The sequence below is a fragment of the Motacilla alba genome, chromosome 8, assembly GCF_015832195.1.
Source record: "Motacilla alba alba isolate MOTALB_02 chromosome 8, Motacilla_alba_V1.0_pri, whole genome shotgun sequence".
Classification (NCBI taxonomy): domain Eukaryota; kingdom Metazoa; phylum Chordata; class Aves; order Passeriformes; family Motacillidae; genus Motacilla; species Motacilla alba.
This window is the reverse complement of record NC_052023.1, coordinates 25,453,932-25,526,020: the sequence shown is the minus strand read 5'-3', so window position 1 is coordinate 25,526,020 and position 72,089 is coordinate 25,453,932.

The window sequence follows — 72,089 nt, the reverse complement described above, 5'->3', positions numbered from 1 at the left end:
ATTTTTGTCATCAAACGTGGCCAAAACATTTATTGCCAATTTGGTTATTGATATTTTTCCTAGAAGATGTAATTAATTGCAATTGATTGATGCATTACAAATCAATGCATAGGGAGATATCGTTAAACAAAGAAAAAATAGTGATGATCTAAAGACTGTTAATTAATTGGGAAAAAAAAGGCATAAGTCCTTGAAGCCATAACTATATTTGTTTATAATATCTATTATCTCTTCAGTGTGTTTCTTATTCAACAAGAGAAAATTAATTTGCCAGTCCTTGACCTGATTTTGTTCCCTGTCCATTCCCGTACCTGTGTGTGTAAATAGAATTAACAGGGTCTTGGTCTGAAGTCTGCATGGCTGCAAGGTTAGGGCTACAGACCAAAATTAAATTTGGATTTCTAATTTCTGGACCAGTCTTGATCCAGCAATCAGGCAGCAATGCTTTGTCTATTAAAGAATCAAAACCAAAAGAGAATTCTTTCATAAAAATCTGGTCTAGCTATGCAAGAAATTAAAAATTCATTATGAACAGAGCTGACAACTGAAATTCTTTCTTCTGGGTGTTAATTTCCAGTGGAATATACAAGAAACCATAAAGAAACAAATATATATATATATAAAATATATAAATATATAAATTAATGTATTATTTAGCAGTGCAGACATCACATTTTGAAAGAGAAGCTTCCAGAGTATGTAGTCATTTTATTATTTGATTATCCAGTAAATGGCCATGACATGCTGCTTCTTCTGCACTGGAATGAAGAGGGTGAAAGAAAATTCTGCTTATTTTCCTCATCATTAAAATGCAAAAGGTTTTTTTTTTTCTTCTAGTGAGGCAGTTTGTGTTGCTGCCAATTATAATTAACATTTAATTAACTTTATAAGTGACATTTTGGTATGTTTGCCCGGTATTAAGGACTTACATGGTACAGAACTTCTGTAACAGCCTTTTCATCACACTTCAAAAAAAAAAAAGTAATTTAGAGTCAGAAAATGCTGCACTTAAAAATGACATTGGCAAAAGGGGAAAACAATCCTGGAGAGAAATGAAAGAATTTGGTATATGTTTAAAAAAGCTCTCAGCAGCCTGAGATATCTCCTGTGTGGACATGGTTGGGTTCCTGTCCTTTTCAGTCTTCTATTTATTTATTTATTTGTTCATTTATTTAAATAGGCCTAAGTTTATTTAATGCAAGTTTTTATCCCAGTACCCCAGTCCTCCCCCAGTCTCCCTGTTTTCATGTCAACCCCTGACCTTTTCCATCTTATTTTCTACCCTGTCCCGTTGAGGAAGAGGGAGTGCAAAGATTTGTCAAAAAAAAAAAAAGTTATTAGAGATGACAATGTAAATGTGTTATTTGCAGCACAAAAAGGCTCTCTAAAGAAATATGTAAGAATATAACAAATAATATGAGTTTTTATTGTGTTTGGAGAACTCTTCATTAAAAAAAAAAAAAGTACTTAAGAGTGTCCTGCACAGGAGCTTAAAGGACTGTCTGAGACTGTCTGATCACAAAGGTTGGTTTATTTATTGCAGATCTATACATTTATAGAGAAAACTGACACCAGAATACTGGAATATAGTGGGCAGAGCAACATTCCAAACTAAGTTAATAATAAAAATAAAAATAAAAAAAAAAAATAATAATAATAATAAGTAGTAGTAGTAGTAATAGTAGTATTTATTAGTATTTCACTATAACACAATAACATAATAATTAATCAATATTATAATTAATAATAGAATTAATATCAATAATAATTATATTATTATTATATTATTATTAATTATACTAGATCATTTACATATTATAATATAATTATAATTCTATTAATATAATATAAACTCTATAATATTATAATATAAAACAACAATAATAATCTATATTTTATTATTATATTATTATATAAAATGTAATAACATAATAATTAATCAATATTATCATAAATAATATAAATAATAATATTATAATAATTATTATGATATTTAATTAGTATTTTTCAATCATATATTATAATAGAATTATAATTCTATGAATATAATAAATAGAATTAACATAAGATTATCAAAATAATAATAATAAAAATAATAATAATAATAATAATAATAATAGCTAAGTAAGTAGCCATTGTGTTAAATAATCTTCAGTGAATCCTCCTTCTAGAAGTTCCTCTAATTGCCATATTTCCCTCAGTACACTGTTGCTATCCAAAGCATCTATGACAAGGAAATCCAAAATATATTCACAGGTTATTTCCTTTTAATGGGTTCCAGAACTCGTATGCTGTGGTTTCACTGCCAGATTTCTATTTATTCTGTTCTAAGAAACAGTGAGGAATAGATCCCTGTTCACTTTCTGTTGCAGATTTTGCTGATGTCTTCTCCATAGTTTCCTTTATAGCTTTCCCAAGCAGAAGAATCTCAGTTTATTTAATGTATGCATTTACAGAATGAAATAGATTAAATTTTATTCTTGAAGCCATATTTGTTCCCGTTCTACATTCATTATTTTTACCTCTTTTATTCCCCTGTGGTTTTACACAGTGGTACATTGATAACTTCTCTCTTGTTCTCTTATTATTTTCCTAATTTTTCTCATAACACCTGCCTGCTGAACTCCCTCTAAAGCTGATATTTCCATATAATTATTCATTATATGATTTCAAGAGCACTTTCAAGAGCACTAATACTGGTTTAGAGCCTACCTCATGTGCTGGCAGAGCTGTTTTTCTGCAGCTGAACCCCTCTTGACACATTTTTGTCCACACAGCCCTGTGGAAGCTCTCTGAAAGAGTTCACTGATGGATTCACTCTCTGCATTAGGAAAATTTGGATCACCCAGCCTTTGCCACCTCTGTGGTAGCTTTTATTTTGCATGGAGACTAATTAGAAAACAGATTTAGATGGGTGAATTCCTATTTCAGACCTTCTAGGACCCTCTTTGGACACTCCAGTGTTGGAGATTTCCTCAGAGACATTTCAGCAGAAACCAAAAGTTCAGTTTTAACCAAATCTTCTGTCCAGTGCCCTACTAAGAGGGTCCAGTGTAAGACACAAAACTTGCACAATATGAATCCTGTTCATACTCCCAATACACTGTTATTTCAAGTTTATTCACATGTATCCATTTGTACTTTACATTTTATATTTTATATATTTACAATTTTATGCTTTATTGCTGTTAAATGAAGCATCACTGCATATTTCTTTATCATCACAAGTACTGAAAGGAAATTTACCCTGAAGTCTGAAGGTAGATTTGGGGGTTTTGGACTAAATTATGCTCCCACTCCTTTCCTTCTGCAGAAAAAAAAAATCTGATACAGGAGGCCACGTAATGGTGCATGAGACAACAGCAGGATCAGCATAGGTATCCCTTGAAATTAAATAAAAAAGTTTTTTCCTTCCCTGTAATCTTTAATAAATCATCAGAGCAGCAGGAACTATGAGAACCATTCCAGGCAACTCTATCTTGCTGCATGTTTTCAAAACAAAACCAGAGCTGCACTTAGAAATAGCATTTTTTGAATGGGAGATCAATTATTTTTCATTTATTTCACAGAATTATCAAATCCCAGAATGGTTTAGGTCAGAAGAGACCTTAAAGCCCATCCTGTTCCACCCCCTGCCATGGGCAGGGACACCTCCCACTAGACCAAGTTGCTCCAAGCCTGTTCCAGCCTCATTGTAATTATTTAAAACCAAACTAATTACTAATGAGATTTTCCTCTTTTCTTCTCTCCCTGTCTTCATCTTGCATGATTTCACTTCTCACACCTGCTGTTTATTCTGCATTTATGTTTCTTGTTTTCACCTTACACCGATCATAGCAGCATGGATTTTTTTTTCTTCCCTTAGTGGCAGAGTTCACTGGTCTGGGATTTGAAGAACGTGATTGAATTCTCTTTCCAGAAACACCATGAGCTGTCACCTGTGTTATGTTTTCCCTTGGGTTTACCTTGATATTCCTCAGTAATTTCTCAGGTATTTCAGATTTCCATTGCTGGCAGCTTTCACACTGTTGCTTGCCACTCACTGAGGCGAAAGTCATTAATAATGATGATAACGATTTGATGCTGTATTTGCTGTGAGCATGGCTGGGGTGTGTGCCAGTGACAAAGGATGTGCTTTTCCCCATGAAGGCAGCATCCCAGTGGAAAGGGCTGCCCAGAGACGTGGCACCACCTCCATCCTCACAGGTTTCTCAGCCCTGAGCAGCCTGGGGTGACCCCAGTGCTGTGAGCACGAGGTTGGACAGGACCTCCCGAGGCCCTTTCCAGCCTGAATTATCCATGAGCCCATGACATCTTCCTGTTACAGCACGCTGCAGACAAATATTAGACCACAGGGAAGAGAAAGAAAGAGGGAATTCAGAAAGCATTAACTTGATGATGGGTTTCAGTTTTGAGCAGAGATCCTCTTTCCCAGCTGCTAAGAGATGAGGAAGGATCAGGATATGCAGAAAAAAATTATTCTTTCTGAATAGAAACAAGAAATTACAGATGTGCAAAATCAATCACCACAAAGCCTGAAACACCAAGTTTTGCTGTTGTAAAACAAATTTGTAAATTCAGTCATCAAATTAAACTCCATGCCTAGCTTGATGTTTTGTCTTTGATGAATTTGGAATGTGATATTGAATACTGTTTTTTATTTTCTTAAGATTTCTGTCCCTGTTATAAATGGAAACAATGCAGGAAAAGGACTCCAGGACATGAAAGATTAATCCTACCTCACCTACTCTGACCAGGAGCATTTTTTGATAAATTAATTTCCTTGAGCTGTTAAAGCCTTGCCCCTTCCCATAAATTGTATTGGAACTTATCTCTAATTATGGGTTATGTGTCCAGCCAGCTCTGATCTTCTTTCAAATACCAAATCCTTCAATAAAATTTGTCCACATCAAACTTCTAATGTTTAATGATGACAGCAATGATGAAATCATTCATCAGAATCACTTTTCAAATTGTGATAAAATCAGTATTAAAGCACTGGTGACCTGTACTTTAACAGCTTCCAGGTGGAAGAAAGAAGGATTTTGAAAGTCATACTGAATATGTGCATACAAAATAATACAGAATACTTATTAAATTCCTCCAAACTCTTGCTGTATTGATTAGCAGTCAAACTGCCAGGGATCTGACCTATTTGCTCTTCCACACAGCACCCTTCTGACATTTACTGCAAGGAGGAGAAATGTGTCTCCTCTTCCAGTAGGATCTGGTAGCAAATGAGGAAAGTCAGAGCAGGAACAAAGAAAGCAAAAACTGGGAGTGGTGACAGACATATCCTGGTTTGCTCTTGGCTCATTTAAAAAAAATATTAGTTAATTATTATTAAATTATCAAACATACACACAAACTAATTTTTATGTATTCTTTGGATCATGGAAATGAGAGATGAGATAGTTGCACATGCAACTTTTTCTGGGTGGTTAGACAGCAGGAAATGCTTCAGAAATGCATTCTGAGCCTTCTCCTCAGAGAAGATTGTGGTGATTTCTCCTCAGAAATCACACCACCTGTGGATCTCCACGGGCGAGGCATCATCACTGCCAGCTGGTTGTATGTGGAACAGGAAGGGGCTGGCCCCATTCCTGGTTTTCCTGAAGAAGAGGGTGTGACAGGACCCACATCCATTGTGCATGACAGCTTAGGAGCCGTGAAACCATCCAAAGCAGCTGCTCAGATCAAGCATTTCCCCTCCCAGCCTGTGCCAGCGTGGGGACCAGGGCACAACCTCTGTGGCCACCCTGAACACTTGAACTGCACATTTCCTCCTCTGTCAGGTCAGGCACTTTTGCCCTGACAAGGACAAGGCATTAAAGGAAGAGCAGTGGGATTCCAGTTAACAGAGCACCCTCTCAACTGCACTGCTCACATTAAACAAGCACGGGGATGGATGCAAAGGAGCTGCTCAGACCAATGAGTCAGGCACTCCTGGTAAGGCATGAAATTGTTCTATCTATCACAGGCTGGAGTGCTCTCTCGGCACTGCACATGTGAAAGTACATTAAATTGGGACTATTGTACTGTGACATTTCTATTCTAGACAATTGCCAGTTAAATCAATGCACATTTTATCATGTCTTTGAATGTCTAGAAATAGTTTCGTCCACAGTGCCTTGTCAAGCGCTTTGGCATGAACATTTTCTCAGGAGGGCTCTGTAATTCTGCACAGCTCACCCACACTGTGGCAACAAATTCCTGACCCTTGGGGGTCAGAAACATTGTTATGCACACACTGCTGCTGCTCCGGTGTGGGAGGAGTTCAGGAGCCCACTGAATTCCTCCCAGCAAGAATAAAAGTGGATTAAAGCTCTTCCCAGTCCTTTACCAGCACTGGACTACACATGGCCTGGCAAGTAGGCTGCAGGATTCAATATTGACTTCTGACAGCAGAACTGGAGTGAAATCTGATTGGCATGAACCAGCAAATTTGGGATTTCACCATTCCTTCATCTGGGTAAAAATGCAGAAGAAGGGCAGACATGAATTCCTGATCCTCATCTCTATTTAGGCCTGAATCAGAACGAAAAATAGAACAAAGACTATTAAATCACATTTCTCAAGTAAACCCAAAACATTGAAATTATACACAAGATATCTGCAAAATGTGCAATTCTGGTGGGTCTTACCCTGATGTACTTTCTGTCATTTAATTTCAGAATTTAAAACCACAGCGCAAGCACAGATCTAAAGCCCAAGCTGTAGGAGCTGAAGGACACTGACAGGGGTGGAAGCAGGCTGTTAAAATGAGAAATTGCCATCTAACAGTAATCATGGGAGCAACCCAGGATTAAATAGAACTGGCTCTTGTTCCCTAGTTTGACACTTCTCTGCCTGTTTGATATCCTAGGAGTAAATACAGCCTTTAAAAATCAAACAGAACTAATTTATTAATGTATTTTTAGCACTTTAAGAATGATTAATGGCAATTTTCTAGTTTTACACTGCCAATGTTTAGCAGAAAGCTATTAGAAAATCAGTTCATAATGACGCTGCTGAGGTATTTACTGTTCTAACAGCAACACTGGAGAGAAAGATTCTGGACTTAGAATTTATACACATGTGGCAATTAGCTGTGAACGTTGGGAGAGAAATAGCTGGGGTTTCTTCCTTTTGAAGAAATGTTTTTGAAGAAATGGAAACAATATTTCCTGGGAGGAATGCAGCTACTTTTTGAAGCTACAGAAATTCTCACATAATCCAGGAGTGGAGGGAAATTCATATAAATTTGAATATAACATTTACTATTAGAGATCACAACAAGGCATCCAAAGTTCTTAGACGTTTTCTTCAATATCAACAGCTTTTAATAAGCTTGGACTTGGCAATCTTGGAGGTTTTTTCCAGCTTTAATGATTCTGTGGTTCTGTGGGAATGAAAGGACAGCAGATCTCAGTGCCAGGCACTCATGTTGCCCACCAACCAATTAGGTGGATAAAAACTGAGACATTTCCTCTCTTCTGCACAGTCTAACAGTCCCCAAATGCTTTTTTGGAAGATTAAAGTAACCAACTGCCTTGAAGGTGTTTCTTGGCCTTGGCACAATATTAAGAGTATCACAAAATCACCCCAACACAGTTGGATTCCAAGTATTCCTGCTCATCCCCTTTGCAAAAGAAAAAACAACCCAGGAGCCAGTGGTGGAGCATGAGCACATCCAAGTGACACCAGGCAGTGAAAAAAGACAACAAATATGAGGAAATAATCCTTGATTTGTTTTAAAGATACTTAAAAAATTGACATCATGAGTGCAGAACGGGAGCAGCTGACTGAAGCCAGTTTTTAAGGAAGAGATCTTTGGGTCATGGGAGTATTTATATGACTCCATTACAATGTGCCCTTGCTCAAAAAATTGGATAAAAGTAAAAATTAGGACATGGAACAGATTTATACAGGTTTCCTTGGACATCTTTTCCTTATTTGTTCTTGATGGCTCTGTGGGCTCATTGTCAGTCCAAGCTGAAATGAATCATTCCCAATCCAAACAGGAGACAATAGTGTCATGGTCATGGAAAGGCAGACACACAAACACCATACTGGAAATATAAAGATGAATTCTGAGTGCCCATGATGCAGCCCTTCTCTACTCAGCAGCACAAATCCACAGCTGAATGACTGTGGAAAATCTGGAGACAAGAAAGCCAAGGACAACAATAATGGTCACAGGTCTGGAAGCCACAACTCAAAAGAAATGACTGCAGAAAATGTGAAATTTAGGGAGTGGCTGAAATGATTTTTAAGACTCCTCAGCTACATTTGCTGGAGGAAGAAGAATTCATTTTTCTACACGCACATAACCAGAACAAAAGGAAATCTGGAATGAGAAAGGTACAAAAGAGGCATTAAGAAAAACAAACAAAAAGAGGTCCACAGTTCTTTATCAGAGAGGGTCACTAGCAAGGAATAAGTTACCTGGTGATTGTGGACTCTATTTTCCCTGGTCTGATGAATTACACTTGCTTAGACTTGAGCATTCTACATGTAGTGAAAAATTATTTAGGCCAACTGGACAGAAATCAATTTTGTGATTTCATAAGCACAAATTCTTTGTTCATCTTTAACCAGGAATGGAAAGAATCTGCGGGGAACAGAAAGAAACTGCAAAAATCAGGGAGCAAAGAGGAGAGAGGGAGTGAAACTCCTCCTCTGATCAATATCTTAAGATTTGGGATATATATTAGGGATTCTTAAGAGAACAGGACACCTTTCTGTTGTGTCCTTCTGCAGTGCCCAGCACAATGCATTCCTAATTGAAGGAAACAGTCACTAAATAAATGCAAACCTGAGTGTAAATAACTCATGTGGTCCTGCTGGAAGTGTTCATTCCACAGGCTGAGAAATGGCAGGATGAAGAATGTATTTTGTAATTTCCTTTTGGCCAAAAGGATGAAATTTGCTTTAATGCTTTTTTCCCCCTTTGCTGAATGACAGAGAAATCCTGGTAATAAGCTGTCAAAGTATTTCAAGTCTCATTTAGCACTTGTCTACTGCAAGTAGGGACTTTATGTATTGTCACAAAAGAGTGACAGTTCTGGACACTGGATTTCCTAAATCAAGAATGAAATTACAAGATTACTTCAGTTGGAATGGAGTTTTATACCCTTTACTTTTGAATAATGGCAGTAACTTTGAATTGTGAACATTAGGATGGCAATATTCAGGTTTCTTTACCTTTGCTTTCTATCCATATATATAGACAAAATCTAGCTCTTCACTCCACTATTCAAGCATTCCAACAATTTTTCTTCAGAGGAACAAACCCATCATTTGCACTGAAGCAATTATTGTAATTCAATGGAGAGTAGCAATAGCTGGGAAAAAAAAATACTGTCTGTTAGCATCCACATCTCCTATCCTTGTAAAACTTGAAAAAAACTCAGGGAAGTTGCCAGAAATCTTTCCTTAGACCTCGAAGGCATATGAACAAAATATATATAATAATTGCCCGGCAGAACTAGGAATGTAGGCACATTTATAACTTGCAGCAGCAGAACAGAATACCTAATAAAAACCTGTTCTGAAAGACATTTTTAATGAAGCTGATCCTCAGCACTGGAAGCTGGTCTCCAGTAATAATTAAGAAAAAATTTGCCTTAGAAGGAGGAACTTGCAGTGTTACAACAAAAGAACATTATATAATCTTTCTCTCACTCTGTGTTCAAAAAAAAACCAAAACAATGAGTTTCACATAATTTTTTATAGATTTTCTGTTCTTTGTGCAAAATATGTGTCACTTTGTAAATGACAATGACAGTCTGAAAGTTTCTTTTTCTGCTGCACATGATCTTTCTAATTTGTGATCCACAGTTCAGGCACCTGTGATTTTACATTCTTCCCAGCTCAAATCCAACTGAAACACTTGTACATTTTTTTGGCCGTAAATGTTGATGGCAGCTTTTTTTTGCAAGGACGGAAAATTCTGAGATGCACTTTTATAATCCCTACACACAGAAAAAGTTGCAGAAAACCAACCAGTAAGTATGGAACAACAATTCAGTGAGGCTGGAGCTGGATTATCTTTAAGGTCCCTTCCAAGCCAAAGCATTCGGTGATTCTGTGAAATGGTTCATGGATAAAACACTCCTGCTTTCTTCCACATCCTTCTTAGCCTGGTACAACATTCCTGCCTCTCTGGAAACCTTCACTGAACTCACTGGGTGTTGGATGCCTTCAGACTGGTGGGATGAGCCTTCATTGCACTTTTTGTTTCAAAGTATTCCTAATATTTTAATTTCCTTCGACCAGATTCTCACAGAGCCTTCCTCCATTGTCTGAAATGTTAATTTTATTAATAAATGTTGGATGATGCACACATGCAGTGCATGATATAAGTAGAAGATTGGTGATTGTTCAAAATAATTTCAAGACATGGTGGTTGAAAATAAATAGATTCACTCTCATTCTAATTGATGTAATCCATTACCAGGGTGCAACTTCTATCCATGACTGCTTCTAATTAGCAGTCTGCCTAATTAAAAGTGCACTGATAACTTCTCCCTGCGATCTCCCTTGCAGGAGCTCAAGTCCATCCATGCTGAGTGACACAAATGAAACGTAGACAGTGGGAATGGAACATTTCAAATCTTTAGAAGACAATTTGTGCTGGGGGAAATAATGGTGGGTGGATTTTCCACTCTGTCTGGAAGGAAAGAAAAACAGAACGTAAAGACTCTTATTCCTCTGGCTACCAGGCTGTCAGAGAATGATTAAGGCTGAAAACAGATCACTGAGTCCAAATTAATGCAACACTGAACCAAGAAAGGTCTGAAGGCTTGAGGTTAAAATCAGCCTCCTTAAATGAACAGAGTGTTGTTGAATTACTAAGGTTGTACTGCAAGCAGAGCCAAACCCACACTGACTCACACAGGCCTTCAAATACACCAGGACTTGCTGCATTATGAAGACATCCTGCCTTTAATCCAAGATAAACCCACACAGGACCCTCCAAACGCGGGGGTTCTGGGATGAAGGATCTCACTGCACTTCTGTCATTTTGAGTTTGACTCCTCTTCTCTTGTATTCCCTCGTAGCTCCAAGGAATTCTCAAGGTATTCTCTCGTATTCCTTCCCATTGATGGTACCCTGCTGAGCCCTCTGAGCCTTTCCAAAGTGCTGATCAGGGGCCACCTAAATGGCTGGAACAGGGAACAGAGACAGGAAATTCCATCAATCTTAATTTAAGCATGGGTTTGTCATTTGTTCATTCTGAACGTTAATAAGGTCAGCACACACAAAGTGAGCACAGCCCTGACCTGTGTCCCTCTGTGGATCCAGGAGGCTGGGAAGCCCAGAAATGCTCTGAACTGAATTTGATACCGGAGACACACAGGTTTTCCTCCAGGGCTTTGCACAAGCATTCCCACAGTGACTGCTAAAATAATTTCATTATTTTATTTCGATCCATTAGCTAGGGCAAGCATTTAGCATCCCTGAAAGTCAGCAGAAATTAATCACAGCTCAGGTGAAAATAATGAATTATCTCTGCTTTTCTGAAAGGACCAAGCACCAAACTGTCTCCAGGGGTCTCCTGAGCTCCCCACAGACAAAGTCCCAACCAGGTGACCCTCAACAATTTTATGAACAGTGAGGGCACCAGAACAAAATCATCTAGACTTGGTTCAACACTTGGATAAGACTGAATCTAAAAATCCCTTGGAGAGCTTATAAACATCTGGACACTCATACTCCCTATTTTACTTTTTTTTATAATTAATCATGATTAATGAATAAGCAAGAAAAGTGTCTGGATTTTGCACCTGAATAACATCAGTAGCAAATATTCAACTCATAAAGTTTCTTGCTTTCTTCTACTTTCAGTCGTATTCTATCAGAGCCTTATTCACTTTAGTTGAAAAAGCTTTAAATGCAAGTTCAGAGAGTACTTTTGAGCCTATAGATTAATAAATGCATTTTCAGGTTTTCAAACGCAGCAATGGTGTGATAGCACCTTTGAAAAGGTATGGGGATATTGCACATTTATTGTAAATAAATTAAGTAACTTTAAAGTGCTATATCAGAGTATATTGCTTAAATGTCATCAAGTGTTTTTACGGGCACTTATCCAAATTAAAGCAAATCTTCAATGATTTTGTGATATTTAGAAATTTATTCAGACTCAATTTACAGTTTTTTTTTTCTAAATAAAAACTTCACAGTAATCCACTCTTTACAGCAGTCTCACACACTCACACACAGAAAATCCAATCAAAGACTTGCCAGTACTGATATGCTGTAAGAAAACTGCTGTTATTGAAGGCAAAACAGGAATTGGGAAGCAAGCTTGGTCTAAAAAGAACTAAAACCAAAAGGGTTTCTAAAGAGGACTTGAAAATCTGGGTGGGTTTTTCTTTCTTAAAAAAAAACCCCAAACAACAAATAAACAAATATTTTCCATAGGGGAAATGGATTTCACACGGAGTGATTTTAAGTTTACTGCTTTATTTTTCTTATTCACCATCTGAAGACTTAAAAATAAAACAAAAAACTCTGGGTTTAGGCACATTTTTCCTTGTTTGATCGTATCAGAAATTCATGCCCTGGGATAGAAATTACTCCATATTGCAGGGAATATGGAAGTGTGAAGAATAAACAAATAAAAATAGGGAAGGAGGAAGGAAGTGTCGGATGGAAGTGTCGGAAGGAAGGAAGGAAAAGGAAGGAAGGAAGGAAGGAAGGAAGGAAGGAAGGAAGGAAGGAAGGAAGGAAGGAAGGAAGGAAGGAAGGAAGGAAGGAAGGAAGGAAGGAAGGAAGGAAGGAGGGAAGGAAGGAGGGAAGGAAGGAAGGAAGGATAAAATCAGGCAGTGGTACCATGTACAAACAATTATTATTAATCAATAGCAAATAGCACCAATTTGGTCCCCGAACTTCATGACTCCCAATTTGCTCTAGATTAATTCAAAGCCTGCTAATTCAAGAGAAATGTAGCCAGAGCAAAGAAAGATAACGAAGTCTCAGTGTGCACTTTGAGTCCATCTGGCTTCTAATCCAGGCTACTAAAGGAATGGTCTGAACCACATCTCTGCCAGCAGGAAGGAGCCTGTAAAACAGGGAAAAGCACAAACAGCATTTCCTCAGCACCTGCACTGGGCTTTTCTTCCTGGTGCTCTGCTCTGTCCCTCTTCCCTCCCATTCCCAAACCATTCCAGACTCCCCTGGGAACACCATTTCAGCAGGATGCTGCCTTTAGTACTTTTTCTGACCTTTTAGTGAGGTTTCTGGTGCTGTTTGATCTGGGATGGACAAAAATTGTCACCAGACTGAACTCAGGGCTCGAGAAAGTGGTTTCCTGAGCTCTTATTTTTTCTGCAGTGAGACATCAAAAGCAGGGAGCTCTAATAAAAATTGATTTTTATTTTTAAAAGGCTTAAGGTTTTGCAACCCATAAATGTTATGAATGCCCTCTGTGCATGTTTATATTTTTCCTTTGTATGAAACGTGTGTTTTATTAAATATAATTATTGTTTGTTTGATTGATTGATGGATTAATGAAAAGCAAAGCTGTATCACAGCAGAATTTAATACCTAGGGGACTTTTCCTACTAAATCTGCATTTATTTCTACTGCCTTCAGAACTTTGAAAAGTGCTCTGTTGAATGCTCAGCTATCATCTCCCACAGAATGAGAAATGTACAATAATGGTTTTAAGGCTCAGAGCTATTGTCAATATTGAATATTATGGTGTTAAAGCAAATTAAATTCAAAATGACAATTTTTTTCCATCCCCAAAAGGGCAAAACCAGAGCTAAGTTTTAAACAAAAACATAAGGGCCATGAAATGTGATTGAGTTAGCTCAATTAAATACTGGTCATCATTCATTTTATCAGAATGCTGTAATAACTGAGATAGGGAAACATTAGTATAGCAGTCACTCTTTTGTATTGACCTAAGGTGATTCCAGAGCATGTGTGATTCTCTGATAAACTTCAGCTAATATCAAGCAAAATTTCAAAGTACATTATAGTAATGATGTGACAATACACTGAATTGTTTGCAAAAAATACTGTTACCTGTGTTTCCTCCATAATCTGTATTAGTAAGATGCTGAAATATGACTCTTAAACACAAAATTGGCATAGCTGCTTCTACTGATACTGCCAATTCATTCCACTTGTTCTGACTTTTGATATAATTCTGTTGTTCTGTGTTTCTGGCATGTTTCCATCTGCCCAGGGATAAACTCTCTCCTTGACTTGTGTGGGATTTACTTAAGAGAATAGAATTTCACTGGAATTGTATGATCAATTATTGGTAAAACACCATCCTTGAGAATTTAAATGGACTGCAGTAATAGAGAAAGTTTCTGAGGTCAACATGCAGGAAAAAATCCAATAAAATCGGATTTTTTCTTCTCTGCTGTGAAAATTTACTTTAAGGTCTTGTTACAATTTAGACCTCTTTGGCAACATTGGTATAACAGCAGCTTTTTCGCTCACTTCAGACTTCAAAAAGGAAAGTAAATACTATGAAAAATGGCATTACCAATCTGGATATAAAAGAGGAATGCACAAGTGCAGTCTCCAGCATAAAATTCAAGAAGGCATCAGCACGCTGGTGTGTCCTGCTCAGACTCCTCAGGGAGTCCCAGACCTATTGCAGACTCTTGTGTAGCTGAAAGAAATTAAATAATAAATAATTTTGTTATGTCACAAGGAATAAAACCCAAGTGAGTCTGGATCTCGCAAGACTTTCTTCACAATCTTCTAATCTGATAATTGTGGACTCATGTCTCATCTCTGATTTCTTTCATGAAACTCGTACTGTCTTGTTATGTCTTTAATCTCTAAGCTGCAGTATTCCTGTCTCTTAAGCTTAAATTTAATCCTTGACTTGAATTTAAGTCCTAGTTCAGTGAACCTCAAGTTCTGGTTACATAATTTGCCAGACCATTAAAGTTATTTAAAACGTGTTAAAAGGAAATGGTGACAATGAACTTAAATAAATGTGTTTAAAAGTATCTGAGTATTTATTTCAAAAAGGACTCATGGAGGTACAAATGCCTGCCTTGAACATGGTGCTTGTAACACAGGGCTAAACTAACAGCATCAGCCTTTCCTTCTTGGCAGGATATTTAATGTTTCTGTAATCAAATATCTTAGACATGTGCAGTAAAAATAATTGGGGCTTCCTAAAGATAAAGGAAAAGACTCTTTTATTCCCAGAATCACAGAATATTCTGAGTTGGAAGGGACTAGTTAGAATCAAATCCAGCTCTCCAGTGAATGGCTCACATGTGGATCAAACTCCCAACCTGCCCTGACCCATGGTTATTGTTGCAGTAACTCACAGATTCATCCAGAGGCTAAAATACACTTCCTGAATTCTGTTCCAGTCCTTGTCAGCCAGAAATAAAAGAGCACTAAATGCACCTTAAGCAGCACTGCAGTTTGCATGGGCAGATATTGGCATAGCTCCAGTCACTTGCTGCAGGTATTTGTAATAAAGATGGATTATCAGCTCCTCGTATTCCTTATGTCTTCCAGGGCACAGCTAATCCAAACAGATGCATCTGGACATTGCAATGAATTAAGCAGTAGTCTTTATTGCAAAGCCCTTAAATTAGATCCTGTAGAACAGGCCATTGAAAAAAATAAAAACATAGTCAAAAAAGAGATTGAAACTATCTGATACAGACACTGGAGACACTGGAATTAAGATATTAATTTACCCAAGAAAATAATTAGATCTGGTCTAAACCCACTGCTGTTTGTGAGTCAGCTGAAATTTTATGTGTTCTTACTTTAATTCACCTTTATTATAATAACTAAACTATTTTAAAAGGGGAAAACTCAGTCATCATATGTTTAAAAGTGGTAGAGTTTTTGGGTTTTTTTTTTTAAATTCTGGATGAAATCTTTGAATCAACAACTGTTTGATATAGGCTATGAGTCCCCTAGGGAGTCCCTTAACCCCCTGACCACGATTTTGCCTCAGCTGGGAGTTTTATTCATGTCCTTTCATGTTCAAGGGCCAAAGCCCTTAACTTCAACTTTTGACACTTAATATTTGCTCCGCTGTCATGCAACAGCTCATCTGCTTGGTTCCATGATTGTTCTGGTTGCCTGCATTTTTATTTTAATTTTTTTTTTTAGTGTTTTGCAGCAGCTTTCTAGTTTTTATGCCACATTTCGTTCTCTGAGGGTGATGGTGAGTGCTGGGATGGTGTCTCCTGCCATCCAAATGAAATGTGATATGAAAAGGAAGATTCTACATTTTCCATATCCTTTATCTCCTAATAAAGGACCAAAGGGCAATGTGACCCAAAGTCAATATGAAATCTAAAAGATAATACAAATCTCCCCAAATATATGTACCAGAGCCCTGCCTCCCACCTTGCTATAATTATACTGCACACACATGGTTGTGATCTATCAAAAACTTCCCTTTAAGGGGTGCTATTGCTTCCTAAATAAATAGAACTTAGATAAATAAATAAAAGCCCCATGGTTTGTATGCATTCCTTGAATGGCCTTCACCCATTTCATGGATATTTGCACTAGAGAAAGAAAAAAGCATCATACAAGCTCAATAATAGAGGCATAAAATTCAGAAATTACTAAATTCCTTTTTTTTTTCTTTTATATCTTAGATTAGATCTTATATCTGAATACTTAGAGTGTGATTCCATTTTAGCAAAAAACAGTATAGAGCTGGATGAAATTAGAGAAAGTGCTGCCTCTCAAAACAGTGGGTATTTCTGTGAAGGTTTTTTTGGTTGAGTTGGCAATTTCAGATAACAGTCTTGGTAATGAAAATGTTGAAATAACTTTAACAGCCCAAATGGCACCACTGCAATAAACTGCAGCATAAAAATTCAAACTCTGTTAGAGCATATAAGCTTGGCTTAAATAGAGCAAAGCCTTACTTAAGTATCATCTTTTTTTATTTGTTTGGATTCAGCATATTTTGCAAACAGAAATGTGAGCTAATATAAACAGAAGTAATGATTGTTGGGAGCCGAGTCCTTCCCTTTCTTTACATTAAAAACAGGCTGTGAAATGGAGCATTGCCTCAAAAACACCTCCAAGCAATAGAGGAATAATACAGCCACCCATAAAGCAACACATTATCAGAATCAGCTCCTTGAATGGCTTCATTTTCTTCTTCCCAAAGTCTCCCCCATAATGAGATCTAACAGAGTCAATTCATCCACCAAGAACCAAAATATTGGTTATCTGCTTTAACTTTTTTTAGGTACTTTTGCCTGCTTTATTTTCTTAAAGTAAAATAGGAAAAAAAAAAAAAAAACCTCAAGCAAGCAAGCAAACAAACAAACAAAAAAACCCACTCCAAAAACTAACAACTACAAACAGACATAAAGAATTTCTTTTTCTCAAAGGCACAGCTCTGCTTTACATCCTGGCTGTGACCAACAAAGCCATCAGCTCAGGAAAATGGTCTCATTCAGATGGCAAAGGGCACTTCAGGGACTTCTGCATCCAAGATGAGTCTGTAATAACAGAGTTCCTAAAACATTTCAGCTGGCGAGTCCTTACTCTGAGCCACGATATTTTAGACTCATCTGCATCATAATCCAGCTTTCCTCCTGGTTTGTGTTGTGATACTTCATATTGTCAGAAAACCTTTCTGGTAATCAAAAAATGATTCTTCAGTAAATCCTACGCACTGTGACGTGGTGAGACAGAAATCAGTCCCCATTAGCATATGACACTGCCTGTGCTGGAGTTCATACAAACCTCACATCAGAGGTTTAATATCATGTCTGTTAATTACAAAGAGACAGAGACACAGAGAGAGAGGGACAAAGCAAGAGACGGGGAGAAAACGAGAGAGGAAAAAGCTGCCAGTGGATTTTTATGTCAGATAAAGAGGAGCCATTTGTGGTATAACATCACAAAAATCTGGAACCACACGGGGCTTGTGAAACAGGAAAGGGAGGCTGAAGGACCATTTTTAAGCTTTCTGCTGTTTTCCCTGATGTGATGAAATTGCTGGGGTGTGTGTATGCACTGCAATGTCCTGTTTGAGCTTAACCAATGTTCCTGCACCTCACTGGCAATATTTCCCTTTCCTTTTCAGTCCCTGAATGCAGCTCAGGCTCTGTCCAACACAGAAGTGCTGACCAACCTTCCAGAACATTGTGTACAGCCACACACTTCACCAGTGCAGCACTGAATGTTGGGCTTGATGGTCATGGAGGTCTTTTCCAACCCCAGTAATTCTACAATTCTGTGTATTCAATTTCAATTCTGTGTCTTCAATTTCTGTGATTCCATGACACATCCATCTTGTCAACCATTCCTGAGGGTTTACTGAAGAGGGGACACAGCTCTAAATGTTGCTCTTCTTTAGGGATAAATTCATCCAGCAGCCAAATTATTCATGGAACTGAAAAATAACAGCTCTACTGACAGATCTTTAAGTATCTGTGCCCAGAGAAGCTGTGGCTGCCCCTGGATCCCTGGAAGTGTCCAAAGCCAGGTTGGATGGGGCTTGGAGCCACCTGGGCTAGTGGAAGGTGTCCCTTCCCATGGCAGGCGCTGGAATGAAGATGGTCCTTCAAATCTCTTCCAACCCAAACCATTCTGAGTTTTTGATTCCATGCAGAAAGAGAGAAAAGCATAAAAGGAGACGAGAACAGCTCTTACTGTTGGATGGAAACAAGAATAGCTGACATGTGCATGCAGATCTCTGCGTGGAGAATGCTCCTGCCTTCTCAAGGACTCTGAAGGTAAAGCTGAGGGACAGGAAAACTGAGGGATGAGGAACTCACACAGAGGATAAAGGAGCAGTGAATAATAGCAACATGGAAAAAAAACCCTTTTAACGGAAAAAGCAGGAAACCTAAAGTTTCTGAGTAGTTTTAAGGGTACTTTAGGCTATGAGAAAATGTGTTCTGTCCTGCTTTTTATTCTGTCTTTGATAAAACAATAGATTACTCCCCTCAGGCATACATTTCCCCCCACTATATCCTGATAGCCATTAGCAGGTCATGTATCTTTTTTGACTGTCAGCATTCTGGAAGAAACATTTGTGAAGGCTTTGCAGGCATTAATGTAATAGCAGAATATATCTGCACAGAGCCTGGTAAACACACAAAAGAAGTTTCTTTCCAATGCAAACCAAGAAGCAGAATTTAAAGCAAAAATATCTAGGATTTCCAATCTCTTTATATCTACAGTCTGAAGCTGTAGATATAAAGGCTGAGAAAATGCAGCACGGAATCCCAAATGGTTTGGGTTGGGAGGGACCTTAAAACCCACACAGAGCCACCCAGAGTGACACCTTCCACTAGCCCAGGTTGCTCCAAGTCTCTCCAAAACAAGGACTAAACTGCCAGAACAGCTCCTTCAACCACTGTGTGAAAGGCAGGAAATGGCAGGTTATTTATTTGCTTCCATTCCCATCATTAATAGTAAGCTGGGAATTCCTGTGTTTGACTATGATCACATTCAGTTGGAATCTTTGCAGCTGAGATATAGGATTGAATATCTGCTCATAGTTCAGTCAAGCTTTGCTTTATGCACCTCATTTTTTTTTTCTTTTCCAGGGTCATAATGAAAAAATCAGAATAACGTGAACTAGTTATGTGCAGGGGGAAAAAGGAATAATGGTATTAACTAAATCAAAACATTAGATTTATGCAAGTACAGGGACTTCTAACTTTTCATTGTTTATTCATTGTAAGAAACAGTGAATTTCATGGAATCACAGACTGATTTGAATAGGATGGGACCATAAAGATATTTATTTCCCATGGGCAAGGAAAATATCTGCTTCTATGAATTAAACATTTCTCCAAATCTAACAAATGATCTCAGCTCAGCGATACCTGGACACTTTTACCTAGCTCTTGCATATTCCAAGTGCTGCAATAGCATTAACCACATCCTGTTAGCACAGCCAGGGTGGGAAAGCTGCCCTGAGCTGCTTATCTAGATCGCAGCTTGTCACTGTGATATTTTATGAAGATCCTGTCACTAGGATTTTCTCCTGAGAAGCTGAGAAGCCTCAGAGAGAAATGCAGACAATAACTCTCTGATGGCTGTGGAATGTGGTCTGGAGATGGTTTACCAACAGGTGCATCTTTGATTGGTCTCATGTGAATTGTTTTTAATTAATGGCCAATCAAAGATCCAGCTGTGTCAGACTCTCTGGTCAGTCACCAGCTTTTGTTATCATTCCATTCTATTCCTTTCCAGCCTTCTGTCTGTACCTTTCTCTCTATTCTTTTAGTGTAGTTTTAGTACAGCATTTTTATTATAATATATATCATAATATAATAAATCAGCCTTCTGAAGTGTGGAGTCAAGATTCTCATCTCTTCCCTCGTCCTGGGGACCCTCGAACACAACCAGCAGTAGCTCTCACTCCAGTTTTTACCAGTTTCCTAACTGATGCCATTTTGCCAGATTGTAGCCTAAAAGACAGGAAAAGTTGTATGTAGAGAGTGCTTCCAAAGGGGGATTCTGAAACACACAGGACAGAACAGCCAAGGGAGCAGACAAACCTCGAGCTCATCTCTGCAAGGCCTGGGCAGCTCCCAGCCTCTGCTCACTCTTGCCAGGTTTATGTTTATTGCTATTATTTTAGAGGTATTGAGGGAGTGCAGGAGCAAAGGAGAAATGTCATATGATACACATAGACTGAGGGCAATTTTTTTTGCCAATGGCTCTTAAATAACACAGTATAAACCCATTAATCCCATTCTCATTTTATCTTAAGTGCTAACTGCTTAACTGAGATTGATCCCTCTCAGGTAAAGATAATGGCCAGGGGATTTCAAGTAGAAAAAGCCCCTATTACAGTAAATTAAATTTGTATAGCTGGACATTAATGGGTTATTTTATTAGACTAAGCACAGCAGATATTTAGTCCACTTTGTGAAATATATTATTATGTAGTCACTGGTTCTATCCATGGCAGGAATATTCCCAAAGGAGGTGCATTACCAGTGGAATTCAGACCAGCATCTCTCCTCCTTTTCGTGCAATGGCTGAAGGAAGCAGAAGCTGCCACCTGAAGACTCCTTCAGATGAAGAGAGCTCTGAATTATTACTCAAATTTTAATTAATTATGTTTTTAATTAAGTACTGATCCTACATGCAGGCAAGCATAGCTCTTCTCTGAAAGTTTCACTTTGTTTTTTCACAACTTTTATTTTCCTTGTTTCATTGATTAATTCCAGTCCACCTCTTCTCTCCTGTGAAGGGATAACAAAAATTGTGTGTCTGGCTGTGTTGTCCCTTTGTCTGCCCCTTGTCCCTGTCTGTGGTCAGGGTGTAAGGACAACATGTGTGACTACAAATAGCATGGCAATAAAATCACATTAATAACATTAATTAACATTAATAACATTAATAAAATTACAAATGGCAGCACCTTTGTCAGGCTGCCAGCTTTGGCAGCTCCAGCATTTCCTCACTCACCTTCCAGACATTCTGGAGGGGAAGAAAAGGGAAAGGATGCAATGGCATCATTGGTTTCCTTCAGCAGGTGGCATCCCCTAGTTTCCTGACTTATTTTCTGTGTTCTAAACTACCAGGTGATTTTAAACTGCAATAGAAACCAGATGTGTACCATGCCCAGAAATTCACCTCTGTGTGTGTGCTCTGTGTTTATCTTGAGAGCAAGGCTTATACTTGTATCTGGTTTTGCAAACTGTCACCAAAAAAAAAAAATCCTGTAAAATGTTGACTTATAATATGTTTTCATGCTCACCCACCTGCCTGTTTTTCATACAGGCTGACCAGTATTTCAGCAAGGATTTAAGGATTTGAGGTTATTTTACATAAAACTGTAATTATTAATCCACCAGAAAGTCAGGATTTTCAGACAAAGGAAACAGAGAAGCTGGAATACAATGCAGGCAAATCCAGAGATAAATCTGTGCAGAACTGGCAAAAGGCAAGTGAGGATGGATATTCTTGCAGTTCCTTCTGTCAAGGGAAGTGTGACCCTAAAAAACACCAGGGGTGCAATTCCTGACAGAAACAGAAACCATCTGATCTTCTGTACAAGGCAGAAATTAGTGAACTTTAGCATGAATCCTAATCTGGTTACTAATTTTCAAGGATTAGGTGAAAATTACTGATTTTTAAATTTTTATTTATTATTATTATTATTATTATTATTATTATTATTATTATTATTGTTGTTGTTGTTGTTGTTTAAAATACAAATAACGGATGTAGATGGCTTAATCTGTAGGCTTTTCCAAGCAGAAATGTGTGAGTGGGAGCAAAGATTACCCTATAAACCCCTCTAAGGAGAAATATCACAGATGAAGAATATTTATAAGCAAAATGCTGCCACAATTAGGCAGGTACTTTATTAAGTTTTAAATATGTTTAGACTGGAGCTTAATAAAGGATTTTTACCACCTTGAGAAGGCTTTTATAGAAGCTTTCAGCATATAATGCATTCTGGAAGTATATCCAGTGTTCTGTTAATTTGGGGGAGGTCTGTAGGATCTGCTGTGGTAACCCAGTCACTTACTGGGAAGGCATCTTCTTTTCCTATTCTTTTGAAAAATGAGAAAAAAAGCTTGATTGTGTTCACTGCTATATTTGGTTTTAGCAGCTTTCTTTGTGTAAAAGGCATTAACCAGTCCTAAGATTATCTTTCAATACCATTTTTTCAAGTTCTATACAGTATATGGTGAATTATTTCTGACTGTTTTTCTACTCTTTAGTTTTACTTAGGCTGTGCCTTCAAGACTTCTTGTTCATTGATTTTTCTCACATCTCAGAGGACTGAAAATCCTGTGGTGAGCGTTACTTACATGAAGAACAAAAAGAGACTTTCACAAAATCTTGTGATAAGTCACACTGACAAGACCATGCAACTCCAGGGATGATTTCCATCATGAGCAATGGTATTTTGTAAATGTGTGAGAGCAGGATTACCATTGGTGGTATTAAAAACAGTACAAGCAACTCAGTGGTCCTTCACATTATTTCTTGGTGACAGTTTCTGAAATATTTATTTTTAATATCAGTATACAGAAGCTTTAATAAAAAATTCCATTATTAAAAGTTTCTCTTCCTTAAGCTAATTTTTTCCTGACTTCCTCAAGCATTCCTAGGTTAGTCATTCACTACATGTACTAGTTGCTTGCGTATGTTGTGTGAGTTCATTAAAAATACAAAGAAAAACGAACGGTCACACTCCTCCATAATTACATTTCTCTAGAAGTGCAAAATAATTGTAACTGCTTCTTGACCAGCAGCCTTTCCTCATTCTGCTGATCCTTTTTGTCCTCCCTCCTTTCTAGTTTCTCACATTCCTTTCCTCTGCACCACATTTGATCTCTTCTTTCGCTGCCTTTTGCTGTTCCACTAAATATCTCATATTTTCTGCATTCCCACCATCCCTTAACGCATCCCATAATTTTTTTTTACCCAATTCTATCCAAAATCGCATGGCAAGGCCACTCTTTTCTATGATAATTTTGGTTTTTCCCTTCTTAGCAGCTGCAGAGGTCTGCCTGACCCCCTCCAAGAGGGGCTGGAGCAACCTGGTCTGGTGGAAGGTGTCCCTGACCAGGCAGGGGGTGGGACTGGGTGGGCTTTAAGGTCCTTGCAGCCCACATAATTCTGGGATTCTGGGATTTTATGAAGATGCTGAGAGATCCCTTCCACTACCCATCCATCAGGGATCTGAGGGAGGGCTCAGATATCCAATATCATTCTCCTGTTAAGAGTTTGTCCCTGTAAATGTCATTTATCCCCGGCTTTGCCTCTTGTCTCTGTTTTTACACTGGAAAGCTGCTCACCAGGTATCTCCGTAAACCAGAGATCTTTGCATTCCAAATATCCACACATCCTTTTGCCTTCCACATCTCTTTTACTTCCCTCATGTCTCACACAGCCTTAAAAAGATAAGATTTGAAAAATGGGAAATGTTGTGGACTCCTTATCCCTGGAAATGCCCAAGGCCAGGTGGATGAGGTTTGGAGCAACCTGGGCTGGTGTGGAAGGTGTCCCTGCCCATGGCAGGAGGTGGAACTGGTTGGGATTTAATTTCCCTTCCAACCCAAACCAGTCCGGGATTCTGGGACTCCATGAAAGAGAAGTCCTGGATACTTTCAGGGAGTAGAAGTTTTTCAGCTAGGGCCTGCAAATCTGACCTCCTGAGGAACTCTGCATTTTGTCACCAACAAACCCTGCATCATCTCTTGCCACGAGGCTGCCCAGTGACACTTTTAGAACGCACTTGTTTTCCTAAAGTGTCACTTCTCTGAGACAGGAAATGAATCCAGAATTAGGCTGGCCTAATTCCACAAATCTCTTTTTGCCAACAAACCACTCATTTAAGAAGAGTTGCAATTAGGAGCACTTAAGAGCTTTCATGATTAGGGATTCTGTTTGAAAATTCAGTGTAAGCTCATTATGCTGCTGCATATCATTACATTTCTAGGCAGAAGAGGGGACATTGTGTGCGAGTTGTTGTACAATTGGCTAATCCAGCCTCATTCACCATGAGAAGCATCATTTGCTCAAGAGAATAATCACTTTTACAGCTGGCATGTCCATGAGTCAAAAGTACCCTTTGGTTCCATCCAGTGAATCTGTAGGAGCAGCAGAAGGCAATCTTTCTTCTGGAGAGGGCTGACTACAGAAGTGACCAGCCCTGCTGGTGAATCAGTGGAGGAAAAAAAAATTAATAAAGTGGATAAAAAGAGGTTAAAAAGTGGATAAAAGTGATGCATGTTGGACAGCTCCTTTCAAAATGCAGCAGCAGTGAAAAAAATCATTGAAGTTCCCAATTTAAGAATGAGTCAAACAGTTCTTAACACATGTTGTAAGGTCACCAAGTGACCAAGCCAACCCAGAAAGGAGGTTAATAACAGCTACATGGCAGCACCTAGGCTGCTGACTGCAGATTTGGCTCTGATCTGAGGTAAAAGAATTATTATTCATATTCTTCTGAAGATAAAATAATTATTACTCATATTCTTCTGAATATTCACCTGATTCCTGGCATCCTCAGCTCTCTTTTCCCCGCTTTCCATTCCACAGCCTCCATTTTCCATTTGCTCCTGAAGGTTCTGCCTTTTTTTTTTTTCTTTTGGCTTCATTTTTAAGCAAGATATTTTTCCAAAATGTGTTCCACTTCTTATCTACACCAACAATTGTCTCCATGTGTTTGGAATCTTCTCTCCACACAGCTAAACATGATTCTCAGGTATAAATGTAATTCTCAGATGAACTTGCACAAGTAACAGCAGAAAACCTTTAAAAAGTATTAACTTGGTACCGTTGTTTATGACCAGTTTCGTGAGGTACTTTAAGGCTCCTCATAGAAGTAAACAGCTCTATTCTTTTTTTTTTTTTCTTTTTTCTTCTTTTAAAGCAAGTGAGGACATGGGGAGGACTGTTTGATATTTGCCTTTCCACAAGCTGACACAAAACTACAAAATCTTGACAGATAATATCGGGAGAGTCTGGTGTTCGACTGAACTGAGTGTCGGGTAAGTATTTTGCTAAGAGAAAAGCAGCTAATGGTTGAATACAGTGTTCCATCTATTTTAAGACCACTGGGATGCCTACAGATATTCTATAAAATGTTGAGTTTGCTCCCCAGCAGCAGCCCATGATTGCTGCATTGGGGCAGTAGGAACATGCATGAAGCTGAATGCAAATTGCTCAGTAGCATTTGCGAATTATCTCTGCTTGTGATCTTTCATCATTTGCATAGTGAATATTTTCTCAGTAGGAAAACCAATTTTTCTTCCTCTTCTCTGGTCTCTATTCATAAACAAAGGGTTAATGTTTGGAGTTGATGATCTTAAAAGGTCATTTCCAACCTAAAAATTTCTGTGAGCCTTCCAGAAAGAGCAGCAGAATTTTGCAACACATTGAAAGAGCAACATTCTACTCTCTACAACTCCCTCATCCTTTCTACATAGATTTTTCTCTTTTCAAACCATCATGAACTTGAGCAGCTACCCTGAAGAATCCTATCTGAAGGCATCACCAACCTTTGGGACACATTCTTTGGTACCTAGCTCGCAGCTAAAAGAGCAGAATGCTGAAGTACATTAAGCAGATTATTTCCAGTGAACCCTCCTTGTGAAACCATTTTTTTCTCTTTTCTCCCCTAAAGAAGGGGGAAACATTTAATTTCAACATGAAATAATTTTTTCTTATAGATAATAATCATGATTGAGGAGTTGAGAGAGGGATACAGGTTAGGTATTATACATGCAAAATGCCATCAGTGCTTGTTGCTCTGCTGGGTGAATACTTTGTTCAGGGTTTCTGAGAGCTGAGTCCTTCAAAATGAAATGAAAAAAAAATGGCTTCAAGTTCAAGGCTCTTTATCACCAATTCAAAACCTGGGGTTATTTTTCTCTCTCAATTTTATAATTATGCATTGAAACAGAAATATTTTTTTATTTGAAAATCCATCCCAGAAGAATAAAACTGATGACAAGAGATAATTAATTCAGGGGAGCACAGCGAGAAACTCATTAAAAGGCAACAGATTGATGGCATCTGTTAAAGCATTAAATATATATCTCCAAAGCAATATTGTTGGTCTTTGATCCTTTTCTTTCCAGCCAAATGCAACAGATTTTTCTGGATCCTTAAAACCAATTTTTTCCCCATTCAGATTGGTAGGAAGTAGGCTCAAATGTCTTGGTATTTGTTCCTACAAAGGAGATACTTGTCTTCCTCATCAACAGGAGGAAGATAAAATGAGAGGATAACAAACTGAGGTTTAAAATAGCTGTTCAGTGCCACAAATTAGGCTGCATGGAAAGCAGGCCCTCGAATGACCTAGACTGAAATTAATAAATTAATTAAATTAATTATGGCCTTTTCTCGTAGACATTTGAGGATGATCTGTAAGTACAAGCCCTACCAATTTCTCTCTGAATCATTAAAAATAAACCTCAATACTTCCCCACTCCAATCCTTGAAGAATTTATTACTTTTAACCAATTTTGCTCACTTTACATATTGTTCCTTCAATGCAATATAGTATATTAGAGTATTTTAAGAATAAAAAACTAAGGAAACTCAGTATTTTGGGGATTTATATTCTCCGACGTTTAGGAGACTGTAAGAGAGAAATTTTGTTGCAGAGTAAAGAACTGGGTTATGGGAATGGCCAGAAAAGCCTATGGAAAATAGTAGGGAACAATGGGAACATTTCCCATGGTCAGAATGGGACCTGCTCAAACCAGAAAAACAGATATTCCAGTCCCAGGGAACACTTTCTATCAGGATGGATTTGGAACACCGGAACAGAGAGTAAACTGAGTAAAATTCATGGCAACATCCCAGTGATTTGCACATTGCAGCAAGAACATAGAAAATCCTATAACAGACTGTCCCTGGGTTATTTTTTAATGGATGGGAAAAATTAGAAACCTAAAAAAATTTTGGTGGAAGTAGGAAATATATCTTATATGACAATTTTTAAAGATCTCTCTATTTAAAGATTTCTCTCTATTTGTATTATGAAAACCTAGACTGAGAAATTTCCATGCTGAAAACAAATAAAAGCTGGTAGTCAAAGCCAACAAAATATAGTTACAAATTAAATATTTATAAAACTGAACAACATTTCAACCCATTGCAGTGTAGACACTTCAAAAGCTGGTGGAATGTGTGTGTGCATAGATATATAAAAAGAAATCTGTAATGACAGCAGATATACTGTCCTTTCTGCTACATCTAGTTAGTATTGAAATTAGGAATTTTTCCCAGTGGAAAAGCTGTCCCATTCTTAACAATCTCTATAAGTATGATTTGTGTTTTTATCTTCAAAAAACGTACAGATTTCTTGGAGAGAGAGTGGAAATGCATTAGGAGATATTCCTAAAAAGAGAGAAAGAAAAGGCAACAGGGGAAAAAAAACGAAAAAAAAAGAAAAATAAAAAGGAAGATAATAAGACAGTCTCTGGTACAGGGAGACCAGAAGGCAGCACTGAATCCTGACTCATGGAATTGCAGAAAGAAACCTCAATGTGTTTAACAACCAGCAACAAGGGAAAGTGAGATAGGAAATGTCTGGAGCCACAGATTGGCATTAGTTTGAAGTTTATAAATGTTAACTGACACCCAAGTCCTTAGTTTGAAGTTTATAAATGTTAATTGACACGCAAATCCTTGATTTCAAATTATGCTGAACCACACTTGGCACCCACACAGCTCCACTGCCAGAAAGAGGGAAATGAAACCACCACCATGTGTGCATAAAAGACATGATTTAACTCAACAGTGGCCAGATTATGCTTTAAATAATCCTAATAAAAAGATACTCTCTACTGCTACTTAGCAAGGAATTCAATTTGTCTGATTTTAATCATGCAAATATTCAATTTTTTTTTGGGGGGGGGGGTTGTGGGGGTTTTTTTTATTTTTTTGTTTTTTTGGAGAGAACCCTGCCTAACAGTAAAATTGTGAAGGTCTGGATTCTATCCAGCCCTGTAGCCCAGTAAATTCAGCATGGCCATTGTTATAACAGGCCTTGGGCTGTGCACTGGCTTTGCAAGGACTCAAGACCCCTCTTGGTCAATGTTTGGTCTCAGTTTATTCTCTGCCTTAGGTTTATGCACTTGTACCAACAGTGTTTCCACAGACCAGGTGATGATGCCAATTTTGGGGGCATTTTGAATGTCACAACCACAATTCCTAAGCACACAGGAGTGACCAGGAGTCACTGGATGCTGAACATCCTGTTTGTTGTCTCAGCCAACACATGAGATTTGGAAAGAGAATGAAGATGAGTCAGACCAGGATGCAGGAATTTTGATTCTTAGGGATGAGCAGATCAACACAAATTGTGATAAACACAAATTGTAACAGTTTTATGGTCAGTTTTTATATGCAACTCTGATAAAGAGCATCCTCAAATACAAGTATCAATGGAAAACATGAAATAGTAAGGAAAATTAAGAATGGAAGTTGGTTTTGTATTTATTTGATTGCTACAGCAGCCTGACTTCTATCTCAGGGAACGAGGGTTTAGTCACCCTGTAAGGATATTGACTCTATTGGATTTGGAGAAAACTTCCTCACTCACAGCAGCACTAAAAGACTTCTCTGTTTGCTGTTGCCTTTACCCATCATTCATCCCATATTTAAATTATAATGTTATCCCATTTTTTTGAAGGTACAGTAAAAAACTGGAGTTTCTTTAGAACTTGATATTTCAAATTTCTCATCATAACTTCTGTCTTTCTTAACCTCTCTGAAATCTAAACAAGCTCACTGTTTTTCCTGCCATAAATGCAGTTTTCCATGCTTTTAAGGATAACTTTTCACTCCCTTAAAATCATAAACCACAGGTGATGGGATTCTCTTTGTTTCCTACGCTAATTACTGCATTGCTGAATAACTGGAGTTTGTAAACGATCCACTGGGTACGTTTTTCTTCATTTTAAATCTAAGGAACATTCCCACTGAAGGCTTATATGGGCATTTTATGTGTAAAATTACATTTGTTAGGAGAATGGTGGTTGGTTTAAACCAAGATATCCGGGAATATTGCAGTAGCACAGCCTATTGTGGGATGTCAGTTATACATTTGCCATATTGCTCTGTAGATAATTTCATGCTAAACTGATAGCTTGGGGTGACAGGATGAAGTGGAATGGTTTCAAATTGACAAAGACTAGGTTTAGATGGGATATTGGGAAGGAATCGTTCCCTGAGAGGATGGGGAGGCCCTGGCACAGGGTGCCCAGAGAAGCTGTGGCTGCCCCTGGATCCCTGGCAGTGCCCAAGGCCAGGCTGGATGGGGCTTGGAGCAACCTGGGCTAGTGGAAGGTGTCCCTGCCCATGGCAAGGGGTGGCACTGGATGGGCTTTGAGGTCTCTCCCAGATCAAACCAGTCTGGGATTTTATCTTAAATAACCTAAGGAAAGCTTCTACCCCAGATCTTACAACTAAATCTTACAGCTCAGTCTAAACCCTGACACAGATTTTAATGTTACTTGAGAAATTCACACAGCAGACAAGGAAAATCTCAGCAGACATTGCATCATCTGGTGTCAAAATTGGCAATATTTGAGGCGGAACAGGGAGAAATAATCCATAAATTTCCATCATTGTTGGTTATGATGGGCTGTCAGCCACTGTCACGTTGTGATTTACACAGTGGTAAGGTAATGCCATCATTGATACCCAAGGATCCAACAGCACTACAGCTCTGTGCTATGAGGAAATTGCAAAATCTTGCCATTAAACCTCAAAGTGACATTTTTAATAGTAACATCAGAATTTTAATGCCCCAAAATTAGTCTTCTTTCCAGGAGTTTTCAGCATGCTGTCTTATCACAGAAATCACACTGCAATTAGCTTTCCCTACGCCCTGCACAATGTCAGGGAACAAATATTATTTTCCCCTTGCAACGTGCAATGCATTGATACTTCCTTTGAGCCTTAATTCACTTTTTTTTTTTCTCTTCCCATCAATGAAGGCAGTGCTCCACTTACTGAGGAAGCAAATTACTTTTCCATTATAATGTAATGATGCAGGAAAGTGGTATTTTCTAACAATAGAAAATAAAATCTCCCTGTCTTTCTGAGCAAGAAAAACACTTCACAACTATTAAAAATGCTATAAAGCAAAATAAAATTAGCTTCCAGTGGATATTGTGATAAATACCGAATTAATGCCAGAAATAAATTTGTTGCTGAGGTTCCTGTTTCCGCTGCCTTTCTCAAATCAGGTTCATTGTTTGCAGTTATGCCCAGCTTTAGAAAGCAGCAGAGAAGAGTAGATACACATTAGTTCAGGGTACAAACTTGGTGTCTGTAATTCATTCCTGAGAGCCAGCAACTGTCCTTTCCCAACTTTTGATTAAATGGATGATTTCAGAACTATTTGAACATATACCCTGAGTAAAAACTGCTAAAAATCATGTTTAATGACAGACAGAATTGTAAGTGAAAGTGTCAGGAAATAAATTTTCCTCAAGCAAATCTACTTGTTATTGTCAAGATTAAAAACATCACTTGACCATACATATGCACAGGAAATGCTTCTTTGTCCTTCTAAAAATGTACAAGTTGTCAGAAAGTTCTTATTCATTAGATAAAAATCTTTGCCAGAAGAGATGAGATCTCCTTTCTCTATTTCTAGGAGCCTGACACTTCCACCTTCACACTAAGATCCAAGTCTCTCTGTCATTTCTTCTGTCTGTAGTTAATTATTTACACAGTTTGGAACAAAGACTGAAGGCAGCTCAGCTGAGAACACTAATGTGGCACTAGGGCAAAATCAGGGTTCAAAACTGGATGTCCCACGACACAGCTGAATGTTTTTCATTGCCACTGACAGGGTTCTGTCCTGGAACTGAACCTAGACATTTGGATGCCTAAATTTTGAAACCCCATTTCATTATGGGACACAATATCATTGCTGTTTAAAAAATGAGAAATTTCCCATTTGAGACGAATGTCTTCATAATTTTCTTTTCTCCTCACACATCTTTATTACTTAGTCAAAATGTCCCACATTGACAGCCTTCCCCTTGATGATTGAGCCAGCATGATTGAGGAGTAGGAAAAAAATCTAATGATTAAAACTGATTTTAACGATATGCTGCTTTTATCACCTTTTTGTCTTGTGGCATCAACCTTAAGCTGAAGGAGTGTCAGTCACAGCCCATCATGCTGCAAGTGGCAAAGGTCTGTGTCCTTCTGAGAGTTTTAGATCAGCAAGATCCAGTTCAGAAATGCTGAGCTGGGATATCTCATACTGGGCAGTGCCTTTTCAGCCACAGCTGAAAACCCAACACAGTATTTTCTACCCTGGCAAGGATTGGTCTTATCAGGTGCCACAGCAAGAAATTAATTTGGTTTAATCCCCCAGTTTGGTAACTGCTGAGAAAATTATATGGGAACTTGGAAAAAAAAAAAATCCAAAACCCAAACAACACCCCTAAATCCAAAATACATCTCTCCTCATGAATAGGTTTTGTTCTACAAGGAGATGACTTCCTGAGGTAAGCAAGAGCATCCCTGAGGAGGTTAATTTGAAAAGGAGTTTTCCCATATGTATTTGATTAGTGGACATTTTATGGAGTTCACCCAGAGCCTGACTGCACAGAGATCATGGAGGTATTTCTACATCAGGTGTGATAAAAATATCTGCTTGTTCTCTGCCATCATCTGTTTACAGCTATCAAACCACTTTCCTTTTGCATAGAATTATTAGCAGCTACACCAAACTCTTCATAACAGCAGGGGCAATCAAATATTTTTGATAAAAAAATCAACTCTTTTCTCCTTAGAAAAAGTGTAAAATCTTCCGTACCACTTTAGCCTGATAAGCACAGGAAGCACATTTCATTGCCAAAGAAACCTAAATATTGATGGAATAATGGAACTGGAAATGGAATGCTAATGGAAAGCCATTGTTAGTGCTAGTTTGAGGTAATTTAACTCTGTTGTGTCACCATTTAACAACCTGGTGACTGATTGATGCAAAACAATGACATGGATCTAAACCCGGATTGACTGACAACACTCATTTGCACAGGAGAATGAAATAAAAACTATTACCTTGTGCATAATGCTGAACCTGCAATTTAGAAACACACACATGGTTGGAAAATTACAACACATCTACATATAAAAGCCTGATTTAGTGAATCTATAGCATTTAGTTTAGCTGCAATAAACTCTATTACACAACAATTTATGACATTTAGTTAAGTGCAGTCAAGGGCATAAATATAAAATTGAAAGCACTAGGAGAAGATGAAGTTTTACAGAAAAATAAGGACACAAGGAATCCCAAAAGATCATAAAAGACACAAGATGTATTGGTTTGCCATCTACTTCTAATAGGTTTTTGACAGGAAAAATAAATTTACTGAAGTCAAAATAGTTCTCATCTACCTGCTCTTCCTCTCCTCACTGAATACTACTGAATTCTTGAGATTATACACAAAAAAAGAGCACAAGGTTTTTTGAGGGGGAGAAGAATTAAAAAAAGCACTCAAAACCCCATATTGGCTGGCTAATGAAATCAAAATTGCTATTCCACCTGCATGAACCCAGCCATGTGCTGTTTGGAGATCATGTATGGCATGTGTGATACTTTTAACATCTTCTTTTTCTGGCACCTCTCACCCACATGATCTATAAAATAATGAAAATATTGCAAAGAATTATATTAAAGAATTTCAAATCTATATTACAGAATTTCAAAATTTCATTAGGCTGTAATTTTTCATTAAATGTTCATTGCTTCTCCTCCTGTCCCTGAACAGACAGAATTAAGTTAAATTGGTGGGAATGAATTCTCACCTTGTAAAAAAGCATTATTAGAGCTCAAGAAGAAACAATGCCTAACCCACATAAAACAATCTGAGGAATATACGTTACACACTTGCTGTCATTTCTGGTCCATAAAATGGGAATCCACTTTGTGCTCCTCAGCTAATCAAAGTGGGGAGGACTTTGGAGCCATTACATTTCTACCCTTATTACTTAATAGACTTCCCACATATCCATTGCAGGTAAGAACATTTCAGGTCTAATCTCCTCTCTGGGATTATGTATTTCTTCATTACATCTCTAAAGCCCTTCTGTGCTATTATTCTGTTAATGTTAATGCACAATGAACATTCAACTCCGTGTCTTTTTGCCAAATGCCCTCTCCCTCCTCTTTCCAATAATTCATTAAACCCACCTCTTCCAGGAATCACTCCTACTTTGTTTTTTTTTCTAATCATTAATCTCTTCATGCTTTTCACTACTTTAAATCTTGTTCAAATCCCCATTCCCTTCCTATCATTAGGTGACGCTGACTGCTTCTTGTAGCTTTGATTAAGGATAAAATGCAAATCCCTCACCATGTGGAGCCCTTGTTTAAACAACCAAGTGGGAAAATAAGAGGTATTTTTTCCTCATAACTAGCAAAGTCAAAATATTTGGTTAGAGGAGTTCAGCTACCCAGATGGACCCAAACATACCTTCATGGGTGAAATATTTCTGATGTAAGATTTATTATCTATCAAACTATGAATGACGGGGCATTGCAAACTCTTCAAGAACCCCTTAGAAGAGCCTTGACTGGCCCAATAATTTGGTTTATTTCCTTGCTACATGCCCAGGGTTTTCCATGTGGGTGCCTGTAATTGCAATCAAAATCTCATTACAACTCAAAATTTAGGTACAAGCCAAATAGTACAATTTTTATGTATAGAACTTAAAACTCAAATTTTAGTCCCATTAATATTTAGACTGCCTAAACAAAATTCATCACCTTTCACTTGTGCTTCAACTGCAATCTTTCATATTACCTTTTTGTGGAGTTAAATCAGACAGAACTCCGTTGGACACTGAAATTTGGACAATGTCTATTTTGCACAAGTAGGTGAACCTGTAATATCTAGGACACATATTCCCAAGCATGTATGAGAGCTACAGAAACCAGAGTGAACTGGAAGAAAAAAGCATTTAAATAAAAGGTTGAATATACTGGGCACTTATGGAGAAGAGGCAGGGAAAATGGGAAAGATTACACTAATAGATCTCAAATTCCATGACTGTAAAATGACAAATACCACTGTTTTTTAACCCAGACTAGGAATTCATGTCACTCCTTCTCACTGAAAACCAAAGTTATTTCTTCAACAGTGTTGCTTCTTCCTTCCTGCTGCTTTCATTTGAATAATCTTGTTCACCTGCAGCCCTCTCCTCTTCCTGTTTTAATCTCCTCCAAGCAGGGAATTATCCCTCTCTCCACCTCTGGTGATTTAATCACCCTGAAGTTCAACAACAAGATTAGTGTTTGCATATTTGATGGGGTTTATGCTGTACTAGTGAGAAATTTTGGTCGAAATGTTGGGGTTTTTCATCACACTTCGGTCTGTTACATAGGAAAATCTTCGGTTTTACTGGCAATGCAATGTAAACTCTTCCCATACCTCAAGTATATCCAACATTAAATACTAAGTTGCTGTCAGTGGTGAGTTAGGAAGACAGGACATTGTTGAGAACAGCTTAATGATTCACAAGTTTTCATTTTAGAAACTTCTTAAGCTTCTCTTAACATTTTATACCACTTAGAAAACATTTACCCCAATTCATTTCTTGGATTTTTCCTTCTAAAATTTCCCACTTTATATTTTCCCACAGGCAATCAGGAACCTGTGGATTTAGGGATGTCTCCAAGCTGTCAGAACTGAACTGAATTTACAGCTGTCTTTCTTACAGTGCTTTGGGTTCCCTTCTCTCCTTTGTCTGATTTTGAGCCACTTAAACTTTATGGATATTAAGTTCTTTTTCACCAGCCTGTTAAGAAAGAGCAAACTGCTGTGTTTGTGACCACAGAACCTGGATTGGTGACCCCATCTTTACCAAATTCTTCAAATGCTGGATAATGCAAAGCTTAAGTACGATCATGGTAAAGTTTGGAAGCCTCTTTTGCCACTGGAGCACTTTAGTGGCTCTGTAGAGGAATCATGGTGGGATTCCTTGGAGCACCAGCTCAGCCCTGACTGATACCTCGGGCTGCTCCACAGCAGGGCTGGGAGAGGCCCAGGAACCTCCCAGATATGGTTTGGTTTGTGTCAAACAGCTCCAAACAAAGAAATTTGGTGTGAAACACTAAACCTCCGCATGGGAAACCCTTCAGAGGGTGCTGGACTCTGATGTCCAGAGAGGTTGTGGCTGCCCCATCCCTGGAAGTTTCTGTGGACAGGCTGGATGAGGCTTGGAGCAACCTGGAATAGTGGAAGGTGTCCTTGTCCATGGCAGGGCATAGTGTGAGATCTTTCAAGGTATAAGGATGTGCTGGAGAGAAGAGATATACAGAGCTATTAATAATTATAAGCTCTTGTGACATGCTTTGGGAAGGACACTGGACAGTGATAGTGATCCGGGCAGAAAACTGGTGAAATACTGCAAACAGCACTCCATTCCCATTCCACTGTCTTGGGAATATCCATACGGAATTTTCTGAGACCTTTTCAGTGTCTGGGCCTAGAGTGGGCTCATCACAATGAGGGGCCAGGACACCAGCAAGGGTTGGACAACAAAATCACAGAATCACTCGGGGTAGAAAAGACCTCTAAGATCACTGAGTCCAACCATCCACCCAGAACCAGCACCATGTTCAACACTAATCCATATCCTCAAATGCCATGTCCACATGTTTTTGAACACTTCCAGGGATGGTGACTCCACTATGTCCCTAGGCAGGCTGTTCCAGTGCTTTACAACCCTTTCCATAAAGATATTTTTCCTGATATCAAATCTAAACCTCGTCTTGTGCACCTTGAGGCCATTTCTTCTTGTCCTGTTATCTAATACAAAGCAGCTGGGTGTGACTGCCCTGGGTCCGCGATGCTGGTTCTAACTGGGCTGGAGGAGCAGAGCCTGTGCTGGTGCACGAGCTGTGTGAACACTGGTGAATAGAAACCCTTGAACAGAAATTGTGCTGCACCTGCAGTAACCCATCCTGCACCACAAACTTTACATGGATTCTTCTTGCAGCTGTTAGCACCATGACAAAAATAAGAGCCTCTGTTTAAACAGTGGTGAGCCTGACAGTTAAGGAGAAGAGAAATTAAAACCATGTGTGAAAGTTAAAAGGACTAAATAGGTGTGCACAGAAGCTAAAAGTTCTGATCAGTATGTAAATCTCTTTTAGCAGGCTCATGGAGGCACTGCTGGAAGAAGAACTGGAGTCAATGTGTTTACAGTAAACTTTATCTTGACCATCTGCCACCACTAATCAGATAAAATTGGCACTTTTGGTTTGAAGGGAAACATACTCAGGACCTGTGATCCCTCCTGGATAGCAAGGATCTAAAAGTTTATCTGCACACAACACTTCATTTGAATTTGTTTACCTGGAAGGAAAACAAGATTAAGGATGAAGCATATGCTCCAACAAACCAGTGAATCGGTTTGAGGTGACAACTGTGGAAACAAACTCCAGGGGTAAAAATAAACCAGTGAAATAAATTCAGTTTATGTTGAATAAGCAGGTTCTTTCCTAATTGAAATACTGTGACAACTGTTGGAGCGAGTCCAGAGGAGGCACCAAGATGTTCAAAGGAATGGAACAGCTCTGCTGTGAGGAAAGACTGGCAGACTGGTAGAACTGGGATTTCTCAGCCTGGAGAAGCTTTGGGTTGACCTCTTTGTGGCCTTCCAGTGCCTGAAGGAGACAACAGGAAACAGGGAGAGAGACTGTTTACAAGGAATGGAGGGACAGGATAGGGGGAATGGCTTCCCACTGCCAGAGGGCAGGGTTAGATGGGATATTGGGAAGGAATCTTTCCCTGTGAGGGTGGGCAGGCCTTGGCACAGGGTGCCCAGAGAAGCTGTGGCTGCCCCTGGATCCCTGGAAGCATCCAAGGTCAGCCAAGACAGGGCTTGGAGCAGCCTGGGCTAGTGGAAGGTGTCCCTGCCCAAAACAGGAGGTGAAACAAGACAGGATTTAGGATTGCTGCTTTTAAAATTCAGGTCTGCATACTGACGACCAAAAAATTATTTATGAAAGAAGAGGAATAGGAGGTAGTAAACAATGAGGATTGACAGGTTTTGATTGTATTTCATTTTGTTTTGACATATCTGGAATGCACAAAAGATTTTAAATGTCTAGAGCATGTGAGAACAAATTCCATTAATAGAACACCAAGAAGAGAGAAAATAGCAGGCAAGACTTTAAATCTAAATGAAGAAATTGATTTTATTTTATTTTGTTATTTTATTTATATTGTTTTTAGCACAGTCCATGAAAGATTATATTCCAGCCTGCACCTACTTTACACTTAAGAAAATCCTCTTGTCTGAACTCAAAACTTTGCCAGGCAAACATGAACAAACAGATCTTTCTGAATGTTATGGGAGTGTGGGCAAACAATTCCTAAAGAATTATTGCCAAGTCACTTTGCTGCCAAATGTTAATCTTAGCCAAAGAGATGTGGTTAAGAAAAGGCAATAAAAAAATTGAGTAATGTGGGTTAATATTAATAGGAAATATTAGGAATATAATAGAAAATATACAGCTGTGAAAAACTGGTGAAGCTTTTCATGTGTTATATTTTTGGGGGGGAAAAAGAAAAATCCCAGGAAAATGTGCCATCTTTTCCTTAACAACTGTGGGGAGCAGGCTGGCAGGACTTTGAAGATCAATAATATAATTGTACATCCAGAGCAAGACTCTTGTGCAATGGCTGTTAAGGACAGAGAGGTGAAACAAGAGGTGTAATCCCACTCATCTATCAGGGGCAGTATTTCCTGAAAAAATACGGGGAGGGAGCCAAAACCACCAGGACCAACCTGGTCCTCCCCCAGCAGGGTCAAGGAGCTCTCACCAGAGCCTGGACCCTCAGCCCTGGAGCTCTGTGGTCCCTCCACTGGCAGCAGCCTCTGCAGGACCCAGGATAGGGAAGGAAATTTACAGATGGTAACAAAATAGGGAATCTCCAGCCTCCCACTGTGGCTGCAGCTCTCTTCACAGACAGCAGCAGGCACAAGTTTCCCCAGGCTTTCTTCTAGGGAAAGGCAGTGAGAAGCTCAGAGAAGAAGAGGAACCAATTCTTATCTTTATTTGCTGCTCCTGCTGTTTGGCCCATGTGGAATGTGTTATGGAGATTGTTTACCTAAGTGATTTGTTAATTGGATTCTACTGAGGGTTGTTTGGATTGATTGGTCAATTGGGTCAAAGCTGTGTCCTGACTGTCTCCAGACAGTCACAGGTTTTATTTTTTAGTATTCTTTAGTATAGTATCTCTTTAGTATGTAATTTAGTATAGTATTAGTGTAATATAGTATAGCTTAATAAAGCATTTGTTCAGCCTCCTGAATCATGGAATCAGAGCACATTATTCCCTGGCTGGGGAATCACCTGTTTCTACTATATCCCACACCTCAGGAGTTTCCATTTTTCCGCTGTCCCCTTTCTTTGATCCTCCATTGGAACACCTGTTTAGGTTCTTGGCCCTGTTGAGGTCCTGCAAAGACCCTGCTGATCATCCCCCCACAGTCAGCACTTCCCACACAAGTCCCTGTAGAAGAAGCCTGGAAACTCTGCACCAAACCTTTCTGCTCTGTGTGCTGCTCCCAGACTTAATAATCAGACTTAATGATCTTCCTAAAATATTGCATGTGAGATGCCTGTGACATTAATCAATGTTTAACAAAGGCAGGAGTGCTGCTCGCTGAATATAAATACTTGCACAGAAAGATTTAGCATTTGTTTAGTGAGCTTAATTAAAAAGCTCTACTTGATGTGAGCAGTGCCCTTTGGAGGATCTAAACTCCTTGATGAAGAAATAAACTGTTTTCCCTCACTTAGAGTTTTCTTTTCTTCCTAAATGATGAGTATTTTCAAAGATCAGAAGATAAATTCTCATCTGCTATCTTAATTTAAAAGCTATTCTAACATTCTGATAAGCCCAGGACTTTTGGAAGGCTTCATTTTGTTTGCCTCAGTTGTCGATGAACAAACCTGAGGTAATTAACTGAACTTAGATATCTCGGAAACATCCATAGTCTTGGCATTTAGCACAGGAATGGGAAAATCTAGGTGGGAAACCCCACATCCACTAATGATTAAACTGATTTATCACCGGTTTAATGCAACTGCCTAATTCCAGTGAAGGTCAAGGTTGAGACATTGTGCTGCATTTATTCTTCTAGAAATATACAAATGGAAAGCATGATCAATAATCAAAAGATGTGGAATTAAACTCTTCAGATAAAGGAGAATTCAATAATGTTTCTTCCACCACTGCAGCTAAGGCAGATCCTGAACTGCTCTGAACAAAACTCAGTTGATTACACTGAGCCAAAAGTTTCTGAGTCTTTCTGACCTTACATTTTCCAGCATTATATAATGTATAGACATAAATACATAACCTACACAGTTCTATACCAAGCCTGGGAAAGGCATAAAAAGAAAGAAAAATTCATTTCATGTCATGGGGCTGAATTTTCCCACGTTTCAGTTGTCTGCCTATTTTATTCAGTGAATAAAATTATAGGTTATTAATTACCAGGATTAAAGGGAACAATGTACTTAGCATTAAAAAAAAAAAAAATCCAAAAGTCACTGGTAGTGAAAAAAAATTCCCAAAGCTATGTAATAAACAAGAAACTGAAACACAAAAAGATTTATATCAGACAAGGGTTTTCCCTTGACTTCACACAAATAGGCGTGGCTGTAAGTCCTACATCCTAAAAATATTTCAAAAATCCTCTTTGGAGACACTGATGCTTCTCTAAGGTGAAAGGAAGTAAAAAAGTCTGACACTGTAAATTGTACAGACTTAAAATTGCAAAAGAATTTAGGCCTTTAAAATGTTCTAAATATTGGCCTGGATATTACTAGACTATCATAATCAAATAATAATATATTACTGCAGTAGAATCAATCCATCAATATCTATATAAATACCTTATATTTCAAAATTATTGAGAGAACATTTGATTTATCAGAGCTTGCCTTTTCTCCCACTGGTGGGTAATTGCTTATATATTTTTAAATTATGGAGTCTTTCTATGAGGGAAAAAAAAAAAAAGAAAAACCCAACAAACAAAACTTTGATTTCTCAGATTTTCCTGGAATGGAAAATTATTTTAATCTGAGCTTAATTGGTTTTCTTTTAGCTGGTGCTGCCAGCAGCATTTGGGGCTTACTTCTTTTCATTAGAAAAAGGGATTTCTGACAGTCAGGTTTTTGGCATGAGTCCATTCAATTAAAAATAATGCAGAAAATTCCTATTTACCTTACCAGAATTATAAAATAATACTGGATAGTTCTTCTGTGGAAATGCAAAGACCTTGTCAAAGTCCTTGTTATTCCATCATTTACCTCTATGGAGCTGACTACCAACCCAAAAGGATTTCATGACCCAGTGGTCCCATTCAAGTTTTGCTTAATGTGAACTCGTGAAAGTCAAGCTCAGGGACTAAAATCTTGAGCCAAAGCCAGCTGAAGACACAGCAACTCCCACCTCCACTGTGCACCTGGGAAAAGCTTCCTATAAATCCCTAGTGCTGGGTGAGATTCTTAAGATCTCATGTTTAATCCAGTTTTCGTCAAAGAAAACACTACAAAACTTGTGAGCAAGTTTGAGGCTTCATTTTCTGAACAGACGTGTCCTGGCAGCTAGAGAATCCCTGAGATTCCCTTTTCTAAAGAGTTTCCGTGGGATGTTCACATTGAAATAAAACTGAGCCATCATTACTATAATGTTTGCCTCTGTAAAAATGGGGCCTGGTTAAATTTCTGCAGGAATTTCATCCACTTTTTTACTGGAATCTGAAGCAAGAACTATAATTTTCCATCAATATTTTTGTCCCATAAACAGAGTCTTTCCCTAAGAATTATTTCAGATGACAGAGATTATTGTGAAAACATTCAAATCACTGAAAATCAGGAATGATTCCCGGGTTTACTGATTACAGCAGAAGTATCTTTCATTTTTCCTCTTTTTCCTTGCTCTTGGTAAGATAACTTACCTCTCACAGCATGCTCAGACTAACTTCTGTATTTTATTGTCAGGGTTCATGTTGCTGATGAATGTTTTTTTCCTTCGAAGATTCCTGAGCAAAAGTCTGGATAAAAAGGGTTGGATATATTCCCTTGGTGCTATCTTTATCCCAATGTTGCACTGAAGAATAAGAAATTGCAAATACAGACAAATGAACTCTTCCTGTCACCTTAAAGACAACCATAAAGAGACTGGTCAAGCTTGGATTTACACTGGATTAATAATGATGAAGGAAACTGCAGACAGCTCTAACCCTCTACAGTCCCAGCTGCAGTCAGAAAAGCCTTTCCTGACTAAAGCAGAACATCTCAGTCCATTATTGTTGGGGGAAAAAAAATTATTAACCATCTTGCAGGTTTTGGCTGCAGATTTTGGGATGGGAGGGAGCTCCTGGAGGGGTCCTGGGAGTAAACACCTCAGGCCCTCGGGTCAAATACAGCATGTGGCACTTGGAGTTTGTGTTTTTGTGCTTGGTCTCACAGCTAACAAATACCAATTTATCCTTCTCTTACTCCAGTGGATCTCAAATGTCACCCAGCATGACAATACCTTCCTTCTCGTATCATAGCAGGAGATCTGTAAAAATCCATGGACTCCAGCCCACCCACAGAACACAGATGTTCACTCCTTCTTGTGGCCAGATCCCAGGCAGCCTCTGCAGTACAAATCCTAACACAGCCCTAGTTCCCAAAATAGCACCAACATTTTTTTTTTGCATTACAAGTTACATTTTTATGCCTTCTTCCCCATCTGTTCTCTAATAATTTGCTTACTGCTCTCCCCCCTTGTATCAAAAGAAATAAATTTTTATCTTTTTTTTTTTTTTTAATCTGCTGCTTTCTTGGTTTGGTTTGGGGGGGTTTTAATGTATGGCTTTTTATTTTTATCCTAAAATATTCTAATATTCCACCATTTTTTTACCCGTTTCCTTGCTAAAGAAGCAAGTATTATTGATTCCTCTCTGTGGACATCAATCAATATATTGAAATAATGTGGAAAGAGGGATTGGAATGAGATTATCTTTCAGGTCCCTTCCAACCCAAATTATTTAATTATTCTATAGATACAGAAGAAATTCCTCCCTGTGAGGGTGGGCAGGCCCTGGCACAGGGTGCCCAGAGAAGCTGTGGCTGCCCCTGGATCCCTGGCAGCATCCAAGGTCAGCCAAGACAGGGCTTGGAGCAACCTGAGATAGTGGGAGGTGTCCCTGCCCATGGCAGGGGGTGGCACTGGATGGGCTTTGAGGCCCCTTCCAACCCAATTTGTTCATGCTTGGTCCTGGACAGCCCTGCAAAGGACTGGCAAACCCTGCTCACTGGGATGAAACGGGATATTTTACTGCTCTCCATTAATTCTACATCATTAGCAAAAGATATTTGCTTTTATAGAATCACAAAATCTCACACTGCTTTGAATCAGAGGCACCTTAAAGCTCATCCGGTGCCACCCCTGCCATGGGCAGGGACACCTTCCACTGCCCCAGGTTCCTCCAAGCCCCATCCAGCCTGGCCTTGGACACTTCCAGGGATCCAGGGGCAGCCACAGCTTCTCTGGGCACCCTGTGCCAGGGCCTGCCCACCCTCACAGGGAACAATTCCTTCCCAATACCCCACCTAACCCTGCCCTCCTCCACGGGAGTATTCACCATTATTTTCTCTTGCAATTTCCCAGTTTTAATTGGAGCTATGGGAACATTTCAGCCATTTTTGAAATTGTATTCTAACAGCTCATCTCTGGAGTTTGTTCCTTTGCCTCCTCAACCATGTGAGTTCTCCTATGGTTTACTCTGCATCCTAAAAGGCAAAGTCATGGAATTCCTAAATTTGGTGGAAGGAAAGCTTTTCCCCAATGAGCCCAGTATTTTCACCTCATAATTCTTGATCATAAACTTAGTTTGCATACATCATGTATGCAATAGCCTCTGCATTTTCCAGTGGGCCCTCTATTCTGATTTTCTAGGGGAATTCTCTGGTGACCGAATGTATAACTGTAAATGAATCCTCTTTGCCTTCTCTGGCTCAGGAAAAGGTCTTTACACTTGGGTTCTTTGTTTCCCAGCAGCTGTGGGAACAGATCCTTTATCATATTTTATTTCTCTGATGCATCCAGATGGAGTTCTGTGATCATTAAGGCATTTGAGAATGATTTGTAACCCAATCAAATATTAAAGAAATTAAATCTCATTTTTTTTCTGGGAATTTGCAGAAGGTCCCTCCTTTCTGATGCTGCTTTTGCTGCTCTGCAGCCCAGCTGGAGCTGGAAAATGGTACAAGCCATAGCAGGAAATGTCATCTCTATGGAAACTTCCAAACTCAATGGAGGATGATGGGATCAAGTTTACAGAAAGATCAATATTTTATCCTGAGCTCATTTCTAAGTGAGGCTAAGGATAAACTAACTCCTGATTGGACAAGGGATGCTAAATTCCAGATAGAGGTGGAAACTCCTGAAGTGGACTGAATTGAAGGGTGGGATGGAGTGTCTGGGACTCAATCCTCATGTGAAAGAGGGACTAGAACAAAGACAAACTGCACTGGGATATGCACCATGGAATGCTATCTGGCAGCAGGAAAAAGGAGCAGCATCACCTCTGGACAGGTTTCTAAAGTTCATAGGGTACAAGAATGGTTTATTTTCTCTGTTGGCTTGAGTGCCTAAACAACACAGGATTGTGGTTTTCCCCACTCTCCAGTCACTTCATTTCTGTTCCCTTATCCTCACCTCTGCTTCTTTATCACTCGTCTCCTGTTTACATATTGTTTCTCAGTACTGAGGTCTCTCACTCTAAGGAAGACATTTATTTTTTCTCCCAGCCATGCCTGGGCAGCAGATGGGCTTCTTGACATTCTTACTCACTTTTAACCAGCAATCCAATTTTCTTTTACATATCTGTATTCCAAACCTACTTGGTTACTCAGTCCAGTCCACTTTCCTTCTTTTTCCCTACACTCTTGTGTATTTGCTATAAGAATTGGGCCAGCTCTGCTGCCCTGCTACAAAGCTGCTCCTTACTCAGAGGATGGAGAATCTTACCCCTCAGCCTGTCTTAATAGATTTGTAATTCAGGGACGTCGATGCAATTATCGCACCTAATAGACAGCAATAAAAAGATGCTCTTGGATTTTTTAGAACGTTTTCCACAGTTCTTTATAATTTGTAAGCCGCAGCTGAGTGCAGGGCAGGGCAGGGCTCTGAGGCACGGGCAGCAGCTCCGCAGGCCCAGGAGCAGCGTGACTGCCGCGCTGGCCCTGGCGCGCAGGCGGCAGCAGCAGAGAGCCGGGCAGCGGCCCCGCACAGCCCCAGGGCCCGCGGCCCGGCTCTGCTGCGCTCGCTGCGGCGCGGCTGCCGGGCCATCCTGGGCAGGGTGGCGGCTGCCATCCAGCAGCCGGGCACACAGCGGCACCTGCTCCGGGCCACGGGCTCAGCCACGGCAGCGGCAGCCCCCGCAGCGGGGCCGCAGAGCCGGGCAGCTGCCCCGCACAGCCCCTGCTGCGCCCCCAGCCCCTCGCCCGGACAGCTGCAAGCTGTCGCTGGCCTGGGGGCAGGGGCACAGCCGGGGGCTGTCCTGCCACCAGCAGAGATTGAGGTGGAGCCCTCCCCTGAGCTGGAGGAGCACGGCCTGCTCCAGAGCCTGGCGCAGCAAAACAGCAGCCAGGAAAGTCAGGAAAGTGAGGAGGAGAGGGCCCCCAGGCCACTCACACACCGAGCATGGGAAGAGCACTGGGAGCTTCACCCATGCACAGAGCAGGGCCCAGAGGAACCCAGCACATCCCATCCCAACAGGACCAAGCCCGCAGGCCCGTACCCCTTAGAGCGCTGCCACACTCCCGGCCCCTCGCTCGACCAGCTGGAAGAGCTGGAGCTCTGTGGAGTGAGATCAGCACTGATGGCACTCCTTGAAGAGCTGAGTAACGAGGAGCAGCACTGGTCCAAGGTTTGCCAAACCAGCACTAGCGGGGAAGAGAGCCTGCCACACTCCGGTTCTTGTGACCCCAACGAGCTGGAGTCTTACAGCTGTGTCCAAGACACAGATCAGTCAGTGTCCCATGGGGAAGACAGCAAGGCCCAAGAGTTGTGGCTGAAGAAGAATTGAGGATGTCAGCATTCACACCACCTGTGTCAACCCCCTTTTGCAGGCCCCACAATGCCCCTGCTGCCTCCCCAGCCCACTGCCCTGCCAGCAGGAAGATCTAGGGCAGTGGGCAGGGCCAGCAGTGATGGCATTCCTAAAAGAGCTGGAGAGCGAGGAGGAGAACTGTTCCAACAATTTCCAAGATGGGAGTGATGGGGGAGAAAGCCTCAGAGTCCAGCTCTAATGACCCAAATGAGCTGGAGTCTTACAGCAGCCCAGTACAACTCCAAAAGCTGTTTCTCCAAGACACAGATCCATCAGTGTCCCATGGGAAAGAGAGCAACACCCAAGAGTTGTGGCAGAAGAACAAGGACATCAGCATCCATGCCCTTGGGTAGAGCTTAAAACAGAAAACAGGATTATGTGGGTGCAGCCCACAGTCCTGAAAAAAGGCACCTTGCCATGAACTCTCGAGTACTGAGCCACTCTTGGCTTTTGGAAAGTTCCGGTGTATGCAGAACAAAGTGGTTTAATTTGGTCCTTTCTTATCAAAACCATAGTAACTTTTATTCTAGACCTATCATGGAATCATGGAATGTTTTGGGGTAGAAAGACCCTTAAAGGTCATCCATGGGCAGGGACACCTTCCACTGCCCCAGGTTCCTCCAAGCCACATCCAGGCTGGCCTTGGACACTGCCAGGGATCCAGGGGCAGCCTCAGTTTCTCTGGGCACCCTGTGCCAGGGCCTGCCCACCCTCACAGGGAAGGATTTCTTCCCAGTGAATGAAGACTGAACCGCAGCTATTTCAGGGTGGTTCCTTGGAGAACTTCATTGATAACCTGTTTCATTACGGAAGTCATCAAAATCTCTGTTTTCTCTGAAACCTGTGTAAAATCCATTCACTGAGTTTCTTTTAAGTTTAATGGTTTGTTAATCCTCATCACTCAAGGCTCGATTGAAATGGATGCCCTGAGACTCTATGTGGTTAACAAACACAAAACTCTTATCATTTTTAGGTGTTTAAAATAGATCTGCCAAATTTATAGGCAAAGATTTGTTGTAGGGAGTAACATATAGAATTTTTCCATCTAAGACTTCAATCCCTATGTACTTCGGAGCCCTTTTTTCTCTTTTTAGCCCTTTGGCAGAGACCATGATCTCTCTTAAGTGAAACCTATTATCTCTAAAACCATGGTAATAGACTTTAATTGGGTTACTGCATATCACAAAGAGGTTAAGGAAAAGAGATTGAAGCTCTTCAGTGAAGTGGCTGCTGGCTCTTAGAACTCCGGTGCCACGCCAGGAGTGGGGAACTGCCTTGGGATGGGGATTTACCAGAGGCAGAATCTTCAGAGCCACTTGCTCTACGGTGCCAGACACAAGCCATGACAGGGATGAGGCAGAGCAGAAAGGAGGAGGCTCTCAACCTTGAGGGTCCACAAGGAACAGTTTATTCCAGCAGAAGGGAGCAGCACAAAAATCCTCTAGCTGTGTTGTGCAAGGGGTTTTGTTCAGCTACAAGTCAGGAGGTGGACACAAACAACTAGCTAACAGGGAATCCTTGGGGGAGGAGTGAGGGGGTTCCATCAAGTGTCTGGGGCCAGCTGGGGTGGGAGGCTGGAGAGGATGGGTCACATGGGTCAGTGGGGCCTTGAGGAATGGGGCAATTCCAAAGGGATGTGGCAGGCGGGGATTGGCCCGAGGTGAGAGTGGCACAGGAGGTTCGGGAATAAAGGGCTGGGTTGCCTTGACAGGCAGGGAAAGAGCTGGAACAAGGGGTGGGGAATGGCATGAAGGACAGCTTTGAGGGAGGGTAAAACCCAGGGGTAAACCCACTCAGGGAGAACATGGGGGTACAGCAGAATTAATCACTTAACAGGGAATCAATAAAATAAATTCGAACTGCAGCACTTCAGTAAAAAATATATATTTAAAAAATAAGGAGGTTTATTTATTTATATTAAAAAAAAAAATAAGGAGGTTGAATTTCCTGAGAATGGCTTGTATTTCAAGGAAACTTGGAGAGCACTTAATGTGACTTCTGTTTTAAAATGCTCTCTGAGGTTGGAAAGTTTGACTGTTGCTGAACATTAAATTAATTAACAAATAATGACAAGTCTTACAAAGAATCCTTCATTCAGCAGTGGATCTTGATTTAATTAACTTGTCAATGGGAATGGCTGGAGCTCAGGGAAAGGTTCTTCCCCAGAGAGTGCTGGGCACTGCCCAGGCTCCCCAGGGAATGGGCACAGCCCCAAGGCTGCCAGAGCTCCAGGAGAGTTTGGACAATAATCCCAGGGATGCACATGGTGGGATTGTTGGGGTGTCTGGGCAGGGAGTTGGACTGGAAGATCCTTGGGAGTCCCTTCCCACTCAGGAAACACATGAGACATAACATTTTCCAATCTGATTTTTGATTCTTCTGTGTCCAGAACATAATGGACCTGTCAACCTTTACTCAGTACAGAGCCAAAACTTTGAATCCTGAAAACCTTAGAAACTTCTTATAAACACATCAACTTCTTAAATTAGCATTGTCAATGCAGTTCTGTCAAGACAGTTTTGAAAAAAAAAAATGAACTCAAATTATAAGGATTTAAATTTTGTTGCTATGTAACCACTTTGCTCTCCTTATTAGAAAATTTGGGATATTGCCAAGCTATTCTTGCACTGATGAAAAAAGTGGAGCAGCTAATCTGAGGTCCTTTTCTTGCTTTCTAAAGCAAGCAATAATTAAATACAAGCGAAAACTTTAAGAAAATCATGGAAAAAGCACTTTTAGACTTTTTAGACTTTCAAAAAAGAAGAATAAACTTGAGGAGATGACCTGAAGTTCTGTATACACATTGGAAATCAGACCTGTTTGCAAACAGGTCCAGGTTTACATGTCCTGTACTATGTGCAAACATACAATATGGTTCTCTATGCAACCTTTAAAGGAAATGCAGGAGGAAATTTTTTTTATGTCCTTTGTTCTAAAAAAATATATTGTGCATAATTATGTAAAAAATTCTAGCGTTTAGACAAGGAAAAAATGTTAATAATAACGAAATATGTAGACATGATTTCATGATTTTAGGTAGCCAACTCCAAAGTTTACAGCAAAAATCAAGTTTTCTTTTCTTACCTGAGGTACACGTTTCTTAGTCTAGCTCTCTTTTGTTATGGAGGTCTAAAAAAGATAAATTTAATTTCTTTTTTTATTGAAGAAATCACAAACTACTTCCAAGAGGAGTACTTTCAAGTTTTAGTTATGGTTACAAAAAAAAAAAAAAAAAGGGTGAAGGTTTCCATTTATCCTGTTGCCTTCAGCACTCAGCACTTCTCCTGAATTCTGACTTCTCAGACCCATCACCCTCTCCAGCAGCATATAAAAATAGTGTGGTGCTGCTCTTTAATGCTGTTCACTACTCAACCCAAAGAAGTTTTGTTTTGCTATTTATTTCCAGCAGAAGGAAAAGTGATGTTATAGATTTATTCTTTTTATGTGCTCTTTACAGCACTACAGCTGCACCACTAAAACACTGCCTTCTCCCTCTCCCCACAACGCCAGGCCCCAGGAGGATTGGTTATTAACTCTAAATGAGTACTGCAGGACTGCCTTAAAAAGATTTCTGCTCTTGAATGTTGAGATGGAATGAAAATGGAGTGCTCCTGGGTGCCAAGAATTCCCACACAGCTGTGCTGCGACCAGAGCAATGAGCAAATTAGCCAGGAAGGTTGATGGGGGGTGCTATGACTCCCATTTTGGCTTCAGTTCCCACAGTGACTATTCCCTGAGTCAGTAACATTACCTGCAATAACCACATTTGCTTTTCATTTGAAGACTGAGATGATGAAAAAACATCCCATTGTAATTTTCACTCCAAATCACATATTTGTCCCTAGTAAAGTTGAAGGGAAGTGAGCAAAAGCCCATAAACTTTGAAACTCATTTCATGCCTGCTGAAAAATTGATAGATAATCTTGTAGCTTTGAAATCAGTATAGAGCACACTTGGTGTTTATTGCATGACCTGAAATTAAATTCATTTCTGAAAGTTTTATGACAAAAAAATTATGCACTGCTATTTACAACACAATTGCTAAGAATTCTTGGGAACAACAGATTGCTGTTCCCCAAGAGTTTTTGCAAAGGCAGTGGCAGCAGCAGAGCTCTGCGTGGGGCACAGCATGCCTGCAGCTTGTGTGCAAGAGCGGGCATGGAAATCAGAGCTCCAGCTCCCACAGAATGCAAATGCCTCATGTTCTCCTGGCAGAATCTGCAATCCACGTGGCCCTGGGTGTGCACTTCAGCCTTGCTCACAAACCACCTGTTCCTCAGTCTTTGTAATGATGTTTTTCCCTTTTTGTCCCAAAAAGGACAGGCGTTTTATTTGGATTATAAGCAATTTACCTCAGAGCTGGACTTCAGCAGGCAGAGATCTTAATCTCAATAATATTATTGCAAACACTGGTGGTAGCTAGTGGAAGAACCCAATAAAACGTGGATATCCACTTGGAAGGACATTGGAGGGATCATGAAACATTTCATTGCATTCAGCTGTTTTCTGGTCTTTATCAGATGATAAAAACAAAACATAGAGTTATTATATCCATACACAACCTAATGAAAGGGTCCCAAACAACACAGAAAGAGAATCTGGAGTGTTTTTTCAAAAGGAGGGCTTTGACCTTTTCCCAGTACAATGGGAAAGGGTCATTGAAACCAGCACACTCAATTCTTTGACCAAAATATCAGTGGAAATAAACTTTGTGGATCACAAGTACTCTGAGCAGCTCTCAGCCCTGTCTAGCCTCTACCCCAGTGCCATTAGGTCTCACAGTCATGGACAGATGCAGGAAAACATTGGATATGAGTTAAACTGAAAAGAAATGTTGTTAGTGCATTTTCTTCTCTTTGCTTCCATGATTTTTTTCTTTATTAGCTACTCCTTTTTGTGAGTATTATATAATTTTATAGTGCAAACAGGCTCTTTTCTCATGCGTGTAATCCCTCCTTAGAGCTGGCTGCCAACTGCAATCACAGAATTATGGGAAAATCCAGGTGATTCTTTCCTCTGCTTGGATAGCAAAGCTGGCATCACCTTGCCCCAATCCATATCTTTTCCATTTAGCTCTTAAATTTTATAATTCATCTTTACGCTTTATCAAAAATGTCAAGTGAGCAGACAAGTAGAATCAGAGAATCACTGAGAGTGGAAGAGGCCTCCAAGGCCATTGAGCCCAACTGGTACCCAACTCCCAATTTGTCACCAGCCCGGAGCCCTGAGCGCCACTTCCAGTCATTCCATGGACACCTCCAGGGTGTCCCAGACTCCAGTCTGCATAATCTGATATTTACATTAAACTTTCTCTAGGATATACAGAAATGGACTCCACCACCTCCCTGGGCAGTCCCATCAACTGCCTGACTACCCTTTCCAGGAAGAAATTCCCCCTGATGTTCCATCTCAACCTCCCCTGGTATCATGAAAGCTGATAGCTCTGTAAAAACCACAACTAACTTCTGTTAATGGTTGCAAGACCCTGTGGAAACATTTCAGTTAAGTTTTTAGAAAACTCCATTCTGGCGTCTCAGTTTCTCTGTGCTCTCAGCATAATACTGGCAATTTCAAACGGGAAAAGGTGATAAAATAATAAATGAAACATGCAGAGTTACTTTCACACATAAAAACCCCAACCCAACCAACCAAAGCAATGACTATGTACCATTTAAAACTGCAGCTCTATCCCTGCAGGTGAGGCCAGCCACCTCAGCCAGTTCTGTGTTCCAGGTGGAACAAATGGAGTGAAAAATAGAAAATGTAGCACAGAAATCCTAACTTGCTAACTGAAAGAGTTTCTTTATGTCTTATTAGACAAAAAGGGGAGTTTTTTTTCTGAGTGGCTGATTAAATGTCTCTGTCACGGAGAGTGACAGGACTGAAGGAATCTGAGCACTTCCAATTATTGGAAGCTGAAAGAATGTCTTATTAACTGAAAATGGCATCGTTGCTAGTTCAAACCTTTCTACCAACTGCTTCAGGTTTCTTTCATCAGGAAGAGGCAAATCCTACAATCAGAGCCTTGAAAAATTTGATGTAAGAGCAATTTTGAGTCAGAAGTTCCTTCCAGATTGAAGATATATGTGATTAATTACTTCTATTTATAGTTTTTGTTGCATTTGATTTAGAGAGTTTTTTTTTTAATATCTGTTTTTGTTGTTTGTGTGTTGAGTAGACAAACAGAAAACATTGATTTTCTAGCTACATTTATGTTACTTAAAGAAAAAAAGTAATAGGAGCAGAAAAAGAGAGTTGAAGTGTGAATATGCATGTTGGCAATGTCTAAAAAACATTCCAACACTCCTCTCATTTTTTAGTGACTTGATACTGTCAAGATAAAGCTGGTTAATTGAGATTTTCAGGATCTGAGGGCCAGGTAGTGGATTTGATCCGGAAAAAATACATTTCAGCCTCTCCTGCTTTTTTTTTTTTTGGCTGGTGAATTAAAAAAAATACATCTTCCATCTATATAGTCTCACTATAGAGAAAATGCATGTGATGAATGCTTCTTAAAGTAGGAAGATTAAGGAGAATTTGTTTCCTTAGCTGGGGAAGGCATGAGCAAAAACACAGAAATAAAAGGAGACAAAATAGATTTTAAAAAAGGGAAATATTAAGAGGACAAAATTTAAAGATTTATTGCATCTTGAAGAGTCATAGAAGAAAAATTCAAAGTCAGCAACATGTCTGAGAAAAATGAAGACAGGATCAAACACTTTCCCCATCACAATTCATGTAGGGGAGATGTGAGCTGCAAGGTACACCAGAAAGGGAGATCATCTCTTTGCAGTAGCTGATTGTCTTGGGAATGGCTTTTTATCCCATACCATTTTTGGGTTTCTTTTGCTTTGCGTCTGGGGGATCACTGCCTCCCCCCTCCCTTCCTTCCTCCCTTCCTCCCTTCCTCCCTTCCTCCCTTCCTTCCTTCCTTCCTTCCTTCTGACACTTCCTTCCTTCCTTCCTTCCTTCCGACACTTCCTTCCTTCCTTCCTTCCTTCCTTCCTTCCTTCCTTCCTTCCTTCCTTCCTTCCTTCCTTCCTTTCGACACTTCCTTCCTTCCTTCCGACACTTCCTTCCGACACTTCCTTCCTTCCGACACTTCCTTCCGACACTTCCTTCCTTCCTTCCTTCCTTCCTTCCTTCCTTCCTTCCTTCCTTCCTTCCTTCCTTCCTTCCTTCCTTCCTTCCTTCCTTCCTTCCGACACTTCCTTCCTTCCTTCCTTCCTTCCTTCCTTCCTTCCTTCCTTCCTTCCTTCCTTCCTTCCTTCCTTCCTTCCTTCCTTCCTTCCTTCCTTCCTTCCTTCCTTCCTTCCTTCCTTCCTTCCTTCCTTCCTTCCTTCCTTCCTTCCTTCCTTCCTTCCTTCCTTCCTTCCTTCCTTCCTTCCTTCCTTCCTTCCTTCCTTCCTTCCTCCCTCCCTCCCTCCCTCCCTCCCTCCCTCCCTCCCTCCCTCCCTCCCTTCCTCCCCTTCCTTCCTTCCTTCCTTCCTTCCTTCCTTCCTTCCTTCCTTCCTTCCTTCCTTCCTTCCTTCCTTCCTTCCTTCCTTCCTTCTGACACTTCCTTCTGACACTTCCTTCCGACACTTCCTTCCTTCCTCCCTCCCAAGAGAGGCTGGGACTGGCTTAGTGTGCTGCTTGTTTGCTGAGTTATGCATATGTATATATATATATATATATATATATATATATATATATATATATATATATATGTATGTATTCTAGTAAAGAACTTTTATTACTTCCCCATATCTCCCATATCTTTGCCTGAAAGCCCCATATTTTCAAAGTTATAATAATTCAGAGTGAAGGGGGTCACGCATTTTCCATTCCAAAGGAGGTTCCTGCCCTCCTTGGAAGACACCTGTCTTTCACACTGATCTACAAAAACAAACCACAAGTTATCCCTTAAAGACAGCTCTTAAGTATCTCCTGTGCAAAAGAGCTTTCTCCTCAGCTTTTCCTGAGTTTTATTGCTGAAGAGGAGCAGCAGCTTTTCCGTGTCAGTCGGTACAGACACAGCAGGTAAAATGGATTAATGAGTATGTGACAGGCACACAACACTGTGTGGTGTTGACAAGCATCAGCATTTAGTGCCAGCCTGTCCTTGGATGGAGCAGTTCTGATCTCCACTTCAGATTTATCAATGCAGAAGTGATCTGATCCCTTCCAGGCACAATCATGCAAATGGCATGTGGAATTGGAGTGAGAAAATCCCTGTCTGTCTCTGTGTGCTCCTCCTTCCCATTCAGCTCTCTAGGAACATGTTGCTTGCAAGAGACAACAGAATTGCTGGGAGCCACAGAAAATGAAAAATTAAAACTGAAGGTAACAAAGAGAGCAAAACTGGATGTTGCCCACAGGGGTTTTTTTTTGTGTAACATTGCCCACAGGCCAGTGAGGGCCGGGGATAGTTACTGGAGGATACACAGATGCTCAATGTCATCTGCACCAGTGGAAAGACCTCTCTGCTCAGAGTTCAGTTGGAATAATTTATTAGCACCCCAATCAGCATTTTCACCCCAGGCACTCCTAAGCAGCTGCTTGGTATGTAATGAGCACTTAACTGCACAAACACATCTTTCCATCTGCACTCGTAAATAAATCTGTGCTGCAGGATGCCCAGCACTGGTGCTGTTGCCATAAATCAGAACCTCCTCTTTAGTTTAAAGTAACAAAAGAGATTTTCATTGTCAGAAGTTTTTGTCTTTATATAGTTCAATGAGTAAGTCAGTTTGTAGCACTCAAGAACAGTATGTGAAAAACCAAGCAAGTGTCAGAATTCTTGCCTGTAACATGTAGCTTTGCTTTACAACCTCAGAAAAGAAAGTAAAATAAGTAGAAGAGATATGGGGATGGGCTGTGAGGGTGATGGAGATAAAATTAATTATTTAACATAGTAATGGAAGGCTCCTCAGCTAGAAAAGAAATGCCAAGGGTAAAACATTCAGTGGTAGGAGGAGAAAAATGGTCAAAATACAAAATCTGGGAGCAGTAATTTAGCAGTATCATTACAGCACATTTACATACAGTAAGGGGAAATGAATTTTTTCTCAGGCTGCATGATGAAACTGGAGAAATACCCATGGAAACACCCATGGAATGTAATGCTCTAGAGTTTGGAAAAGCTCAGAGCTGGTAGGAGTGCCCTTCCTGTTCAGTCAGATGATGCCTCTCAGCCTGGAGAGCCCAAAGGGCAGACGGGTCCCTTCCCTTCCTCTGTGCTCCTGTCCAAAACACAGCACTGCATTACAGAGATATTTGTTCTCTTTTAACACAGCTTCTCATGTAGTCCTACTTCATGCATTGAATTCACTTGGCAAATAAGCCCTTTAGTCCCCTCTACTACAGAGAGAGCTCTAGATAAATGAAAATTGAGTTTTAGCTGAGTTGTCAGTAAATGTGAGATAGATTTATCTTTATGTGTTTTCAAGAGGTCTTATGACTTCAGACAGTATTTTGGAGGTTTTTTTATTTAAAAACGGTGCATTATGTTTTGTTGTAGTTTTTTCTTTAATCCTCTTTTACTGTTGTATATTTTGATCTTTGTTTTTCCCCTCCCTCCTCCTAAAAACTAGCTATAATATGCAATAAAATCTTGTGGAATTATATGGATTGGATAATATATAAACCAATGCAGAGAATAAACAAAAATAGAAGGAACACTTGGTATAGCACAGAAAATCTGAGGATAAATATACCAAGTGCAAAGATCAAAGGGATGGATATGACTGGATCATTCAGGGCTTTCTGAAACCATTCATTTGCTCATAATGAGGATACTTCTGCCAATAAAAGGAATGCTTTTTGGACTGGAAGATAAGAGAGCAAGCAGTCATAAACAGCTATGAGCTGTTCAGGAAAGCAGTGACCATATAATATTTGGAGTAGCAAAAAATACAAATGTTAAAAGATAAGCTTGTCCTGTTCAGAAGTCCCCCAGAGTGCCATGAGAAACTGGAAACGTAGCTTCTGCTGCATTCCAGCAGAATCTCTGGCCTGTGTTAAGGAAAAAGTACATGGTGTGGACTTGAGATATAAGAACAAATAATACTTGAAAAAATGGTAATTAGGGTGAAAGAATAACACAAAGACTGTGCTATATAAATATAATAGAAAAAAGAAAGAGAGGGAAACTAACAGTGCAAATGGAATGCTATTACTTTGTTTTGGCTGAACATGAGGAAGCAGATTTATTCATTTTTTGTATTTGAAAAATGCATTATTCCAGTGATACAAGGTGAAGTTGAATTTTTTTACTGAGATAAGGGAACAGCTTTTAAGGATAGATGAAGGTGCTATGTTCTGAAGGTGCTGTGTTCTGAAAATATTGGGAAGAAGTCTTTTCATGGGATTATGAAATGCACTTTTAAATTTTAATAGAGGAGTAACCTGAGCTGGCAAACAGAACTTCAGAAGTCCTGACATGCATAACTGAGGTAGGTCCCGTATCTGTTTTGTGCCAGGAGGAAGGCAGGGATATCAGGGACAGGGAAGAGTGGAAGTGGACACTTTCCGCAATCCCAAATTGCTCCAAGCCAAATCCAGCCTGGCTTTGGATGCTTCCAGGGATCCAGGGGCAGCCACAGCTTCTCTGGGCACCCTATGCCAGAGCCTGCCCACCCTCCCAGGTAACAATTCCTTCCCAATATCCCATCTAACCCTGCCCTCTGGCAGTGGGAAGCCATTCCCCCTTCTGCTGTCACTCCAGGCCCTTGTCAATAGTCTCTGTCCCTCTTTTTTTTTGGCTCCTTTAGGCACTAGAAGACCACAATGATCCAAAAGCTTCTCTTCTCCAGGAGACTGAGCTGAATGAGCCCAATTCTCCAGTTTACAAGAAGAACATGAGGGAAAACCCCAGGGTGCTAGAGACCTGGGAGTCTAAACTCAGCACCTGGAAAAAAAAAATACGGAGAATGACTCTGGCTGCTATTGAAAGGCCATTCATTGTGCAATCAACATGGGCTCCCAAAGGCAGGTCCCACCTAACTGATCTGGTCTCTTCCTGTGACAAGATCACAGCTCCATGCCTGAAGGAAAGACACTGGATGCAGTTTTCCTGGTTCTTAGTAAGGATTTTGATACTGTCTCTCACAGCATCTGGCCAAGTTGTCCAGCTGTGGGATTAGCAGTTCACAATGCGAGGAGCAAAGAACTGGTTGAAGGACAGCTGCCAAAGGATTGAGGAGATTTGGGGCACATCTGGCTGAAGAACCCTGGAGGCAGGGGTGTGAGAAGTTGTGAGGACTCTTGTTTTATGTACCTTTGGGAAACTGAGGCTGAGGGGGTCACATCATGGATCTGTGGAGCTTCCTTGGGGGACATGGAAAGGGGTATGTGGCTCTGTTCTCCTGGACCCAGTGCCAGGAGCTGTGGGAATGATGTAAGTTGTGTTGGGGGAGATTCAGTCTGGATATTAGGAAGTACCCAGAGGGTTCTGTTAAGCAATGAACAGATTTCCTCAGGAGGTGGGGGATGCCCCAAGCCTGGCTGCGATTGAGACATTAACACAAATTTTTGATCAGCCCTGAAGTGCTCAGACAGTTGGACAGATGATCTTTTTTGGTCCCTTCCATTTGGAATTATTCTCTTCTATTCAATTGATTCCCAAACCTGTATCTCTCATGTTGTTTATGATTGTCAAGGTACTGCAGGTGACCAGCTTTGTTCAGCTGGGCCTATAGGGGTCTAATCCCATTGTAGATATCTTGTCTAGTCCTGAAAACTCTTATTGCAGGGCTTGAACAGAAGAAAAACAAAAGGGAAAACCAGTTTATGAACAGTCTCAGGAAATGCATAATTAATCTGAGTAAATGCTGTCTCCTTTGCTGAAAGTGGATACATAAATTTGGTGGATTACCCAAACACTCTTCTTCAGTTTTCTGTGACACATATTGTTCTAGATTTCAAAGGGCTCAAGTTAAAAATATGTCAACTACAACATAATATAGACCCAATACACAATGATGCTGCTATTGTAAAAATCCTTTTAAAAATATATTTTGTTGCATAGTTAAAACTACAACAAAACAGAGCTGATGACTTTTGCAGAGGTAAACAAAGCAAAGCACTTGGCTTTAAATGACTGCAAGAATCCGCCATTGACTAATCTTTAACAATATGAAGTGGAATTTAAAACTGACATAAATGCAGAGAAAGGTGCTTTATGGTGGTGTGGGCTTGGCTGTCAATAAGAATACAGCATTCAAATATTTTTTTTTTTCAAAACAAATGTTCATAGAACAATATAATATGTGAGGTGAGGTTATTTTGATTTATTCTCTTTTGGGTTCCTCTAGATCATTGAGGTGTGTAGCCCCTGAAGGCTGGCAAATAAAGTGTATGGCACATGATAAAACACAGGCACTAAAAGAAGATAATGAGGGTAATTATATGTTTCAGTGGCCATGGCCTGAATTGGGATCACATAACTTATCAGGGAAATCTTTACTTACAAACTCACACAGGTACGAGGGGTGTGTAGAAGGCCAAGGAGAAAATGTTTAGAGAGCTACAACCAATTAAATAATTGCATTTTCCTAATATACAGAAACAACTATGGATCATCCCTTATGATGATCTAGGATTATGTACTAAAAATAATAACAATTTCTCAATACATTTTAATCCCCCCTCATCTTTCACAACCCTTGGAGATGGGCACTGGAAGTTCTGCATACTCATCTGAAAAGAAAGAAGGGCATGAGCTCCTCAGATATTTTATTTTGTTTTTTTAAAACAAAGAATGAAGGAGTACATAGGAATTTCAAATGTTCACACAAACAAGGCTCTTTCATGTTCACACAGGCAGAACAAAAACAACAAAAAAAGAATCCCTGCAGCAACTAATTCTCTGTCCTCTCATGTTGAAACTTAGAAAAAGCAGAGTCAATATCAGAGAAGTCAATTCACAAAGAAATCTCCAACTGTCCAGTGCTGTTCTTTGTTCATGGAGCTGATCAAAGCCCTGGATGGAAGAGGGAGCAGGAGCTGTCAGGGAGCAAAGCCCTGTTTCTCTGCTTGAACAGCAAAATAAATGAGCATATTCCACTTGTTCTGTCCAACAGCCGTCCAGGTTCTCTTGTGTGACCCAGGGAGGCTCCTAAAAACCCACAATGGAAAGTTTTGTGTAGCGATTCCATTTAGGTTTGGGCTTCCGCTGTTACAGTCAGCTAGAATTGTGCTGCATGGCACAATATAAATAAGTTCTTGTTCCCTTTGCTGGATTGTGGTTCAACATGAAGGAGATACATTCACACCTGGCTCTGAAGAGCCTTTGCTTAATCAAAATGTCCTGTAAATAGATATTTCTTGTTTATTTATTTTATTTACAAATAAATATTTATTTATTTGTATTTATTTTATTTACAAATTTATTTTATTTACAAATAAATAAATAAATATTTAAGTTTTCCTGTAACTGAAATTTCTATATTGTGGGAGACTGCTCAGCCATCACAGATTGCTTTAAGGAGTGGGGCACTCATGTTTGTGTTCTTATGTTTAAAACTCATCTTTTTCTCTGTACATCTTTTCCTTGACTTGCATGGAATCTACTTTTTTGTTGTTTGATTTCCCCTCCCAAATGAGAATGAGCAAGCCTTTGGTAGCTTACCAGTGAGTAACAAACCACCTGTAAAATTTATACTCATATTTTACATCTATGAATGGGTATATAAATGTAAAATAGAAACTTTTATTTTACTTATTTATATATGTATGTATATATGTATATATATCTGTGTGTATATACGTATTATGTATATATATATATATATATAAAATATACACATATTCATAAGGGTCTTGCCTAATACATTTTTAATAAATATTGTCTCCTTATAAAGAAAAAACAAAAAAGTAAATATAAGAATGTTCTCAAGTTATTCTACTAAGTAAAATGGTCACAAATTCATTAATATCCACCACAGAAACTACAAAAGCTGCTGCAATACCTCTGTCCACCAGACTGCCCTTAATTCCTGGGTGAAGTTTAGGAAAGAGGAATAAATGGGAAAAAAAATCGAATGGGACAGTATTGTTCATGAAGAGAGTGCCGGAGATGAAAACAAAATAACATTTACACTGAATTTTTCTTAGATGGCGTTAAGCCTAGGCTTAGAATTAGTTCTAGACCAGGTTCATCCTTTTTTCTACAGTGTTTCACAGTTACAGAAACCTTTAAACATTAACAGATGACAGAGGCCCAGTGAGACATCAGAAACAGGCTTCTAGCTATGCTGCTTGACACAGGCAGCCTGTGTCAACTAAAACAGGAAGCTGGGACAAAATCCCAACCTCACAGGGATATATGCATGGAACAGCAACTGAGAGAACCCAAAGTTCTTCCTAATAAGAAGATAAATAAAATAAAATAAAATAAAAGTAAAGTAAATTAAAAATTAAATTAAATTAAGTTATTCTGATTTTTTTTCATTGAATCAATTATTACTTTGCATGTTTGTAGCCCAGCACAAGCTCTAAGGGCTCAGGGTGAAGGAAAATGTGTTGTACAATCTTCTTGACTTTCCTCTCAGAGCTGAGATCTGAGCACCTGATTGAGGTGTGTGCATGAACCAGGGACAGAAAAAAGAGATCTTTGCAGTTTGGAATAATTTTTTGCACTCTTATGGATCTGTTTTAAAAAACTTTCACGAACATCTGCCTAAGACATATGAAATGTATTTAATTGTACCAGCTGGGTTCTTTTCAATAAGAAATTGGAGCTAATCAAGTCTGCCATTATCTGCTGAAGATGCCAGAGGCTTCCTTGTTCTTTTATTCTTCCTTCTAAATTGGGAGAGGGTGACTGAATCTCCTTTGTATAATTTTCTGTTGCTGCCAGAATGTTTACAATTTATCTTTAATTAACCACAAAATGATTCTGTAATCAGTGGCAAAGTTCAAAACTGTAATAAGTAGGCTTTTTGTGAGTATATTTTTAAATTAATTCATTGTGGTTTGTTCTTACGCCTTCTATGGTTTGCAGAAGTGGAAAAAGCTGATAAATTTCAGCATAATCTGGAAGGGATGATGTACCAAATTACAGGGTTAGGGAATCACAGGATGGTTTAGGTGTCCCTGGAACTGTTCCAGGCCAGCGTGGATGGGACTTGGAGCAACCTGGGACAGTGGAAGGAAGGTGTCCCTGCCCATGGCAGGGGTGGCACTGGATGGGCTTTAAGGTCCCTCTCAACCCCAAACCATTCTGGGGTTCTGTGATATTTCACAGATCTTATCAAGGATGTGTTTCTAAATCCATCAGAAATGCCCTAAATCTGTATACAGATATTTAAAATAGGGAACATTGTGGTCAGTGTTGGAGCTCTGACCAACAGCTGAGCACTGGGAAACACAGAACAAGTGCACTGTAGTGAAAACAGGACATTTTGGACACATGTCAAGAATTAAACCTCCCAAGCAGCTTTTTTCATTCTCTGTTTGAAGGTCTTTGTGCAGTATATTGGTCAGGCTAGGACGCAGCACCTGGAATTGGCTGAAAATGACCCAGGTTGCATTAAATACTAAAGCAAGCAGACAATTATCAGATGTCTGTGTCAGTGTAAATTTATATGAAAAATATTCAGCATTTATTTCCTGAGATATAGTAATAAATTTTGGCTGAACTAAACCATGATTGGTGCTTTTTTTCTTGTTTTCTGAACCATCAGAATATTGAGTTTTATCTTCTTTTTGCCAGGGTTGGGATTACATGCTCGAGACAGAATTTCTTATTTGGACTCAGATGTTTATTAGTTCTTATCTGTATTACAGTCTCACAAACACTGAGTTCTGAGCACTTCACTCTAACAAACTAAAAATGGAGCCCTGTCTCTCTCTCTACAAGACCTTTTAAGGATAAACTGTCCAATTAAGGAATGACACCTAAATTATTTTGACTTTTAACCCAATAACCAACCACCCATGGCCGGCAATGTTGACTTTTTTATCCAATTACACAAAACCACCCAAACCCATGGAGAAGAAGGTGAAGAAGAAGGTAAAGAAGAAGGACCAACCATTGCCCTAAAACCTCCATCTTCCTTTTTATATATTACTATATTCTAAAACCTTAAACTCTTAAGTTTTCCACTATGGGATGTAAATTACACACCCATAATCCCAGTTCAGCCATTCAGTTTTGGAAGCCTTCTCAAGGCCTCAGGTCAAATGCAGTGTTCTCTTGAGGGTCAGTACCTGTCAGCACAGAAAGTCCAAAATTCTCATTAACCAGGGTTGCACCATCAGAATATTACAAAGCAATGATTATTCATAAGAGTTTGTGCAAATGCAGAGGATACCAAGCTGAGAGATGCAGTCTATACAGTGGAGGGAAGGGACAACATCCAGAGGGACCCTGACAGGATCCTGGGAAGTGGGTCTGTGCAAACTTAATGAAGTTCAGAAGGTCTGGAGCCAGCAGCTGGGCAATAGCAGTGAAGGCTGAGGGATGCCAGGATTGGGACCAGCTTAGAGGGATTGGGGGTGCTGGGGGGGTGAAAAAGTGGCCACACCCCAGCAATGTGCTCAGAACCCCCCTGCCCTGGGCTGAGCCCCCAGTGTGGGCAGCAGGAAAGGGGAATTCTGCCCCTCTGCCCTGCTCAGGTGAGACCCCACCTGCAGAGCTGCCCCAGCCCTCAAGCCCAGCACAGGAAGGATGTGGAGCTACTAAAGCATGTCCAGAACAGGCCCACAAAAAATGATCAGAGGGCTGGAATAGCTCTCCACAGGCTCGCAGCATGCTGACCTGTGATAGATGTCCCTGCCCACAACAGGAGGGATCGATTAAATGAACTTTGAAGGTCCCTTCCTACCCAAAGTAGTCTGTGATTCTAAACTCCTTCATTACTTGTGGTACTTTGTGCCATCACTTTTATACCAAACTGCTGTGATGCTGCCCTTACTGAGCCCTATTTTCTCTCCCAGAACCCCAGAGTTCTTTCTTCCCTCAATTTCACTAAATTCCACAGTGTCCCAAACACCAGCAAGGAATGTGGAGCCACATGCAAGAAGTTTCAGATCTCAGTGTCTTTTTTCTGTCTTGTTTCTATCTTTTTTAATAATTTTTCTCAGCAAGTTCTCCACAGCACCCAGCTGTTGTTGCCAGTGGCTTAGAAAACTGGAATTGTCTGTGTATTCAAATGGGAATTGACATTGGTAAATATTGAAGCAGTCCAAATACATTCTTGAGACATATGGCATTATCAGCAAGCTTAATAAAAATAAAAGCATATTTTGAAAAAAAAACCACCCAAACTAAAAGGATTGGCACATTAATAAAAAGAATAGCCCTTGGCAAGGGCAAGGTGTCTGATGCAACTCAGTAATGATATTCATGGGGTGTTTAATGAACCCTATGTTATTGTGATATAAGGAAAAAAAGTACAGAAGTGTTAAATGGAGCTTGGGGCTGTTTTTCCGATTTCTCCAAGCTTCAATTATTAGGAGTGGGAAGGCTGAGGGGAGGAACAGCTAAAGGAAAAAGAGTTTAAACACTAAATGTAACACTTAAGTCAGCTGCAAAACACCCATTGTCTTGCACTGCCAAGATTTGGTTAGTGAGCAGCTTGTTTTCTGTGGTTGCATTTCTAAAACTTCTCATAAACTATAAGGAATTGAGCCCTTGGGAAAAAGGGATCTGCTGGATGACACTTCCCAGATTACTCAGCACCACAACCAGTGCTTGGGTGTGGGGAGTGTCACCATGAGCAGTGCTGTGCTCAGAGGACAGTTTTCCATGCCACGGGCAAGCACCTACTCTTAGAGAATATCCCAAGCCGGAAGGGGCCCCCAAGGATCATGGATGTGCAGCTGCCCTTCCCAGCACACACAGAAGCACAGCTGGCTGGGGCTGTGCTGCTCCTGGTGCTCCCTCACTGCCTGAATTCATATCTCTGCTCACAGCCACAGGTTCCTCAGCCCCTGGAGTTGACTTTGATCCTGTCCAACATCAAATATCTATAAACTAGTCTCCTTTTCATCCAGTCTTCAACTCCAAATTTGAATATTTCCGTATTCTGGTTTCCTCCTCTGCTAGTCCAGCCAGCTGGTGCAGTTGGGAGTTTGCTGATGAATCACACACAGAGATGAACAGAGTGTGAACTTTCAAGAAATATTTAAAACTTGGAGTAGTTTTTCATGTGTTGGAGGAGTTTTTCCTGGATACTGGGAAAAGGTTCTTCCCCCAGAGGGTGCTGGGCACTGCCCAGGCTCCCCAGGGAATGGGCACAGCCCCAAAGCTGCCAGAGCTCCAGGAGGGTTTGGACAATGCTCTCAGGGATGCACAGGGTGGGATTGTTGGGATGTCTGGGCAGGGCCAGGAGCTGGACTGGATGATCCTCTGGGTACCTTCCCACTCAGGAGATTCTGTTATTCCATGTCATTAACCAGAAATTCTCCCAAAGCAGCTGTCCCTGCACTCTACGTATCCTTGCATCCAGATCTCCTTAGACAAGCACATCTCTGTGCTGACAGCTTCCAATTCCTTCAGCAGGAGCATCTTCCCTCTGCAAGCTCATCATATTTAATGTATTACACCTGCTATTCATGAATATTTTACTCTGTAGTAAACACTGGGAAGAAGAAAGCCCAGAGGAAACCTCTCTCAACCTGCAACTGCAAAAAATGTCAGCTTTGCCTTGCTGCTGTGCCCTTATAGCTGGAACTCCATCCTGGAGTTAATAAGGGGGTTAAAATGTGCAGTTATTTCTAAACCTTTCTGTCCAGGTTACCAGCATATGCATTGTGTGTGCTGGTGATGTTCTCTTCAGGAAAAAAATATACACATAATTTGTATTCTCTACAAATAAAACACCACATTGTTGGGTAATAAAAAAGGATGCAGGGCTATTGAATTGAGCAGAGAGGTGTTGGCTGAGAACATGAGAACTCTGCTTAGAGGTTTTCCATTTTTAAAATTGAAATAATGTTAAGAGGTCTATTATAACAGATTATTTCCATGATATTCCTCTATGCTGTGGCTTGGGGGGAGCTATCCAAAGATGACTGTCTACTGTGGCTAATCTCCAGCCACTCTGTGCCTTCATCCCATTATTTTTCTACACATTTTTCCCATTCATCCCACAATTTTGCATAAAGCACATTTGTCAGTTTACATGTCCATATGGAGTGCAAGGTTCAGTTTATGAAGAGGTTTCATTTTGAGATTTGCACATTACTCAACTTAGCATGAAAGTATTTTTTCTTCCTGACAAATGTTGGATTGGAAAGATACATTATGCAGTAAAGTCCAGGGAAAAATGCCAAATCTGCGGGAATTTAGCATCATGAACATATAAAAGTGACTAAAAAATAACTGCAACATTTATACTCCCAACTTGGAAGTATGGAAATAAACTTTAACTTAGAACCAAACAGCTTCTGCCTTCAAGGAGCCTGACATTTGCATCCTTAATAGTCCCAAGATTGCTAACAGCAAATCCAAACAGCCCTATCTGCACCCTGAAAAGTGAAGATATAAATACAGATACATACAGACATATGTTTATATATTCATTACTCAGAAACAATTTTAACTGCTCAGAGCCCATGGCAAGATGAAATTTTTCCATGAGTATTTTTAAAGAGCTGCAAAATGTGTCATCACCAATGTAATGCTGACCTGTTTCGTGCCTAATAATCATATTTAAATAACTAGGTATTTCCTAAACAGTTTTTCCTTAGAGCCTTTTAAATGCAGAAATGCGTCCAGCAGCACTAGAGATTATTACCCAGAAGAACTTGTGAAATATAGAAGGAAAATAAACCCCCAAATATAAAACATTGGCAACAGCACCATAACTATCCAATTGATTTCACTAAGTATTTTTTAAAGTCTTGTTGCAATGATTTTTTTCAAAGATTTTTCTCCTGCTATTTTACTGTGGAGACCCATTTTGTAAAATGAAGTGATGAAATTCTATGTTCATTCCAAATAAATGTTTAGGGTAAATGATGTCAGCTAAAAAGAAGATCTGCTATTTGTTTTGGGGTTCATCCTTGATACAGTCCCTAGATGAGCTGAGGCTATATAATGTACCCTACATTTTACAGACAATCCCACAATCACTGAGGTTGGAAAAGTTCTCCAAGGCAATCAAGCCTAAGCTGTGCCCAATCCCCACCATGTCCCCAGCCCAGAGCACTGAGTGCCACCTCCAGGCCTTCCTGGGACACCTCCAGGGATGGGCACTCCAACACCTCCCTGGGCAGCTCCTGCCAAGGCCTGAGCACCCTTTCCATGGGGAAATTCCTCCTGGTGTCCAACCTGAGCCTCCCCTGGCCCAGCCTGAGGCTGTTCCCTCTCCTCCTGTCCCTGTTCCTGGCAGCAGAGCCCAACCCCCCTGGCTGTCCCCTCCTGTCAGGGAGTTGTGCAGAGCCACAAGGTCCCCCCTGAGCCTCCTTTTCTCCAGGCTGAGCCCCTTCCCCAGCTCTCTCAGCCACTCCTGGTGCTCCAGCACCTTCCACAGCCCCGTTCCCTTCCCTGGACACGCTCCAGCCCCTCAAGGTCTCTCTGGCCACGAGGGCCAGAACTGGACACAGCCCTCGAGGTCCCTCAGCAGTGCCAGCACAGGGCACAGCCACTGCCCTGGGCCTGTGCCCACACAGGGCTGGCACAGCCCAGGGGCCACTGGCCTCTGCTCCACCTGGGCACACCTGGGCTCCTGTCCAGCCTCTGTCCCCAACACCCCAGCTGTCCCCAGCACTTTCCAGCCATGTTAAAAACATGCCCTCGTTAGAAACACTCCAGTTAGCCTGGAGTAATACTGGAGTAATTACTGGAATAATGGAGGGGTAATACTAACTTTGGAGAAACACACAACCTGTGTCAGAGGAACTGCATGGGGAAAACCCAGTGTGACTATAAGATATATAATTTCCTGGCTGTTTGGAATAAAATAGGGAGAGACCATCAGAGTCTGACAAGAGGCAGACAGATACCTGCATAAAAACAATGTTTAAACCAATCCTGAAGGTCCAAGGGAAGTCCGTGGGGCACCCCATGAAGTGAAAGCTCAGACAGAACAGGTATCCACAAACCTGTGAATAACTTGGAATGGTGAAGAGGAGACTGTAGCAAAAGGGAGAGGAAAAACTCCCCCTGTTAGAGCGAGGTGTACCTGGATATTTATGTTTAACATGCCAGATACTGAGTTCACATGGATGGTTACACCTCAGGTGCTTCGAAGTTCTGTCATGCCCTCCACTGGGAAAGTAAATTAAAACTTGTGTGCATTAAAATCCTAAAGGTGTGTTCAGACCTTGCACTCCTTACCATGGAAGTTTGTCCTCCAAAATGCCTACACAGCTTTTCAAAAGTAGAACAAGAACATTCAGATCAACATTAGATGACAAGGAGAAAATTAGTTTCAGAGATTAGATCCTTGGAAGAGTTCTGGACCAAGAAAATTTTTAATCAACTAAATATTTTCAATTTGACATGTAATTAAATGCTTTATTTCATTTTAGACCTAATTAACTTTTTAAAAATCAATTAAAAATGAAAACACTACTTTAAAATGAAAGGGGATGTTTCATTCAGAAATGCTGAAACATTTCACATAAACTCCCTCTTTTCCCATACGAAATTAATGACTCAATTTTAGCTGTGCTTATTGATATCTTTGTTCACGCAAAATATACATTTCACTGAACTTAATAATCTTCAAAAAGTTGTACCCACTTCAAAAAGTTGTAGAGGGTCACTCTGAGTCTTCTCAAGGAATTTGTATTGCCTTTGCCCAAATTGCCTAAGTTATGTCACAATTACCTGGGACTACATTAAAAAAAAATAGTGCTCTAGAAATTATTCAGATGTGACAAAATATTTGGGAAATAAACCCAAACAAGTAGAAGTCTATTATTTTTTTCTGCCTTATATGTATAGCCTAGAGAAAGTTTAATGCAAATATCAGATTGTGCAGGCTGGAATCAGGGACCTGTAAGTGCAGAAATGCTTGTCATTGTAGCCAAGGATCAGAGCCGTTTTCAGCACATTGAAATCTGATGGCAAGTTCTGTCTGCACCGGGAAATTGCAGCATTAGAACCTGATGCAGATTTGGTTGAGTTCTTGCTGAATATTTCTAGCAAAGTGCTAGAATAACAATATCCAGGAAAATTACATGTGAGTTTTCAAATGCTATTTGTAAAAGATCCAGACATACTTCCATGTGCTCTGCACCCTTTCCCCTCCAAAAAACCCAACCAAAACTCCAACCAACTCATGAAGCAGATGGATCAAGCTTTAGTGATCTGCTTTAAAATCAGTGGAGATTTGCTGCTGGAGAAGCTCTGTGGGAAAGGACTGGTGGACCATGAGCTGCCTGTGACCAGCAGAGCATCCAGGGGGACTTGGGTCCAATGGGATCCTGAGGGCATCAGGAAGAGCATTCCCAGCAGGTCAGGGAGTGACCCTGCCCCTGTGCCCCGCCCTGGGGCACCTCTGGAGTGACCCTGCCCCTGTGCCCAGCCCTGGGGCACCTCTGGAATGACCCTGCCCCTGTGCCCAGCCCTGGGGCACCTCTGGAGTGACCCTGCCCCTGTGCCCAGCCCTGGGGCACCTCTGGAGTGACCCTGCCCCTGTGCCCAGCCCTGGGGCACCTCTGGAGTGACCCTGCCCCTGTGCCCAGCCCTTGGGGCACCTCTGGAGTGACCCTGCCCCTGTGCCCAGCCCTGGGGCACCTCTGGGTGCTGTGTCCAGCTCTGGCTCCTCAGCACAGCAGGGCCAGGAGCTGCTGGAGCTGAGCAAGGGCCTGGAGCATCTCTGTGCCCAGGAAAGGCTGAGGGAGCTGGGGCTGCTCAGCCTGGAGAGGAGCCCCAGCTGAGAGCAGCCTCAGCCCTGGCTGTCCCTGAGTCTCCTGGGTGTCTCTGGGTGTCCCTGGGTGTCTCTGTCTATCCTTGTCTGTCCCAGTCTGTCCCGGGCTGTCCCTGTGTATCTCAGTCTGTCCCTGTGCATCCCTGGGTGTTCCTGTCTGTCCCTGAATGCCCCTATGTGTCCCTGTATGTCCCTGGGTGTCCCTGGATGTCCCTGTCTGTCCTTTTCTGTCCCTGTGTCCCCCAGTCTGTCACTGTGTCCCAGTCTGTCCCTGTGTCCCCCAGTGTGTCCCAGTGTGTCCCTGTGTCCCCCAGTGTGTCCGGGTGTCCCCCAGTGTGTCCCTGTGTCCCAGTGTGTCCCTGTGTCCCCCAGTGTGTCCGGGTGTCCTCCAGTGTGTCCCTGTGTCCCAGTGTGTCCCTGTGTCCCCCAGTGTGTCCGGGTGTCCCCCAGTGTGTCCCTGTGTCCCCCAGTGTGTCCGGGTGTCCCCCAGTGTGTCCCTGTGTCCCAGTGTGTCCCTGTGTCCCAGTGTGTCCTGTCCGTCCCTGTGTGCAGGGGGCAGAGCAGGCCCAGGCTCTCTCCAGGCCCAGCGATGGCCCCAGAGCCACGGGCAGGGCCTGAGCCCAGCAATTCCCCTCACAGGAGGCACAACTTCTGCCCTGGGCAGTGCCAGCCCTGAGCAGAGCCCAGAGAGGCTCCGGGGTCCCCTCCCTGGGCACGTTCCAGAGCCACATGGACACTCTCCTGTGCCCTGTGCTCTGGGATGGCCCTGCTGGGGCAGGGAGGTGGCGCCACGCGAGCCACTGGGGCCCTGCCAGCCTGACCCACGCTGGCATTCTGTGATTACTTTTTCCAAGCCTTTCATTAAGATTATACCAGCTCATACCGATCCATTAATGATAAAGTCATTTCTGGCTTGCTCTAGGAGTTTTTGTTTCTTTGTGACATCATTAAGTAGACTTCCCATGGTGTGAAAATGATTGGGGATCCTTCTATTAAATAAGTTAATATTAAAGTGTTAAATTTATATTGAATAATTAAAAGAATCATGAATCTTACTAAATCAAGACTCCTACTCTTGTGCTGGCCCACACTCGCAAGTGAGGAAACACCTATGAACCTGGAAAGCCTTGAATTTCACATACCCATTTCTTGTCAAAATGGAAATTGTAAAAAGAAATTGAAATTAAGGATAATGAACTTGTGCTTATCTGGCACTGTAGGGAATCAGTCATTTATACTAACAGGCCCACTGGCATAGAGTAGGAGAAAGGCTGCTAATTAACAGTGGTTGGTTATTAATCACACTTATTCCCTCTCCATTCACTCCATGAAGTGCTTGCACTACAAGTGCTTTCCTTGCTTGGAGAAGAGCAGCTGTATCTACTCCTGTGTATTCAAACAGACAGATGTTAGAAGGACCTTAATTTTCACACATTTGTCTGAAAAAAGGTCTTATTGTTACAGTCTCAATCTTGAAACTAATGCTTCTTAAAAATAATGCTTCTGAAACACTTCTGAAAATAGAGCACACTTGAGCATTCCCAAGGTTAGTACTTTATAAATTCATTATAACTACATTTAGAGGATAATACATGGAAAAACAAAGATGAAACTGTGACTGGCTCTACATCCATCACTCTAGAGCATGACATCACTCTTGGGATAGGCAGCCCATGAGAGGTTATCTCAACAGAGTGAGAAATCAGACAAAATGGTAGAAATTAGTAAGGAAAGGCAAAAGTACAAAATAACCTATGTTAATGCTGCTGCTGAAATCCAAGTGTATGTAAATCTACCACATTCCCACAAAATCCCAGCACTGCTGACATGGGAAGGCACCTCTGGAGGAGATCCAGACCAAACGCCTCATCAGAAAGGACCAGAGCAGACTGCCCAGATTGTGTTCAGCAGGTCTCTGAATAGCACCATCACATATCCAGAGTGCCACAGGCTGCCCAGGGAAGTGATGGATTCACCATCCTTGGTGAATAATAATAATGAATTAAATTACTTAAATTTAAACAGTATTTCTGGTATTTCCCTTTGGACCCACTGCTGCCTCACATCCTGTCACTGGACACCACTGAAAGAGCCTGATCTATCTCTTCTACACCTTTTCATTGGGTATTTATGCACAAAAAGGGAGGGATAAGACTCCCCAAACTTCCCTTTCCCTTGATGGAGCAGTCCCAGCTCTCTGAACATCTTGTCCTCAGTCCATGACACAGCATTCCTGGTGGGATCTCACCAGTGCCAAACGTGGAATCACAGACTGGTTTAGACTGGAAGGGCCCTCAGTGGCTCATCTGGTGTCACCTCCCTACTCCAGCAGGACCATCCCAAAACACAAGGGCACAGGAGTGTGTCCAGAGCTCCTGAACTCCATGGTCACTGTGGTATCAGACAGACAGACTTGTTTTCACCTCTCAAGGCTATTTCCATGTTCAAGTTACTTCCCAAACACTTTGCAGCATTAGGGATCATATTTGAGCCTAATTTAACCCATTTTTGAATTGCATCAGATGATGGTTATTCCATGGACACACAGTTCACAGTCCAGGACAAGAACTGAGTCTAATTCCTACTTTGCTAATGATCAGAAGAAAATAGCACCTCCAAGACTGGGAGGTTATTACCTATTTTATGTTATGTTATTAACCTCATTAGACTCAAATCCAGAAAATCATAGCTGTCCATGAAAATTGCAATTTTCCAATGTGTTATCTCCTTTCTTCTTCAGATTAAGTATTGTCTTCTTTAATACAATATAAATTTTGCAGGGGTACCCACTACTTAACTGATATTCCAAAATTTTACTTTATCTTTACTTTTACTTACCTATCATTCCAAAGTTTTACTTTAAAATTTCATTAATTTAATGGTTTGTGGACCTGCAGCTCTCACCCTTGAAAGAACATTTGTTGTCAAAAATGCTCTTACTTTAAGATTATTACTATATTATTATAATATTATAATAAAAATATAATTGTGAGGAACAATTTATTTCTGATTTCACTTGATAGACATGTTACTGCTGTCTGCCAGTGTAAACCCTGAGTCTAGAACTAAGCATTAGATCAACTATTAAGATTGATAGTAGATGTGGGCAAACTTCATATAGAAACACAGCTGGAAGTTGGTGGGAATGTGGCACACACATTCACAAGTCTGCCCTGGCGTTATTGTGCTGAGTTCCAGTGGGAAAAAGTGCTTCTAATTGCTTTAGAAAATTATGGAGTAAAAATTGAAGGTACAGTGGTTGAAATTTATCATGTTCCTAATATATCTATCCCTTTTTTTTTTTCTTTTTTCCTGAAGGCACACATACCCACAAATTTTCACCCTTTGTTTTCAAAAAGAACTCAAATTCATTTAGCTTGACAGATCCTTCCAATGTATTCTAAAGTTTGTTAACACAGCCCTGACATTCCTTAAGGAAATCTATTTAATCTTTCCACACACAGACATTTTCTCCTGATTCATATCCATCTGCTCATCCAGTGAAACATGAGAATATTTCTGAGTTAAAGGTTTAATACTTTCAAGGTTTTGGCTGGCACAGCTCTATCCCTCAGCTGGGTGATGCCAGTCGAACCGTGCCCAGAAGAATTCTGTGACCTTTAACATAATGGAACTTCATAACCTCCACCGTCTGCTACACAGAAGCCTAAACCACAGTGTAGGTGGGGAAAACCAAAA